This window comes from Diadema antillarum, unplaced genomic scaffold (assembly GCF_040938485.1).
Source record: "Diadema antillarum isolate AM-2024a unplaced genomic scaffold, OU_Dant_1.0 seq00000604_RagTag, whole genome shotgun sequence".
Lineage (NCBI taxonomy): Eukaryota > Metazoa > Echinodermata > Echinoidea > Diadematoida > Diadematidae > Diadema > Diadema antillarum.
This window is the reverse complement of record NW_027271532.1, coordinates 2,396,395-2,468,483: the sequence shown is the minus strand read 5'-3', so window position 1 is coordinate 2,468,483 and position 72,089 is coordinate 2,396,395. Positions and strand designations below refer to the sequence as shown.

The 72,089-nt window shown below is 38.9% G+C and overlaps 2 protein-coding genes across 2 annotated transcripts; one reads left to right on the top strand and one right to left on the bottom strand.

Moving 5' to 3' along the window:
- The first annotated feature begins 11,548 nt into the window (after window positions 1–11,548).
- LOC139735904 (succinate dehydrogenase [ubiquinone] iron-sulfur subunit, mitochondrial-like) lies at window positions 11,549–22,869 on the top strand. Its single transcript, XM_071646660.1, has 9 exons — window positions 11,549–11,668; window positions 14,115–14,195; window positions 15,070–15,128; window positions 16,309–16,452; window positions 17,135–17,213; window positions 17,469–17,585; window positions 18,621–18,722; window positions 19,477–19,599; window positions 20,481–22,869. Exons 1-9 carry the CDS (start codon window positions 11,603–11,605, stop codon window positions 20,568–20,570), a joined length of 861 nt encoding a protein of 286 aa, XP_071502761.1. The 5' UTR covers window positions 11,549–11,602; the 3' UTR covers window positions 20,571–22,869.
- A 6,035-nt stretch (window positions 22,870–28,904) lies between these two features.
- LOC139735861 (ubiquitin carboxyl-terminal hydrolase 48-like) lies at window positions 28,905–64,359 on the bottom strand. The gene is made up of 26 exons (XM_071646607.1): window positions 64,158–64,359; window positions 57,699–57,819; window positions 56,827–56,886; window positions 55,996–56,083; window positions 55,402–55,501; window positions 55,016–55,073; window positions 53,931–54,055; window positions 52,464–52,572; window positions 51,706–51,839; window positions 51,126–51,208; window positions 50,448–50,630; window positions 49,099–49,203; window positions 46,845–47,039; window positions 46,186–46,355; window positions 44,308–44,468; window positions 43,033–43,223; window positions 40,366–40,461; window positions 39,498–39,622; window positions 38,621–38,737; window positions 38,054–38,229; window positions 36,754–36,869; window positions 34,980–35,176; window positions 33,278–33,412; window positions 32,460–32,637; window positions 31,941–31,970; window positions 28,905–30,954 (listed from the first exon to the last, which is right to left on the bottom strand). Exons 1-26 carry the CDS (start codon window positions 64,286–64,288, stop codon window positions 30,932–30,934), a joined length of 3,207 nt encoding a protein of 1,068 aa, XP_071502708.1. The 5' UTR covers window positions 64,289–64,359; the 3' UTR covers window positions 28,905–30,931.
- Between the last annotated feature and the right edge of the window lie 7,730 nt (window positions 64,360–72,089).

The window sequence follows — 72,089 nt, the reverse complement described above, 5'->3', positions numbered from 1 at the left end:
GAAATCTCTCAGCTGCACTGTAATATTTCCCCCCTCTCTTTGTCAGTCAAGCCACCATACCTGCCTGTAGTTATCTGTCGCTCTGCAATTCTTTTTTTCTCTATTTCAAGCTGAGAATCCTTAATTGTAAATCACGCCAAGATCAAACACAGCACAGAATTCATTCACTTCTATTGTAGCACGAATTTATTTCAAATCATAATGTTCCCATATCAGTGACATCTGGAGGTTGAGTATCGAGATCTCGAGTTCAAGATTTATGTGTTGTGCGTTGTGTCAGTCCAAGTGGGCTTTATTTTCCTCTGTCTTGTAGTCCATGGGCCAAGACCCGAAAAATGGGTTGTTGGTACCATCTGAGGTGGCACAACCTTTTTGGTGTCAGTTTGTTTGTCGGGCATAGATATGCTTATCAAGCTATGATAGCATTTCCAAATGAGTAGCTTAGTCATAATAAATGAATTTGTAACCAATTTGGTCTCGTATTTATATCCTTATACTTCTGAATCGAAACTAAACCGCTATACAAAGAGCACTGCCTTCTGTATGTTCACAGGTGTTCTGTTGTAAACGCGGTGCGCTTAGTCTTTATTCAAGGCAGCGAAGGGAATATCCAAAGGGTTATGATGTCCACAGCTGCTGTCACGCGGTGCGCTTAGTTCTTTATCTAGACCAATGTACCGTTATCATATCTAAAGTTCCTCATAAAAGGGATTATCTATACTGTTTTTATACTACCCTATCAACAAATATATCAGTTTTAAACAAAAATCAATCTGTTCATTTACAATATCATTCATTATAATGTATCGTAGTGTACCGGTACATTGTTTTTGCATTATCTTATATTGTTGGAGGGAAATAAAGCGACATTGGCGTGGTATCAGCGTTTTCACCGTAGCGTTTTCACCGGAAAATGATAAATGATTGAAAAAAATACGGTAAAATTCACTAGGAATTGCTTTTGTTGTTGTTGTTTTTAGATAAAAGGATATACACTGTATCATACGCTTTGGATATTCCCTTCGCCGTCTAGAATAAAGACTAAGCACTGTGGACATCATAACCTTTGGATATTCCATTCGCTGCCTTAAATAAAGACTAAGCGCACCGCGTTTACAACAGAACACCTGTGAACATACCATAGAGCTGCATTTTACAGCTCTATGGAACATACAGAAGACAGTGCTCTTCTTTGTATGGCGGTTAGTTTCGATTCAGAAGTATAGGGATATAACAACGAGACCAAATTGGTTAAAAATTCATTTACTATGACTAAGCTACTCATTTGGAAATGCTATCATAGCTTGATAAGCATATCTATGCCCGACAAACAAAATGACACCAAAAAGGTTTTGCCACCTCAGATGGTACCAATATCTGCCCTGGCCCATGGACTATTGGGTTTGCCAGAAAGCACTGGCTTGAATGTCTTGCAAATCTAGTGTCTTTTATCTGTGCAGACTGGTGAAAAGACGACTCCACAGTGAGATGTGTTTGCCCCCCATATTTCTGACTTTAATTCCTCGCAGGAATCTTCCAAAACTCCAGCAAGAAGCTTTTCTTTCTCTGCTTGAAGAGCGGGCTATTATAAGAGAAGGGAATTGAAAGAAAAGAGAGGGGAAATTGAGCATTGATACAGAGGCGGTTGACTTTGTTTCAAGTGCCTGGCATGCTCAATAACAGCACGAGATGATATCAGATAGATTACATCCAGTTGATATTATTTTGTTTCGTTCGGGCAAGTCAGCTTTGAAGGCAATCTTTTATCAAAACAACTGTCTATAAGAGGAGATGGAAACGAATATTTTGTTTTGCATTTCATCAGGAACAGCTGACACTTCATTCCTCATCATACACGTTAGAGACCTTTATCTTATGGATACCCGATCAATGAAATTGATCAACAAGAACCTGGAAAACTTAAGAACGGATTGCAAAATCATTAAGACATGCAGAGAGATGAAAGTACCCCCTGGCCTGCCATCAAGGTAAAATAAGCTATACCTGAAGTCTTAGAAGCTTTCCTCATGACCCACTGATCATCAGAGTCGGCATGATTGCTCGCTGATGTAGTAGGTATATTCTTATCATTGACTGGGTGTTGATTTGTCAGGGATTTATGACATTGTGACTCTGAAATTTGGGCGAGGTGGAGCTGGATGGCCTGCCTTATTGCATCGCCGTCCGGCGATTTTGGCTTGAGGTGCAATCTCTGACCTCTTCTCTCCATCCAACGAAGACGCCGCAGTCTCTGAGTCGACAAGTCGGCCTGATCCTCCTCGTCCTCCGCGCACCAAGTGCCAAGTTACATGCGCGCTGGATTCTTGTCTTGTCTTGAGTGACATTGTGACTCTGTGTTAGCCACTACACTTCGCCTGTAAATTCATGTTTCATGCACCCGTAAAATGTCTGTGTGTCTTTGTCTTTGTATGTTTGTTTAATTTTTTTTTACTGTATAATAACACGTTTACACGTGAATTTGCAATTTGCAATACCTTTCAAATGCCATTTTGCCTAAAATGTACATTGTCTGCATGGCTTCTTTTTGATCTTGCCTATCATTTACTCTCAGTACTGATTATGATATAGCAATGTTCTGATACCAAATAATATTGCTCTTGTTAAGATCTCCAATAAGCGTTTGTTTTGATATTCTTTACAGTCACATCAATGTTTTCAATTTTTGCCTCCTCCCTAAGATTCATACCTTACTTTTGAAAACACTTTTAATATTTGTTTTTCATATTCTTTCGATCATGCATAGGCTGCATCTATTGCGATGAACTTTGGAAAACAGCCATCATTTTTTCTATACATCAAAATGTACATGCAATATTAAGAACGTGCTTATCAAGCGAGACGGTTTATAGATTAGAAAGAACCATGTGATAAATGATTTTTCCCCGAATGCATAATAGCTCCATTTATTCTTTTGTAATGTTTTAAACAATCTGGGAACACTGTCATGTTGCGACACGGATTGTCGCCCCTACACGGATTGTCGCCTCCTGCTCGGGGCGACAATCCGTGACGGGCGTTGGCGGCACGGATTATCGCCCCCGTCACGGATTGTCGCCTGGCGACAATCCGTGACGAGGGCTGGCGGCACGGATTGTCGCCCGCCCTCGAAGCACATTTTGCTGGGCAATATCGTCCTGGACATAATCATTGAAATACTAACACGTCATGGCTACATCCATGCAAACATGCCATGTAAAAAGTCATGGTGAGGTTACAAGGAAGTGTGTATGTGCGCGTGCACATGATAATTTAGTGTCCGCTTGTGTGTGTGTGTGTGTGTGTGTGTGTGATGGAAGAATGTGTTTGTTATGTCAGTTTTTTGCGTATGTGTTTATTAGCTGCGCGTGGGGAAGGATACCTAGTAAGCTGTTGCTGGCATAAACGTTGATATTGATTTTATCAGCAGCTTTGAATTTGATGAGTTTGTTTGGCAGATTTGTATATGAATTCGGAGTGGAGCTTGCGTGCGGGCGGAAGCTGCTTTTCTGCATACGGTCCATTATGTCTTATTTATCAACATTGGGAAATCGTTTCATCAGGAAGGAATGTGGTATCGGTTCGGGTGTGCGTCGGTATGTGGGAAGGGGGTTACATTTCGTTATTGCAAAAGTTTGTTATTCTGAAGGCTCATTCGTCCGAAGGCTCATTCGTCCGAAGGCTCATTATTCCGAAGGTTCGTTATTCCAATCAGAATTTCATTTTTGGATCAACGAACCTCTAGGTATAGGGTATTGTGTGTTTCGGATAAATGAAGCCTCGGAAAAAAACAAAACTTCGGAATAACGAACCTTCGTGTGTGTGTGTGTGTGTGTGTGTGTGTGTGTGTGTGTGTGTGTATGTATTTGGGTTGGTGAATGTGGGTGTGGGATGATTTAGGTTTTGTTTAATCAGGGGTTGGTGGGTTGGGGATTGGATTTGAAGAAGGATAGTTATAAATGGTATAACAGATGTTGGTAGGATTTAATATTTAGGATAGATGTAGGCCCTAGATTTGTTTCGGTTGGGGAGGGGAGGGGGTGGTCGGGTTTTTTTATGACTGATTTCATTCTAGATTTGTGTAATGTATTTGTGTTTTTTTATGTATATGCCCTTGTAAGTAAGAAGGTGTTACATGATCCAAACCAATGTATTCAAGGAATAGGTTTGGTAGGGCCCTACATGTCAAAATTTTCTCGTGAAGAAATTGTTAGTAGGGTTGGTCTATATGTGGTATCTATGTTGAAGTGAGATTTTGTGGTATAAATTGACAAATGGATTTGTTTGTGTTTCGAATTGCCATTTGTAACTTTTTTTTCATGTTACACCCAGAATGGGTCGATTTATGAATGATTTGAATGAAATCAATAAATATCAAGGAAAAAAATTGTTGAGTTGGTTTATTTGCATTATGAGGATTTGTTTGAGTGTTTGTTGGTGTTTGTTTGTATTACGTATGTATTAGCGGTGTGCAATGGCAGTTCGTTTGTGCTAAAATCAACCAACGATTGACAAATATTTTACGGCGTGTGGAAATTATTCGCTCCTGCATAAAGCATGCCAAACCTATTCTGGGACAAAGAATAGTGGTATGGACGTTCTTGTTTATAAGACTGATGGAAGAAAATGACTGCAGTGAAAAATGAACAAAGACAAATAACATTTGGGGAGGGTACCTCCCTCGTATGTATTTTCTCTCGGTCTCTCTCTCGCCTAGCCCGCCTCACCGCTGATATTGGTTGACACACCCATACTATTTTTAGATCAACGCTGGTGTGAATTTTTCAAACACGTGCTCATACACTCTGAAGGCGTTTGTATTGCCATAGTAGCGCCACTTATTCCACATACACACGTAAGCATACAGGCACACGTATACACGCAGACAAACTTAAACAAACCACTACCACTATACAACCACCACACATGCACATTTTCTACATATTGTATTATTATACTCCAAACACACACACAACAAATCATACACATCACATATCATGCAGCTCACAATACACACACACACACACACACACACACACACACACACATCATACGCATAACTTACCAGTCATACCCATCCCACCAAAGCTTAACACCGGAGGAACCACCCCGAGCCCGGGCGACAATCCGTGACGGGGCGACAATCCGTGTCGCAACAAATTTTTTGCCAACACGGATTGTCGCCTTCGAGGTCAAAAAGTGGGAACTGCACAAGCGTCACGGATTGTCGCCAGGCGACAATCCGTGACGGGGGCGACAATCCGTGCCGCCAGCGCCCGTCACGGATTGTCGCCCCGAGCAGGAGGCGACAATCCGTGTAGGGGCGACAATCCGTGTCGCAACACTGTCATCTACTTCTTCCACCAATGCCTTCGATTATATCTTTTTGAATTCCTTGTGTGTTGGTTTTTTATATACTTTTTCTCCATGAAAGACTCCGTCCTTCATTTATTTTTTTCTGTTCTACGCTCGATTCCAACGGCTAGATTACAAGCTTTTCTATGATTTCTAAAATGTGGGAGTAAAAACAAAGTGCAATTATTGTGAAAGTCACCAACGCTGTTTTTTTATGACATGTGTGGCTGTTTGTATTCCTTTGGAAGATTGTTAGTAAGTTTTACAATGCTTCAAAAAATGATAAGCGCCGGCTTTCTCTTAGCTCTATTCTGATATTAAATGATTTGCTTGTCTACTGAAATCTCTCATCTGCACGGTAATATCCCCCCCCCCTCTCTCTCTCTTTGTCAGTCAAGCCACCATACCTGCCTGTAGTTATCTGTCGCTCTGCAATTTTTTTCTCTATTGCAAGCAGAGAATCCTTAATTGTAAATCAGGCCAAGATCAAACACAGCTCAGAATTCATTCACTTCTATTGCGAATTTATTTCAAATCATAATGTTCCCATATCAGTGACATCTGGAGGTTGAGTATCGAGATCTCGAGTTCAAGATTTATGTGTTGTGCGTTGTGTCAGTCCAAGTGGGCTTTATTTTCCTCTGTCTTGGGTTTGCCAGAAAGCACTGGCTTGAATGTCTTGCAAATCTAGTGTCTTTTATCTGTGCAGACTGCTGAAAAGACGACTCCACAGTGAGATGTGTTTGCCCCCCATATTTCTGACTTTAATTCCTCGCAGGAACCTTCCAAAACTCCAGCAAGAAGCTTTTCTTTCTCTGCTTGAAGAGCGGGCTATTATAAGAGAAGGGAATAGAAAGAAAAGAGAGGGGAAATTGAGCATTGATACAGAGGCGGTTGACTTTTGTTTCAAGTGCCTGGCATGCTCAATAACAGCAAGAGATGATATCAGATAGATCACATCCAGTTGATATTATTTTGTTTCGTTCGGGCAAGTCAGCTTTGAGGGCAATCTTTTATCAAAACAACTGTCTATAAGAGGAGATGGAAACGAATATTTTGTTTTGCATTTCATCAGGAACAGCTGACACTTCTTTCCTCATCATACACGTTAGAGACCTTTATCTTATGGATACCCGATCAATGAAATTGATCAACAAGAACCTGGAAAACTTAAGAACGGATTGCAAAATCATTAAGACATGCAGAGAGATGAAAGTACCCCCCTGGCCTGCCATCAAGGTAAAATAAGCTATACCTGAAGTCTTAGAAGCTTTCCTCATGACCCACTGATCATCAGAGTCGGCATGATTGCTCGCTGATGTAGTAGGTATATTCTTATCATTGACTGGGTGTTGATTTGTCAGGGATTTATGACATTGTGACTCTGAAATTTGGGCGAGGTGGAGCTGGATGGCCTGCCTTATTGCATCGCCGTCCGGCGATTTTGGCTTGAGGTGCAATCTCTGACCTCTTCTTTCCATCCAACGAAGACGCCGCAGTCTCTGAGTCGACAAGTCGGCCTGATCCTCCTCGTCATATTGAGGAACAGTTACTTTGTCACCCATTGCGGTGAAGGCCTGAATGGCTTGGGCGATTTCGGCTTGGTGGTCGGAGACCGGCCCGAGGGCAAGCCGTTCGTGTCGTAATGCCATCCTTTTAGCTCGGCGATCTCTTTGGGCTGACATCATGCAAGTGTTATCTGACTATACAGTTCAGAATCACTCGATGGAAGCACAAATTGCAAGGTTTCAAGATAATCTGCACTATGAAAGAACCAAGAGGAGCAGGAGAGTACCCAAAGTGTGTACTTTCAAGCACGCTAGATCATCAGTGAATGATGTTTGTTGTGCACTGTGTGCCAGGGAGATGGTATCCAGACAACGCGCCAGCCAATCAAAACAGCACATTCATGCGCACCTGCTTGCTGGGTCACATGCGCAGGCGCAAAGCATTATTTCGTCATCAGCGCTATTTGTAGGTGCGCGCACCAAGTGCCAAGTTACATGCGCGCTGGATTCTTGTCTGTAAAGAAGGCCCACTACTGTGTTAGCCACTACACTTCGCCTGTAAATTCATGTTTCATGCACCCGTCAAATGTCTGTGTGTCTTTGTCTTTGTATGTTTGTTTATTTTTTTTTTACTGTATAATAATCACGTTTACACTTGAATTTGCAATTTGCAATACCTTTCAAATGCCATTTTGCCTAAAATGTACATTGTCTGCATGGCTTCTTTTTGATCTTGCCTATCATTTACTCTCAGTACTGATTATGATATAGCAATGTTCTGATACCAAATAATATTGCTCTTGTTAAGATCTCCAATAAGCGTTTGTTTTGATATTCTTTACAGTCACATCAAAGTTTTCAATTTTTGCCTCCTCCCTAAGATTCATACCTTACTTTTGAAAACACTTTTAATATTTGTTTTTCATATTCTTTCGATCATGCATATAGGCTGCATCTATTGCGATGAACTTTAGAAAACAGCCATCACTTTTTCTATACATCAAATGTACATGCAATATTGTGAGTGCTTATCCAGCGAGACGGTTTATAGATTAGAAAAAACCATGTGATAAATGATTTTTCCCCGAATGGATAATAGCTCCATTTATTCTTTTGTAATGTTTTAAACAATCTGGGAACACTGTCATCTACTTCTTCCACCAATGCCTTCGATTATATTTTTTTTGAATTCCTTGTGTGTTGGTTTTTTATATACTTTTTCTCCGTGAAAGACTCCGTCCTTCATTTATTTTTTTCTGTTCTACGCTCGATTCCAACGACTAGATCACAAGCTTTTCTATGATTTCTAAAATATGGGAGTAAAAACAAAGTGCAATTATTGTGAAAGTCACCAGCGCTGGTTTTTTTTTTTAATGACATGTGTGGCTGTTTATATTCCTTTGGAAGATTGTTAGTAAGTTTTACAATGCATAAAAAAATGATAAGCGCCGGCTTTCTCTTCGCTCTATTCTGATATTAAATGATTTGCTTATCTACTGAAATCTCTCAGCTGCACTGTAATATTTCCCCCCTCTCTTTGTCAGTCAAGCCACCATACCTGCCTGTAGTTATCTGTCGCTCTGCAATTTTTTTTCTCTATTTCAAGCAGAGAATCCTTAATTGTAAATCACGCCAAGATCAAACACAGCACAGAATTCATTCACTTCTATTGTAGCACGAATTTATTTCAAATCATAATGTTCCCATATCAGTGACATCTGGAGGTTGAGTATCGAGATCTCGAGTTCAAGATTTATGTGTTGTGCGTTGTGTCAGTCCAAGTGGGCTTTATTTTCCTCTGTCTTGGGTTTGCCAGAAAGCACTGGCTTGAATGTCTTGCAAATCTAGTGTCTTTTATCTGTGCAGACTGCTGAAAAGACGACTCCACAGTGAGATGTGTTTGCCCCCCATATTTCTGACTTTAATTCCTCGCAGGAATCTTCCAAAACTCCAGCAAGAAGCTTTTCTTTCTCTGCTTGAAGAGCGGGCTATTATAAGAGAAGGGAATAGAAAGAAAAGAGAGGGGAAATTGAGCATTGATACAGAGGCGGTTGACTTTTGTTTCAAGTGTCTGGCATGCTCAATAGCAGCAAGAGATGATATCAGATATTTATAGTGAACCGGTGTTAGTAAATCCTATATCGTTCGATTCAAGCTATTCGCGCGCCCTCGAAAACGAGCCCCGAATACTAGTACCCGAATAGTAGGCCTATGCTTCTATGTGAACGCAGCTATTAAGGCTCCATTTATTCTTTTGCAATGTTTTAAACAATCTACATCTACTTATTCCACCAGTGCCTTCGATATCTTTTAGAAATCCTTGTGCGTTGGTTTTTTATATACTTTTCTCCTTGAAAGACTCCTCCTTTATTTTTTTTTCTGTTTTTAATACTTAACGCTCGATTCCAAGAGATTACAAGCTTTTAATTCTATAATTTGCAAAATGTGGGAGAAAAAAACAAAACGCAATTATTGTGAAAGTCACCAGCGCCATTTTTTCATGATATGTTTGACTGTTTATAATCCTTTGGAAGATGGTTAGTAATTTCACAATGATTCAAAATGATAAACGCCTTTTTCTCAGATCTATTCTGATATTAAATGATTTGCTTCTCCATTTCAATCTCTCAGCTACATTGTAATATTTCCTCTCTCTCTCTTTGTCAGTCAAGCCGCCATACTTGCCTATGTTATCTATCGCACTGCATTTTTTTAATATTTCGAGCAGAGTATCCCTAATTGTAAAATCACGCCAAATTCAAACATAAAACAGAATTCATTCACTTCTATTGTAGAACGAATTTATTTCAAATCACAATGTTCCTATATCAGTGACATACGGTCTGGAGGTTGAGTATCGGGATCTCGAGTTCAAGATTTATGTGTTGTGCGTTGTGTCAGTCCAAGTGGACTTTATATTTTCCTAGGTCTTGGCTTTACCAGAAGGCAATGGCTTGAATGTCTTGCAAATCTAGTGTCTTTTATCTGTGCAGACTGCTGAAAAGACGACTCCACAGTGAGATGTGTTTGCCCCCCCCCCATATTTCTGACTTTAAAGGACAAGTTCACCTTCATAAACATAAGGATTGAGAAAATGCAACAATATTAGTAAAACACATCAGTGAAAGTTTGAGGAAAATTGGACAATCGATGCAAAAGTTATGAATTTTTTAAATTTTTGTGTTGGAACCGCTGGATGAGGAGACTACTACAGCTTGTGAGTCATACGCGTACAACAGTATAAAGAAAATATAAAAGAAAATTCAACATATTTTCACTTTTTTCGCATAATAAAAGAGCAATTGACTTGCCTCTTTCTAAAGGCAGGGGGAATAATATTACCCATAACATTTATCGGTAACGAGTCAGGGGAATGTGTATTTTTTTCAAAAGATGGAATTTTGTGAAATTCTCTTTATATTTTCCTTATATTGTTGTACGCATGTGACATCTAAGTTATTCATACATTGCAGTAGTCTTCTCATCCAGCGGGTACTGCAAAAAAAAACTTCAAAAATTCTTAACTTTTGAACGGATTGTCTGATTTTCCTCAAACTTTCAATGATGTGTTCTACTAATATTGCTACACTCTCTCAATCCTTATGTTTATGAAGGTGAACTTGTCCTTCAATTCCTCGCAGGAATCTTCCAAAACTCCAGCAAGAAGCTTTTCTTTCTCTGCTTGAAGAGCGGACTATTATAAGAGAAGGGAATAGAAAGAAAAGAGAGGAGAAATTGAGCATTGATACAAAGGCGGTTGACTCTTGTTTCAAGTGCCTGGCATGCTCAATAACACTGCAAGAGATGATATCAGATTGATCAATATTAATTATCCAGTTTGCATTATTTTGTTTCGTTCGGGCAAGTCAGCTTTTTGAAGGCATTCTTTTATCAAAACCACTGGCTAAGAATATTTTGTTTTGCATTTGATCAGGAACGGCTGACACTCTTCCCTCATTATACACGTTAGAGACCTTTACCTTATCGAGACCCGATCACTGAAATTGATCAACGAAATCTGGAAAACTTACAAACGGATTCGAAAATCATGAAGACATGCAGAGAGATCGATGAAAGTATACCGCATGGCCTGTAAAGTATAAAAATAAGCCATACCTGACGTCTTAAGTTTTCCTCATGACCCACTGATCATCAGAGTCGGCATGATTGGTCGCTGATGTAGCAGGTACTGAAGATGTTCTTATCATTGACTGGGTGTTGATTTGTCAGGCCCATCGCAGTGTTTGATTCATTATTTTTCCACTTTTTGTATCGTATTAGTTCTATGTGTTTTTATCCGTGCACGAACATGTTGAACAACAGCCATTGGCTGAATCTTTGTTACATAAATGAAATGCAAGGTCGGATTTGGATGGCTAATTGGTGGTTCACTTGAACTCAGCTTTTCACAGCTTCTCCCAAAATCACAATCACAATCACAATCAGAACAAAGTTGAAGAGATTACATAACTTCGATTCAGTAATAGATGTGACAACAGCTTCGGCGAAGTGCCAGCATAGACTCTTCCTCAGTCCCTCACATCAGATAGTAACATAAATGAGCTGAAAATATCATGAGAACTCCTGGTTATTACGCCTAACAGACTGTTACGTATCCTGAAATTAGCCGACAGAATGCTAGCTACGCATACGTCCACGCACGCATAACGCACAGACTAAAAGCTCGATCTCAGTGTTCCGGTAAGGTGCTAATTGTGTAACTTTGTGACGAAGAAATCGAAATGGCGACAGCGTTGAGGAGTTCGCTTGCCCTTCTTCAAAGGCAAAATTTAGCGACATCTTGTCAAGTAAGTACTGTATTCGTGGAACTGTATCATAACCTGTGTTTGAGCTGATGCGATTGGTTTCAGCTTCGTGGTAAATTTTCACTTAGACTGTGTCATGTCTGTAACAGTTACTAGTTATATAAGTGCGACCAGCTACAGCCAGCCAGCCCCAGCACGAAGCTCCCACAAGAAGGAGCGCCCGGGGTTACAACTAATTAATGGTGCCTACCTGGCCTTTTGGCCAGCATCACTGCACTGTGTGTCTGTAAAGAAGGACTGATCATCGATCAGTGCCTTCTTACCATGATAAAATTTATCTACAATAGCGTCTAGAAGCTAACGTTAGAGGTAATTAAGTGGATATCAGTTCGGGAAACCCACTCACAAGGGGGGTCCCTCCTTATAAGTAACCCGTCCCCCTTATAAGTAACCCCGTCCCCCTTATAAGTAACCCCCGGGGCACCCCTTATAAGGAGTCTCCACGCTTTTTTGCAATGCAACGCGAAAATGAAAGGACTGCGGCAATTCGCTTGATTATGTCCATAAAGCTTCACAAGTTTCCTAGTTACTCACGAAATTTGAGCAAAATCGGTTTGAGGCATCATATCTAAAATCATGGATTTAAATGCGATGTCAAACGACCCATGCGAATGCTGAAATGCGAGCGATTACTGGCGTGAGTGTCGCCAGGCGCGGCGGCGCGGCAATGCTTGAGTGCAGACGTGGCGACTGAGTGGCAGACTCAGTCGCCACGTCTGCACTCAAGCATTGCCGCGCCGCCGCGCCTGGCGACACTCACGCCAGTAATCGCTCGCATTTCAGCATTCGCATGGGTCGTTTGACATCGCATTTAAATCCATGATTTTAGATATGATGCCTCAAACCGATTTTGCTCAAATTTCGTGAGTAACTAGGAAACTTGTGAAGCTTTATGGACATAATCAAGCGAATTGCCGCAGTCCTTTCATTTTCGCGTTGCATTGCAAAAAAGCGTGGAGACTCCTTATAAGGGGTGCCCCGGGGGTTACTTATAAGGGGGACGGGGTTACTTATAAGGGGGATGGGTTACTTATAAGGAGGGGCCCCCCTTGTGAGTGGGTTTCCCGAACTGATATCTGCTGATTAATGGCACATGCACTGGAAAAAAAAAATTCTTGTCAACATTCAGTATCAGATCGGTCAAGCTGTTTCTCAAAAGTCTTCATCGTCTTCTTGAAATCTGCTTCCATTTTACTCCTCGAGTCATACCCTTGGCTATTCCTGGCTTAAACAGAAAGAACTGTGTGTCCAGTGACATCCAGAGGAGTCTTATTTTTTTGATGTTATGACTCTGCTCTGCTCTGGAGGGGATCTACCTGGGTCTGTGAAGCCATCAGACGCAGTCTCCGCAGAACATGATACATCCCCGGTGACGACCAGATAAATTTACAGACTGATCTTTCGTTCAAGTCCTGGCTAGTCTTGCAGATGAAAGTGGGCATGTGATGTGTGTAGCAGAGGAAGTGAGGTGCTGAGTTGACCGAAAGATTGGTCTGTATTTGGTCGTCGGGGATGTATGTTCCGCAGAGACTGCATTTGGCTTCACGGATGGTTTGGCGTATAATTGTCAACTAGGTAAAAATGTCAGAGGTAAAAATGTCAGAAATAAAAATTTTATTGTTAGGTAAAATTGTTAGAAGTGAAAATGTCGGAGGTAAGGCAAGGGTACTAAAAATGTCAGAGGTACAAATGTCAGACTACAGAGATGAAAATGTCAGAGATTAAAATGTCAGAAGTAGAAATGTCAGAGGTGAAAATGTCAGAAGCAATTTTGTACCTCTGACATTTTTACCTCCGATATTTTTGCCTCCAACATTTTTACTTCTGACATTTTTACCACTGACATTTTTACCTCTGTCATTTTTACCTGGTACCTCACACGGATCCCCTCCTATGATCCTATACACACACAGACCGGAGGTTATCCTACTGGCTCTGTAGTGATGCTCTGCCAGTGGTCACGCACAGACCAAATGTTACAATAAACCCAATTTCATAGAGCATTTGTACATTCAAACAAGTTTGACATGACATGACACATTATGCAGCAATATTTGGGGTAACTTTCTCACATTGTGCAATCGAATTAGCTACAGGTTAGATCGCCGAAATTTACATCCATATCACAACATTGCTGTTCGCTAGCAGTAAGTCCCCATTTTGAATCCATTAGCCAATCACATGCGAGGTACTTGTTTTAATAAGACTCGTAGAAATCTACCTCGCATGTGATTGGATAACGGATTCATAGGTTGAAGAGCTGTTACGTATATTGGATATTGCTGTAATGAAAGTAATCTCAAAGGCCACAAGTTTAATAAAAGTGTGGAGCTTTTCTCCAAATGAGGGAAGTAGACCAATAGCAGTCCAGTGGCATTGCCTGATTCAATGTGAAATGATGTGTCCCTACACTCTTCTTTCATTTCAGGTAGTGCGACTTGCACAGACTGCAGCCGCCCCTCAAGATCAACAGGCTCAAAAGCTAAAGAAATTCTCTATCTACAGATGGGTGAGTGATTTTTGTACATAACAAGCAGTCATACTATGTGTATAATAGAAGAAGGCTTGAACTTCATCCTTAGCAAAATTATGTGGTAGGGGATGTGTGCATACTCACATTTGCAGAGCATTGTTGTAATCAGTGATTCAGAAAGGTTGTGCTTCTAACAACCATATCCATCTACCTACATGTGTATAGTTTACCTGATAAGAAGAGTTTGAATAGTTTTATTCAAAGAAAAAAAAATGAAAATGAAAACTGTTTGGGCAGCATGCTTACATGCCCACCATGACCACAACATTAGTCTTTGTAGTGCAAAATGCACAGTGATCAGGTATTTTGGTACCCTTCAACTGGCAGGTCAAGTTTTGTAACATACACTTTGTACATCTTGTGTATAATCAGAAAGAGATCAATATGCAGCTTATAATCCTTCTAGAGTATGCCATTAATATTCATATAAATCCCTTTATGAACACAAGTCTCCATTTCTCCGAAATTTTGTAAATCTCCTACGAAATAAAAACTTAGAACACAGATGTTTGTAGAATTCTTTATCATATATACAGTGCACTCCCATTATAGCAAACATGGTTATAACGAAATTCTGGTTACAACGGAGTAGAAATTCAGACAGCAACATTATCCACTTCCCTTTTTTTTTCTTTTTGTTTATTTGTTTTTTGGTTTATTGTTTATTGGTTCGGTTATGACAAAATTTTGATAAAACGAAAGAAAACTGCCTGTCCTGAGGACTTCGTTATAACGGGAGTCCACTGTAGACAAATTAGATTTATATCACTAGTGTACACACATGCACAAATAATCTGTCAGAGATTTTATCATGCTGAAAGTTCTGTGCTTTATGTTTCTGTCTGTGCAGGACCCAGATAAGGATGGAGACAAGCCACACATGCAAACATATGAGGTTGACCTCAACACGTAAGTACTGTACATGTTATTATCTGTACCTGTATCTCTATATTTATGAAGAATGAAGCATGCATTGTACAAGTATTTTCTGATTCCCAGATATGAAAAATCAGGAAGAAAATACAATCACGTCAGTCAAGAGTTGCAGATGAAAAAAAAAGAAAAGAAGGGAAGCTAACAACTGTCTCTGTAGGCAATTGCAGTGGAAATTTCTTTTAGAAGATAGGAAAGATGTTTAGATCTGTGTATGTGAATATCATTAGCCATGATATTTAGTGTGCAGAAGACTATGTGATAAGAGATCTTTTTAAGTTAGTGGAATTTGGAGTGCCATAACAAACGTCTTACTTCTTGTCTGCATATATGGCCTTGTGTACCTGTTGGGTGAACCTTGAACATTGTTTTGCATTTAAAGAAGCATTTATGCAGCAACTGTGATTTATGTTTAACTTGACAAGATGTGAGGACTTCTCCTGAGGAGCGGTTTTATGTAGAGCCATAAATTAGAGTAAATCCTCTAATCTTGTTGAATATCTTTGTAAATTTTCATATTGTATTGCTTTGTTTGTATAAATTTCATTTATGTCAACAGTGCAACACTGCGCTCATTTATCATAAAGAGGGGACTTGTTTTATAACCTGGCAGAGTCGACGTTAAAAGCTGCCCACGTTTGTGGGCACAAATTTTTCCTTATCTCCTAGTTGTAATTTTAACAGGTCAAAGTGCAACTTCATCTAATTGCTGACGTGATGTTATAAAATACTTCTTAAAAATCAAATTATAAACTTAAGGCTATGAGTGGGTCTTTGAAAATATAGCTTTCAAAACTTTGTACAACGAGACCAAAAAGACATGTGAAATTCTTACAATTCTGGGCAGACAGGACGAGACCTTCATGTTATCTACCTTATACAGTATGTACATTGTATTTAAATGCATCTGCAGTGCTAGTCAAATATCAAGTAAGACTGCAACCAAGCCCAGAATTTATGAGGAGCCAAACTCCACATGTCTTCATTGATGCATCTACAGCAGAATGAAATATATATGGTGCTGTGTCCCCTATGTATTATGTGCACATTTCTTGTATGGGATTTGGGAAGGGGCTTAATTAGTGTACCCCGGTATACATATAGATTAAAGAGTTATTTGTTCTGTTACATTTTCTTTCCTCGATTCATGCTTTAGTTGCGGGCCCATGGTCCTTGATGCTCTCATCAAGATCAAGAATGAGATTGACCCCACCCTGACCTTTAGAAGGTCATGTCGCGAGGGCATCTGTGGTTCCTGTGCAATGAACATCAACGGCACCAACACCCTTGCATGTATCAGGTGTGTAGCTTGCTCATTACAATTGTTGTAGACAGGACAGTGACAGATGGGATTATTTTAATTATTCTTTTCATATTCTACTGTGTATATCTCACAGGACAGGAGCTCTATTACAAATATGTAACTACTGCCACACAGACACCAAAGTGGCACCAAAATTAAATAATTGTCTTTCTTGTGTGTTTGCATTAAGTATTTTACTAATTGATAATCAAGATAAGTGCTCTTTCTAGCTGCTAGTTCAATGATTCCATATCAGTAATTGATTCATGATTGAGTCAGTGTTAGGTAGAGTTATAGAAGACACGGAAGGTATTAGTTTTGAATAGAGACAGAAGGTATATAAATGTCAGCAGAATTCTCAGTTGAATGGAAAATTGAAAGTCCATGGTTGCATGTTGCAACTGCATGCATCGACATGTTGTTGATCCTGCATATTTTCCTTCTTAATTTCCCCAAATTTTCCTTTCTTTGATGAAAATTGCCAGAGAATCAATTCTTTTTCCTTTGTGGGCATCAATGCTATGATATGTCCAAAAGAAATAAAATTGTTCCTGAAAAATTATCCAAGAATTCTGGAAATTCTTTAAGTTTCAGACAGGTCACAGAAATTTACAAAGCACTGTTTTTTTGCAAAATATGCCTCTCTATTCCTTTACCTCTGCGTGTTTCCTGTTCACAGCCGAATTGACCGTGGTTCCAGTAAGGCCAGCAAAATCTACCCACTTCCACACATGTATGTCATCAAGGATCTTGTACCGGTGAGTAAGAATCAAGCAACCCAACTTTAATGACTAGATGCTTTCTGATCTATAGTGCCTTGTCATCACTGTCATGCTTTCCATCAACTTAGTTTAATACACTGTTATGAATTTGCTACCAGAGCCATAGGGACACCACTATGCCATCCTAGTTTCAAGTAAACCACAGATTTAATCTAATACTGATATTATATATTATATATTATATTCGGCTGTTAACGTTCAATTCTGTGTCCATTTGCCTCCATCCCCCAGGACATGAACAATTTCTATGCCCAATATAAGTCCATTGAGCCCTACCTGCAGAGGAAGGAGGACATTAAGTATGGTGAGCAGCAGTTCCTGCAGTCTGTGGAGGACAGAGCAAAGCTGGTAAGTCATCATCTTGCTTTCTTTCTCATCTTCCCTCTTTTACCAAGTCACCTTTTGGTATTTTGTATCCCCTGTGCTGCTATACATCTCACAATGAATCATCGCCCTACATTATTCCTTTGTGGTACGAAAAAAAGAAGAAGAGTAGAGTGTATGTTACATTATAAAAGGAGTTTAAACTTCCATGAATTTAATAATTTTTTGGTGATGAAGCAGGCTCTGTCTGTCCAACCTAACCTCATTCTCTCTACAAGGACCTCACAGGGATGTCCTCTTGAAACCAGTGGGTATCATAATCTTCATGTGAATGTGCAAAATCAGTTACTCTCATTTTGTAATTGGTATTTGTGGTGTTCTTACACCTTCCCTGTACACATCAAGTTCACGTTGAAAATATTCCTTAACTTGCAGTTACTTTTTCTACGCAATCTCACATTCAAAAAGAAAGGTTCAATGATTTTGTTTTGATCACAAGCTGACTGAGCTTGCCCTGCATTTCTTCAATACTATTCTGAATAGAAAGGGTGCTAAAGAGGAAAAGACAAGATTTCATCCAATAAAGCTCTGCTAGATATTGTGTGCTGCATTGTGTGTCGAAGGTGATAGGTTGTTTGTTATTGTAAAACATGATATATTCGCGGCATGAAATTTTCGCGAATTGGAGCCCACGGCCTCTTTTTGTGGCATGAAATTTTCGCAGATTGCCTCTGGCATTCAATGCATATAGTGTAGACAAGAACTTTCGCATGCATTTTAATTTCGCGAATATTGGTGCTCGCGAAATTCGCGAAATTAAAATGCACGAGAACATTCCTTTTTTTACAGTACCATGTACCATATTGGGGAAATTTTCGTCAAGAGTAATGTGCTCGTACACATTGAAATTCACAGCTGGTTTTATAAAGAGATGCTACGATTTGATATGGTGTGTGTCATCTTAGACTGTTGAATGTGCCTTGTGGTCACTTGAATGTGAAAATTCAGTTGAAGTAAAAAGTGATGTAATTTGATTTTGTATTGAATCTGTCTATGCAGGATGGTCTATATGAGTGCATTCTGTGTGCCTGCTGTAGTACCTCATGTCCCAGCTACTGGTGGAACGGAGACAAGTACCTTGGGCCAGCAGTTCTCATGCAGGTAGGGAGCCAGTCTGTGAATGATTGAGATGGCCAGGGGCATGCATCCTTGACCTTTGACCCCTGACCCTGAAATTGTGATTCAATTACCTGTTGTTTGTTACCTTTTAGTGTTAATGAGATAGACCTGTGATTGAATTGATATATTGGATGCGACTAGTTTGTCATTTTGTGTCTATTCCTGTGCGTAGGTAGTTTGTATTTCTAAGAGAAAGATATATATGATTGAAGAGGTTTACTGAAAAAGGACATGACTAATCAGAGCCATGTATGGTAAAACAGTCATGAGTCAAAGATACTCTTAAAATGTGCTTTAAGATCTCTGCAATCTGATTGGTCAATTATCGTTCATAGATTTTTACTGATCAACACTGAGCTATTCGTCTGGTAAAATCCAAATGCATGGCCATGCGTCCGTTAAAATCCAAACGCATGGCTCAAGCCACCTATAGTAATGTAGCTGTACCGGACACATAATGGGGAAAAAGGTTGAATTTCATGAATTTACGGGCTTATTTTATAAAACGAATGATGCACAGGCGTATTTCATGGATCAGTGAGAAATGGATGCTCTTGTTTTACTTTGGAAACGGTCTAAAACCCACTTTTCTGCACTCCTGGGTTTAAAAACTTAAAAAGTTACACTCACGCATCCAGTTCTCACTGATCCACTCTGTCCTGTGCATCATTTGTATAATATCTCCTAGAACTAGCCTTTCCTCCTGACCGATGCAAACCTGATATCATGTCTCCAGGCTTACCGATGGATGATTGACAGTAGAGATGAACTACAGGTGGAGAGGTTGGCCAAGCTTCAGGATAAGTTCTCTGTCTACCGCTGCCACACCATTATGAACTGTACCAAGACATGTCCTAAGGTAAGTGTGGAAAGTGGAGAAATCTACTCCATTTGATTTTCATGTGAGAAGTACACTGTCCCTCAACCGAGTTATGTTCAGGGTGATACTCTTACCTCTGCCTTGTGAATGATGTAAGTCTAGTGCTTTCATGATGCTAGAATAAACTAGTTTTTGTGGAATTTGCCTTGTATTTTTGTATCATATGTCCACTTTAGTAATGTTACAAATTGTTGTAACCTTCATATCCAGTAATGGTGGCACATGTGTTTGATCACAATTTTACAAATTCATAGTTTATGAATGGACTGTCTGACTTTCCTCAGACTTCACTCATGTGTTCTGCTAATATTTATTAATTCATGAACTCCAAATATATGTCTTTGTTCAACTTCTCTATAAAGTGGTCAGTGTGATTTTGTAAATATGCATTTTACAAGTACAGTGGATTCCCGTTACAACGAAGTGCTTGGAACCGGCAATTTTCTTTCGTTGCATTGAAATATTATTATAACTGAACAAATAAACAATAAAGAACGTGGAGCTGATAACGTTGAAGCCTAAATTTTTACTTCGCTGTAATCGGAATTTTGTTAGAACGGTGTTCGCTATAACGGGGGTGCATTGTAAAAGTCTGTGGGGCCCATATTTGATTTATAAAAAACGAGAAGCATACTAATGGAATCACAGTGAAATCCTTATAACAACTTGCTAACTGTAAGTGAGATGAACAATATTGGCCTAGTATCATTACTTTGAAAGGTGTAGTGAGTGTGGATTTGTTTTGCTTTCCAGGTTATAGTCACAAGTTTGTTGTGTTGTTGTTTACCTTTGGCGATATGTTTTATCTCTTTGACTTAATAATGTCACTCACCGGTACTTTGAATTCTTGTTGCTTCCAGGGCCTCAATCCCGGACGAGCCATTGGTGAAATTAAAAAGCTTCTATCTGGCTTCAGCTCGGCAGACCTCAAGGCGGCAGCAGCATCATAAAATGCGACAACAAAAACTTGTCCTGCAGGATTCTGTATGGCTGGGACTGAGTCGTAGGTGGAATATTTTTCTTGTATAGACTCCATGACTATCTATGCCAGACAGGCATTGGATGTCTCTAACAACCCCTATACCATGTTTGGGCCAAAACCAAACAGATTAATTGTCCACATCATTGTGTACATTGTGTGAAATGTATTTAACCCAGGATTTCACTGTAAAAGTGTTATGATTGTGGCTGTCTTGCTAGGAAGGCCAATAATGCAAATCCTGAAATCTGGTGAAGTTTTAACCATTGCCCTATGTTTTTTATTACTTTATTTTTAATTGTCTTGGAAAGATATGTTTGTAAATATTTGTTTATGAAGGATGTGTTGAGGATTCATCTGATGTAGCATTCTACAGTACATACCGATTGTAAAGGTCACCTAGCCGTATGCTTCAAAAGACGTAGCATCAGATAAATCAGACAATATCTGTAGAAAGACCAAGGAGTTAGTGTTACCATCTTTATCAGCTCCTGTTTTGATCATCTTTGAATTATACTCTGTGAGCCAAGCCAAAATTGACAGATGAGAATGTAACTCAAGAAGAGCTCTACTGATTTCAAAAAAAAAAACATTGACTGTCATATTTGTAACTTGGAGTGATGTATTTAGTGAGATGTCTCTGCTATAGGGAAATAGACTATTATTGTAGATTTCCAGACCTTTACGAAATAGACTTGGAAGATTTGACTGGGAATTCACTGAATTAAATACTATGTATTTTCATTTGAGATGCACACTAAAGATGCAGTGCTGAAGTGTTAGATGTTGCTATGGGGTAGTGACAGTGATGGTTACAGATATGCGCAGTATGTGAGAATGAGATGATTCTGGGAAGAGTCTGTATGGGTGCTTTCGTGTGGCACGGTTCTTCTAGCCCCTCTGCCAGAACAGTTCCCTTGCTGTGAAATCATCCTTAGTGTGGGTCAGAACTAATGGTCTTTTGATAGCTTTGTGTTACAGATCAGGTAGAGATTGAAGAGTATACTGCTGTCTTTTAGCGAGGAGTCGGATTCAAGCCTGGTCATCACAGCTTTTACACCGAGGAAAAAGCTACCAAAATTAAACCACTGTTTGTTTGACGAGAGACCCAACAGTTGTACGTAGCTTCAGATATTTGTGATCGCAATATGTGTGAGATGATAACCCTTTTCTCTAGAATACTTATGGCACATTATTTGCATGTCTTTATGTATTAGAGGTAAATAATTGGACATTTCACCCACATTGATTTTTTTAACACAAAAAGTGCAGTGTGTGTGCTTTTGGCATCGTATGATTTGACAAAAGAGAATGCATAGAGAACAACTTACTGAAGATGATGTAAACAAGAGAACTGTTGGAAGACAGACACATATATTTTAAAGAAATAAAATATTTTAGCAAATTTTATCATTATCTTTGACAAGTTTTACTTTATTTTCACACATTTACTGTGAAAGTTAATGGACTTTCTAAACTGAACGTTATGTTTCCGTGTAAACTCTGCCTGAATATGGCAGGTTGTGTCCAATAGCAAGCATCAAATTTAAGCCTTATCTGCCTGTAGATGTGGCAGATAGAAGGGAAAACGTACCTCAAAATTCATCTTTGTTTTGTCTGATCCTCTGGCATCTTTTGTCAAAGACAAACACCATTTTAGTATGGTTCGTTTATGTAGTTTTTCATTACATACCAAGTTGAATTTGTGTAAACATTTTTGAGCATCGTGTACACAGTTTGGTTAAGCTTGCCTTCAAGCATCCATCAAGAGATGAATGGATGATATGCATTTTAGAGATACTGCTGTGAAAGTATGGTATTTTGCCTTCCCGTGTAATGCTTGTATCCTATGTGTTATAATTTCCTCCTGAGATTTGTAAAACTGAGGTGAGATTTTTTTTCTCTACTGCATTATCAATTATTCTCTGTGCATTATAAGGTAATCAATGTGCATGGCCAGCTCGTTGTGTGTTTGAGTAACTGCACAGTACGTATTCATACAATTTGATAGAATTAAGAAATTATACTACTGGTAGTGGACTATTAATTCAGACCTACCTCAAAGTTTATATTTAAAGACTAAAGGAGGTCAGTAGCTTATCAGGAAACTTGTATAAAAAATTGGTTCTTCTGTCATATCATTGTGTATGTTTTCGCTTCTTTTTTTTTTAAATCACCAACCTCTTTTATCTTAGAGTCAATTGCACAAACTGATTGTCGTGCTAGACCAAGTAACATGTGAGAGATGGAGTGATAATAGACCTATGAAATAAATATTACTCTTTAAAAACAATCAACAAGCAGTTGTGTATTATCTTTAGGATAGATAAAAGAAGACAAGGTGGCTGAGAATTCAATGAGCACCCAATGCAAAGTCTGTGATGATGTTGAAGTGTTTGTGGTGATTGTGCTTGTAACTACTGTTCACAGGACAATTTATTCTTAATTATACAGTCGACCTTACATAAGTCAAATAATTGCCTAATTCAAAGGTCTTTTCATGCCTCTTTTCTTTATTTTCTATTGATTTAAATCCCTCATAAGTAGAATTTTCTCTAAGTCTAAGCTATTCCTTCAGTCCAAATTCGACTATAAAGGCAAGGTTGACTGTACGTGTGGATTGAGTGAATGCAGCAATATCAGTAGAACACACCAGTGAAAGTTTGAGGAAAATGGGATGATCCATTCAAAAGTAATGAATTTGTATGTAAAGTTTCTGTGCAGTAACTGCTGGATGAGAAGATTAATGCAGGTTTTGATATCACAAATGTGAAACGAAATGAGGAAAATGTTGAATGAATCCCGCAAAATTTCATTTTTAAACAACAAGAAAAAAGGCACACATTCCTCAACTGTTAAGGGGTATTACACTTTCCCCCACCTTGTGAAAGTCAAGTGCTCATTTACTATGCAAGACAGTGAACATATGTTGAATTCTCTTAAAGGGATAGTACAGTATTGGTGGAGATGAGAATTGGGCGTCTAACTTTTTGCAAGATACCAAGAAAACACTTATGATATAGTACAGAGCATACCATTTTAAGAGGAATTCAAAGTTTATTTGATGAAAATCGGGTTTGGAATGAATGAAACATCCAAAAACAAAGTAAACAAAGCGAGCGTAATAAAGTGTGGGTCCCACACTTTATTAGAATCGCTCTTTTTTGGATATCTCAGCCATTTCAAAACCAATTTTCATCAAATAAAAGTTGAATTCCTCATAGAATTACATGCCCTTTCATATTTCATAAGAGGTGATATTTTCTTTATATCATTCTACAAGTTACATTACAACCTGCAGTAGTCTTCTCATCCAGCATTTGCGGCACAGAAACTTCTAATATTCATAACTTTTGAACAGATTCTCAGATTTTCTTGAAACTCTCAATGTGTTCTACTGATATTGCAGCATTCTCTCAATTACTAGTATTACATTTATTATGGTGATCTTGTCTTTCAAAGTAGAAAAAGGTGAGTAATGCTGTTGGATGGATGGCAAGCCACAAGCAAGCACTACAAGCATTATCTTTGCACTAAATCCCCTGCACTCTGCCAACAGTGCAATGATAATAAACCATATTCATAAAAGCACATATTACCCCCCCCCCCCCCCCAAAAAAAAAAATTTTCTCAGTCTGCATATTCAAGGAAGAAAATATAGGAATACATTACAGGAAAAAAGACATGACAGAAGGGGAAACAAGGCAAGATGAAAAGTGACCCCAAAAAAAAAAAAAAAAAATGACAGCATAGAAATGGTTGAAAGATGACAGCATTTACAAGGATTGAAATATGCAAGGATTACCGGGTACTGTAAAGTTTTAAATGACTTTTTTGAAAAGTCTGTGTGATGGTGTAGAGTAGGCAAGTCCAACAATGTCCTTGCCATATAATATCATTGATCCAACAAGAGCAGCCTATGCATAATATCAATGTATACATCCTTGATATATATATTGCTTTACATGTCATTGACATAAACATTTTGATGGTCAAGTGTGTGACACTTCATAAAGAAGCATGCACACAAAGTTTAAAGTTGTTGCCAAGTTGTTGCTAGGAAGTTATATATTAAAGGGATGGCATATATAGTATTAGCTGAGATGGGGGCTTCAGGTTTCCAACTTTTTTTGTAAGATAATGAGACCTCTCATGATATATGAAAGAGCATTCAATTCTAAGAGGAATTCAAGGTTTATTCAATGAAAAATGTTTAAACGGCCAATACATCCAAAAAGGTCAGATCCACCTTTTATTAGCACCACTTCGTTTTACATTGTTTTTAGATATCTCAGCAATTTCAAAAATGATTTTCATTACATAAACTTTAAATTCCTCTTATGCTCTGTAATACATGTACACCCAGAGTTCATGAGTGGTTTCTATTATCTCACACAAAAAAAAGAGAGACAAAAAGTTAAAATCTGAATCCCCCATCTCAACCAAACCTATAAAATTCCTTTTAACAAATATCAATATATCACAGTATCTGGGGGCTCCTGGCCCATGAAGGACCATGCTCCCATCGCTTTTCCAAACCAGAAGCATCGTCTCCATTAACTAAATGTGATAGGATTCACTGCTGATTACATTATATCACCACATCAACTGCTGATCAATACAGTTGTAGCCATATTTTTACCACACAAACTCTCACAGGAAATGAAAGAATACAGAACGCCATGATTTCTTACAAAGAGCTTTGATAAACTTTTATTTTCACTCACCTTGCAACAAGAAACAAGCTCTCTACATGACACAAGAGCCATTTTTGTCTTTTATTCTCTTCAGTAACATTACTAGCATCACATGCTGTACAGAAAGATCTGATTTCATACCTATGCTTACACACATATCTCACGATGGTGCTTTTTCAAGCCATGAACACACAGCCTACGAAAAGGAAGAAGCAACAACAATCTTTGAAGTCACTATGGTGTCAACATTCTATACCTTGAGCACACAATATGAGCTGCAGTCACACTGGCAAAACTTCCTGAAGTTCGACTTTGAGAATTCTTCATGAAGTAAACCATTCACACCAGCAGCCAGACTTCTCAAAGTTTCAGTTCTCGATTAGTTCTCAAAGTTTGGGTCACTGGTGTGCGCGTGTAACATAAGACAGTGCATGCTATCTGACAGCTAATGATTATTCCATAAACTATGCAAGCATGTACATCCCAATGAACTGATGCTTCAGGGAAGGACTGCAGGACTAGTCATGTGACAAACTTTGATAAGTTTGAGTTGGGAGCATTCAGACTGCACAAATTTTGAGAAGATTTGCAGGGTTCGCAAAATTTCCCTAGTTTGAGTGGGAAGTTTATTGAGAAGTTTTGCAAGAAGTTTTCTGGAAGTCTGCAGTCATGCTGGCAAAACTTTGAGAACTTAAAACTTTGAGAAGTTTTGCCAGCATGACAGTGGCTACATATGGTTGAATTAAAAGGTTAGGATATCAACAATGCAGAAACAAAACCCGATAAGTTCTTCATATCTACTTCACTAACAATACCAAGATTCAAGAAAGACACATGTTACTACTTTGTGTAAAGAAGCATGTTTCAGTAGCTGCCGAGAAAAACATGAAAAGGTGTTAATAAGACCACAGGCTCCACAGATGCCTTTCTCACAGAGAAAGATACAGGTTGCTGGTCTTCAAATTCTAAATGTTCCTTTGTAGAAACAAAACACAAACAAATAATACACCACAACACATATATCCAGCACAACCACATAACACAACCACTGTTCAATATTTTCTTTTTTTTTCCATAAAATCACCCTGTGCATGATTTGAATCAATTCCTGACATAGCATTCTGCATCATGATCCCTTTCTTCTACCCCTCCCCAAAGCAAAAACAAAACAAAAGAAAAGAAAACAAATCAATCATCAAATATCATTAAACTGGAATGCTCCTAGCCCACTAGAATAAACAAAAGAAATTCATGGAAATCGGAATACTCCATTCGAGAAAGGGAGTGATCAAGGTAGTGGGTCTATTAACAGTCACTGAGTCACCCTGTGTGTTGGGAGTGTATGTGTGTGTGTGTGTGTGTGGGGGGGGGGGGGGGACAATCAATGAAACTTCAAATTCCATAGTAATTACTTTGAAGGGATTATCATATCAGCAACTCCACTTGCACTTCAAAATATGTTAATGCTTTCACGTATAATTCCTTGTTTGTTTCATGTACCTGTATATCTCTATATGCTGCAGGTAATTTTAAGTTATCACTGATTTTGTCATATTATTGTTAAATTGTTGTTGATCCATTACATTGCTGACCAACAGAATACAGTGCTTCTGACTGTCCTAATACTAAAATGTCAATCAAGTATTGAATGAACTAAAGGCTTACAATGTGCATGCAGCTTGTCGTTCTGGCTGTGTGCAAGGCATTTCATAATTTGGCACCATTTAGACTTTTTAGTTCAGTTCTGCATTTTACACTATTCTAAACATGGCATATTCCTCTTGCAGAATGCAATTGTACAAAGGAGACATCTTGTTTAGAGGATAGAGAGGGGAATTGATCTACAGTCTAGCTTGGTTTCTGTGATGTGACACAACCAATAGTAAACATGTCAATGTTTGACAAAGAGGGAGCACACTGGGGTGCTTTGGCATTGATACCTTGACCCAAGGTCATCACCAGTGTCCAGTTCTGGGCTTCATCCCACCTTTTGACAAGCATTCCAGCCACTTGACTTATCACCCTGCCATCCATAAATGGCGAAGTCTAGACCTCTGCCATGCTCTGACTGCCCACCATCCCCCATCCCCAGCTTGGGTCAGGTTGAATAATGGTGACACTGACATTAACACCATCTTACACAAACCCAAATGTCAACACAATGCATGCTGTGATTTCTCGGTCTACGTCTTACTTGATAACCACGACTACACACTGAATCAATCTGGACTTCACACTACTGAAGGAGAATAAAACTTGCTGGCAGTGCGGAGAACTATTACATTTGCAAGGCTTCCCATTGCAACTTTACTTCAGACATAGTGACTGGAGTTCAAACAGAATCAAAGTCAGGAAAGATAGCAAGTAGGTTCTAGTGTGTTTCAAGATGAGTTGTGTGTGCAGTAATAAATTATATATCATGAATCACACATTATATGTCTTCAAACACAAATTGTGCGTGCTGCAAAAATGAAAGACACAGTACAGCTTCACAATGCAGACAATTTACAATTAAATCCTGAAGTCTTAAAATGTTCCACTCACATCAATCATTTCTTCTCATTGTTTCCTCTGATGTAGTGATTAAACTTGGCTCTTCATTTACTTTTCTTCACATTAAAAGTAACTGAGCAGACAGGATTTTGAAAAGGAGATACAATGAGCAAAAACTTTAATGAAACTTCAAAGGTTTACTGCCATTAAGGCCATAACTTTTAATACATGATGGATATATTTCAGCATTGAGGTTTGGACGGTGGAATGTTTTTTTAAGCATGAAGTGAGTTAGGAAACACCAGAGTGATGGGTACTCAAATAAACTTTAAACCCTTTGCATAATTACATTATGATTAACTTCACTGCATAAGACTGACAGAATCACCATGCTTCTTTAACTTCTTTATAGTATGCAGTGTCTCTCTATTCTAAATACAATTATTTACTCGTTTTGAACAACTGGATTTTCACGGACCAATAACCATGAAATCATAGGTAGTTTAATAGGTGACATACAAATTGGCTGATCAAAATATTCAGGGATGATACTAGCACAGAGAGAAAGAAAGAAAGGAAAGAAAGAAAGAAAGAAAGAAAGAAAGAAAGAAAGAAAGAAAGAAAGAAAGAAAGAAAGAAAGAAAGAAAGAAAGAAAGAAAGAAAGAAAGAAGAAAGACAGACAGACAGACAGACAGACAGACAGAAAGAAAGAAAGAAAGAAAGAAAGAAAGAAATGGGGAAAACACCTCTTTATAGTGACATGACTTTGAAAGAAATATGGCACACACACAGATGACCTCACTGAAAAATAGGAGGAACTTTTTTTATAAGTAGGCAGACAAAGCAGTCAGAGTATTCTAGCATGGAAAGACAGCATATACTGTCGAGTGTGGTCCAAGACCTGCATGATGACATCAAATGGAGTCTTAACCCTTAGTGAACTTTGAGTGACGATTGGCACAATAAACCCAAATAGCATTGTACACACTGTCTAAAGTCCCTGACACAGGGCGGGTTTAATCCCTTCCCTACCAAGGTTCTGAAATCTCCATAGACCTTGCATAGCACCAAAGAGGTTCTCTTTGACAATGAATTAAGATAATTTATCCAGTGACTGCACGGGCAGCATGCCCACACACAATCTTAATTATTTTTACATTACAATCTATCTAACACCTTAGAATTATGGAGTGTTCTGTTAGGAACATATAATAGGAGTGATTTCAACAATGATATGAATATATTCTGGACCATCAACAGAAGAAGGTGGAGCTGAGATAAAGTATCGACGTTGCTGAGATAAAGTATCAACGTTTCCGAAGTAATTCAAACTCGAATTAGGTCATGGCTTCATGTAAATGTCAAACAAAAATTTCCCAACCAAGCAAATTCTTCATTACTTCTGGTCACAGGTTAGCATATAATACTTTCTTTTCGTGTAGTTTGGCATTTTTGTGCTATGCTTGAATGCATAAGTATTACAATTTATATAAATGACAAAAATACACTGGGAAAACTGACAAATGATCAAAAAATTCCTTGTAACTGGTCAGCTACAAAATCAGGAAAGGCAAGAAATTGTATGAGAAAACAAGGTTGAGCAACATGAATCAAACACAATTGGGGAAAAGAAATACACACACCAGGAAACAAAATTACAGGCAAAAGTAAAGCATGTAGGAGAGTTTAGGCAGTTTGGTGCATACATTTTTTGGCATACTCTGTTAAATATTGTGGAATGACAAAAATGTCAGTCGAATGGCAAACTCATGTAGGATAATTTGTTCACTTGCCTAGTCATGACCAGCAGTCATTTTGACACCAGTTCATTGAAATAAAGACATTTCTAGAAATTCACAGTGCTACTTCTGGAGAGTCTGAATATCATCGACAGGCAACTCTTGTCTATGTTCAGCAAAGTGGGGATAGACATGGCCTTGTGCTGAAACCTTGGCTTCAATTATGAAGTCCTTCCATTGAGATGTACTGTCATAGCAGTTGGCATGGTAGAAGCAAGATATGTTTGCTGTAATGGTAAGCATTTTAGTTGTTGCTATGGTGACCACGACCACTGTGACATGAAATGACTACAAATCAGTCCATACAACTGCTTTAAATATGCATCTCTTGTTTTATAGTTTCTGCTTCACACAGGCAAGCAAGCACTCTATATCAGAAACTTTCAGCTCTGTTCAAGAAAACAATTACTGTTAAGATGATAGCACTGATAGATGGGAAAATTTGCAACAAGAATATGCTTGTACATATACCAACTTGCTTGCAGAGTTCACAAGTCATCATTCAGTATATTGAAACCATTTGTGATTTGTAAAACATGTTATGATGACTGACAGACTTTGTCACTTGTAGCTGCTACAATGTCGAATAATAACTACATCACAGTTACCCACTATTAAGATGACGAGATGAAATCATGCAAACTTTGCTCAGCATTTTATTCTTATTATTTTTTTCACAATATCATGATGACCTGATTATCTGGATCAAGTTTTGAATCCAGTCTCGTTAAATGTGCTTCCCATGTTGCTACCCTAATATGGCTGAAACATGCAGACAATAAAATATTACTTCTTTACTGTTTGGCATTTCTCCCCACTCTCTGCATGATTAGGTAATTTCACAATTGCTGCTGCGACTAGTAGTTTTGCTCTGGCTGCTGATGTTACAAGTTTGTGTCTATGTAGTGTTTCATTTTGGTAGGTTGGATTGAGTTGCTTTGCTATGGACCCGACTTCCAGGACGTGATGGAGTGGGAAGAGCTATCGGGTTTTGATGCCCTTCAACACCATCTGGAATCTGACAGGGATGGGTCTCACAGCTCATCCTCCTGTCAGGGGGAATGCTAGCGACATGACATAGGTTTTAATCTCTTCTCAGCAGGGGCGTGGCAAGAATAACAAACAAAACAGTCTTCCACAGCGACATACAATGGAATAATATATCCTCAGCTGATACATAAAATGCAAACTCTTTGCATGCTTAGATGTATGAACATAGAGTCCAAAATAGATCAATCTCTCTCTATCTCTCTTTCAATATGTTCAAATCACTGTATCCTGGTTTCATGTACATCCCTGATCACCTGTTCGCCAACTCTGGTATAGCCTTGTGGGTCAAAGGTCAGCTGCTCAGAAGACCAGTGCCTGTTAATGATCAATAAAAAGCAATCAAATTAGATGGATCACCTCAATGGCAGAAGATATACAAAGATAAACAATTATATCAACATTTGTACACAATGAGAGTATATAACCTGGGTAGCTCAGAGATATACAAGCAATGAGAGCTATCCTTTAAACACAATGAAAGTTTACACCCTGTTTAAAGAGATTATCCTGAACAGCATAAAATCAATTGAAGAGAACAGAACTTTCATTTTACTTAATACATACAAACACGAGGAAGTAGAGACATTTTGCATAATACCGGCAAAATAGAAATATCTGTTACGGTCACATATGCAAAGTGGTCATTAGGTTATGGCCTCACAAGATTCACAATACCGGATCAAATCAAGTTAAAAGAAATGTTATTCCTTTCCATAAATTTTTCTGGATTTCCAACATTCCAGCCATGACAACGTTGTAAACTTAAGTCAGCATGTAAATCTCATACTGCAAGATGGATGTCTGGTTGCTGCATAATGATCTAGACAAACTACATACTGTAAAAGTGGAAATTTTCATGTGTGCTGACATTTTTCGGGCATTTCGCGCAACAAGAAACCAGAGTGAAAATAAAAATACGCGAATACTTTTGCTTACTGTGTGTTCCAGTAGTTCATGTCTTGATTCCGCGGAATTAGAAACACACAAAATTCATCTTACCTGACTGAGCGCAACAAATTACTCACAAGACAATATCCACTTTTAGAGTAGTTGTTCCTGAAACAAACCCCTGCGCCCACCTCATTACAAACAAACAAACACACAAACAAACAACAAAACATGGTAGAGCCATACAACTATACTCATCCCCCTGATTTGCCGTGCATTCCACATGCTCATAAATCTCAGTAACATTAATATCCTATTCTACACAATATACTTTCATAACCTGTATTACAGACTTACGTTATGAACACTCACAAGAAAAAAACAAACAAACAAATGCATAAAAGTGCACTGACCTTTGAACCCTGCCTCTGGAACTGATGATGCTGTAATCAAAAGGGAATACACTGCGTTAGCACTAATGTGTAATATTACATGATACTTTCAGTGTGTAGCATATACACTCGCATATCTGATTTCTATTGTTAAATCTTGCCAAATTTTCACCATGCTATCTCAACAGACATAGCTTCACCCCACTCACTAATTCAGATTCATTTCATGTCATTCTTATCATTTTTTTTTTTTTTTTTTTTGGGGGGGGAGTATTTCTAATAATGGACCTCACTTAATCTCTTGACTTTGGGAAAAAGATTAAAAAAAACAACAACATACAAATACTTACACATATATGAACTGAACCTGGAAGGGTAGGTGAAGAAGAAATACACATTAAAAACAAATGTATCTATCATTATTGTGTTTGCTTCCAAAGTGGGATAATAATGCCACATGTAGCTAAACTTTGAACTTCGATGCATATTGAGAATGTGATATGTTGCCATTGACAACAGGCCAATAATCATTAGTCTCACCTCGGACGATTTCATCCATGGCAAGGGGGTCCTCACAGATGGGACTGTCCACGACGAGGGTGATGAGAGACTCAGGGGTGATGCCAAGGTGGCCCAAGGTGGCCTCATTTTCTAGCAGGGCCTTCCCCCGGTACAGTAGGGTCTGGTCAAAGGGTGCTACGCTGAAGGCATGCATCACCTTGGTGGAAAAATACACAGGTAGCATCTATTGAGGGTGTCGGCACAGACAGCTTGAGGAAGTGTAGGGAAACCTTCTTATAAACAAGGTCCCCAGGATCGGCAACTTTACATGTACCTCAGTATGACCGCTACCTCATTGCAAATGTCCTAAAATAAAGAGACCAACTAAATACAGTAATGTATAAGTAGAAATTTTCATGCATTTTACATGACACAAAACAAGTGCGAAAATGAAAGCCAGGATGAATTACCGGTCATATGGTCCATTGTTTGATGTTACATGATTATCTCTTCACCAATGATACTATAATGGTATTGTTATTCATACGATAACACATTCTTGTTTCATCTCTTATCACTGGAAATTGACATATTCAATCAAAATTAATTCACCTTCTCAATATAGGTTCTAACTTTTACCCTATTTCAAATCATCCCTAATTGTAAGATGAACATGTATTCATTATGCCTACAGCGATCCAGTGGGGTTAAGGTACAGGCATCATAATGAAACTAAGATGAAAATTAATGACCATGCTATTAGGCTTACCCCTGCTTGCCTATGTCTGGTGGTTTGTGGCCGACAAGATAGGGGTATGTTTGATAAGAGACCCATGGTTGAGGGAATCCCTTCTCACCTTAATCTTGAGTTCCTTGAGGGTGTTAGTGGAGGAGACGATGATCTCCTTCTCGCCCCTCACCCTCCGGTGTCGGGTACTCCTCCTGGATGAGGCTGAACCATCCAGCTCCATCTTCTGTCTCTTGGCAGACACCTGCTCAAGAAGATCACAGGGTGGTGAAGACAAGATTCATGAATACCAGTCAGTGCCTCGATTTGTACACCTGACTCAGTCGATGGCTTGCCAACTTCTTATGACCATATTTTTCTCTTACATAAAACCACGTAAAAACCAATTGATAAATAGCAATATGCCATATTACACTGAAAGCGTCATATGCAATTCCATTCCTCAATATATTTACATCACAGCAAAGCTTGTAATTTTTTCCACAACTTTGCTGTACTGCATTTCTAGCGTAAACGCTTCAATAAAGGGATACATGGCTTTGAAAAACAGAGTGTTTTCTAAAAGCACTCATGCATTGTGGTCTCACTGGGGATTTATATCCTGGTGCACAAAAGAGTTCACTGGTGATTTTCTTCATGATGAGGAATAACAAGGCAAGTGCCATAATGTGTCTCGCCCATTCGCGTACAAGAAATTGTACGCAAATGGGATATAACAGATAAAAAGGAGATATAACAGATAAAAAGAGATATAAAAGGGTAAAAATTTCTAGCAAAATAGAAATGTGCCATAAAAACTGAACATTGGGCCCTTAAAGTTTGTTGACCCCTGCCTGTGACATTTGACCTTGTGGTGACCATCCACTCCCCAAGGGAAATCTTCCATCCAAGTTTGGTCACAAACAGACCTACAGGTATGGATCAAAAGTTATGACACATAATAGAAACGCGCCATAAAAACTTAACATTGGGCTCTAAAAGTTCGTTGACTCATGCTTGTGACCATTGACCTTTTGGTGACCATCCACTCCCCAAAGGACATCTACCATCCAAGTTTAGTCACAAATAGAGTTATGGATCAAAAGTTATGACCCATAATAGAAATGCGCCATAAAAACTTATCATTGGGCTCTAAAAGTTCGTTGACCCCTGCTTGTGACCTTTGACCTTGTGGTGATCATCCACTCCCCAAGGGACATCTACCATCCAAGTTTAGTCACACACGGAACTATGGATCAAAAGTTATGACCCATAATAGAAACGTGCCATAAAAACTAAAGTTCATTGACCCCTGCCTGTGAGCTTTGATCTTGAGGGGACCTTCATATATGGTAAAATGTGAAACTTTGTATGACCCCTCTTCCCTCGAAGTTTGATTGCAATTGAAGCCCAGAGTAAAGAGTTATTGAAGTTTTTGTAGCGTTACGGACAGACGACGGACGGACGGACGTACGGACGGACAGACGGACGACGGACGGACAGACGCTGCAGGCGATCCCTTAGTCTTCCCTCATCTCCGGTGGGCTTGACAAAAACTGAAGAATGTTACAGGCTCATGTCTCACTTTAGTCACTTGATCTTTGACCAACCCTGAAAGCTTTCCTACATCTTATCACCTAAATCCTTTTGTCATATTTAGCTCTCTTACCAAATTTGCTGTAAGTACCAGCCACAACTTTAAGATTTTGTGATGACAAAAATGTATACATAAAGACACACGAGAACAAGACAAAGACAAACAGGCAACCTCCAAATTGTAATGCCCACAGCACTTGAGTGTAGAGCTGTAGAGACTGAAACTGAAAACTCGCCTCATTGAAATCTGGATCTTTGTTCTCCTGGTCACTGGTGGCACCGATGGCTGCCTCCGTTAACAGATTGAGCGTGGCCTTGGGGCTGTCCCCAAAGTCTGGGGCCAGTTTGCGGATGTAGACCTTGACTCCGGAGTACAGGAACCGCGCCTCGTGCTCTGCCTCTTGCCTCTCTCTGGAGCACGTTGGGCAGATCTCTGTGACAAACACATCGAGACACCAAGCATTAACATCTGTGGTTACTAAGCCCCTTCTTGCTACAATAACAAACACAATAAGGTCCATGTACTGCATAGATGAAACTAGTGAGATGAACAGAGTGACCTTTGCTATACAGTCAAACCTGCCTTAAGCGGCCACCTGTCTAATGCAGCCACCTGTCTAATGCGGCCACATGTCTATAGTGGCCACTGAAAAATCCCCCGAGAGAAGAGCCCTGTTAAAGACCCTGTGTATGGCGGCCACAAATTTTGTTTCCCGCTGTAGATTTTAACCTGTCTATAGCGGCCACAGAGCCGATAATTCAGCGTGTTTTTCTGCTTTGTAGCCTTGTCAGTCATTCATGGGCAACATTCAGTGATTGCTATCGCTGCATTCATCACTCATTCAGTCATAATAATGAACTAGTGTTAAGCTTTCTTCACGACTGTACACATGCTACTGTGCAACAATTTCATAAACACTGGCACTGTTCAACACATGAAACACACCTATATGCGTACACACATGCATGTACATGTAAGGACTTATAGATGTATACAACGATGATACATGTATATGTAGGCAATAACCACAAAGTTGGATAACCTGTCTATTGCGGCCACCTGTCTACATAACGGCCACCTTTTTGTCTCCCTTGGGTGGCCGCTATAGACAGGTTTGACTATAGACATACACAAACAGAATCAACCCAACGGAAATTTTCCAACTTGCTACACACCAGATTACAAGAGGACATCAACTAAAAATTCAGAAGCAACATATGACTCAACGTCAGGAAGAACTCGTTCAGCAAAAGGGTCATCCAAGATTGGAATAATCTCCCTCCTTCAGCAGTATATTATGCAACATCACTCAACAATTTAACAAACAGAGCTACAGTTATTTCTGGGTTTATAAGGGCGAATAGCCCCCTTACCCTTGCTGCATTACATTTTACCTGTTACACTACCAAGATGGATGTGCAGCTTTTCAGTAAGTTCAGTATATACGTTATGTGAACCATACTTTCCACTGCATCTCTACCAGTCTTCCAGCAAAACTTTGCGGGGCACTGTAATGTAACTTGAACACTCCTTGATGAAGAATGATGTCTATCAAGTCTCAATAAAAACCATTAATCAATTATGCAAACTCTGCTGAAAACTGAAAGGGGCAGAGTTATTTTTTATGTATGTGTGAGGTTGCGATCAGTTGATGCTCTACATGTGACTATTGGGAAAAATTTAAAGATCAAAACCAAGATACACCAGATTAGTTTATTTATTGGAGTCACATGTCCGACAGTTAAATGACATATGTCAAAATAGCTTCAATTTGTATGAGAAATTTCCTGCTGAACATGCTTCCACTCATCTATCCTACACCTGACTTCAGAAGCCATTGCAAGCTTGGGAAAACAAGGCCTGATTATACTTCCATTCATGAAGTAATTGCTTATGAACAGGCAGTCAATGCAATCAATTATTTCACGGAAATGCTTCTGACTTCATCCCTAAAAGCAATGAAAGCAAAGTAATAGTGACCGAACAGAAATATGATTTACAATGAATACCTGGTTCTGAGATAAAGCATGGTCCGTCGGCAACTACTTTCCATATCCTGATTGGCTGGTCAACGACGAAGGTTGTACTAAGGACCGCCCACTCTACAGGCCATACCAAGGCAACACTAGTATGTGTAGAGACAAAAAGCACCTGTTGGTCTATGCACTCCATTATGTCGTACATTCATTTCTCCCAGGAACTCAATAATTGGTACATATACCTGGTATCAAATCTCACATACAAAATGCTAAGATCAAAGTATGTACATTTATGATCAAAATCTCTTCAACTAAATGGTCATAAAGAACTTCTCATGACAACAGCAAACATGTCACATCACCAAAGCCTATTGTGCTTGAATGAGATTTTCATCTGACTATAAGCATGTAAGTGAAAAGGGGGAAGTGATTTGAAACTCATTATTACAGTTAACATTTTTAATAGGTCATGTGCACACAATCTCACATAAGAACAACAGAGTGAATAAGCCTATTTAGTTTTGCATGTTTCATATCATTAAGTTCTGGTGAAAATTATTGCCAACTGGTTTTGCACGCAGTGTTTGGGGACAATGTACACTCAACAAATGCTCAGCTTTTGCAATCATAAAGAGCAGTAATTTCCTTTCCACCATGTGAGTAATGGGAAGGGATGGGTATTATTGAAATGATATTGGCTGCTTTTGAAGAGGAACATTGGAATATATTGCTCTAGCTAGGACCGCACTGTACAAATCAAAGATGAGTGCCATATGGTTCTAATGAGGGCAAAATAATTCTGGCCGGTGTATCAACTAATAATGCCAGCCAATATCATCATCCTTTTACACATTATTTATCCCTAAGATGATTTTCCATTAGTATAAATCTTTGTTGTTGAAGGCAAAACTTTTAGCTGTTGGTGATTACAACATATTGACCGTGCTGTACAAACACAGTAAGTTCATTCAGATAAAGCAGTGAGTCTGCACATTTAACACAGGATTATATGGGACTTCTTGTGTATGTAATCGCAAATGATAATTTACTATAAAAAAAAAAAGAAAAAAGCTTGCATTCCTGACAAGTTGATTTCATGTGCACCAGGTTCTGTTAAGGATGGGATGTATAGAGTATTAGGGCCCTCTGTTCTTGTAAAGTTTGATACCAGAAAAACAACAAATTTTCACAGAAGAAAGGCATTCTCAGTATGGCCTGTGTGTAATCTATCCAATTCTAGAAATAACAAAAATGGTTGGTGAACAAAGTATGCATTAGCATTTCACTGCTAAGATGATTCATATGAAAAATGATACTACATGTCTCTTACCCTGACGTTTCGTCCACTGGTGTGATCATGCTGGGGTCAAATGTCAGACCGCCATGTGAACAGAGGAAAGCGCTATTGTTGATGCTAGTGAGTATTTCAGATTTGACCGGATGACGGAGGAAGCTCCTCCAGGCTTCTACGAAAGCGTGTGGTACAACGTACGCCTCGGTTGATTCCTGTATCAAACACATTCAGAGAGTAGCTTTACAGTATGGATGATGCGCATGGGTAACCCCCACACATTTTAGCAGCGCTGTGAAGAAAGTGAAGTACACTTGAATCACTCCATGCAGTGAGATCATTGACTAATTCTTGGGTGTTCTCTTATTGTTAAACATTCATAGGGGCAATGACGAGTACTTTTTAGTCATTCATTTAAATGCTGAGTGACAAAGATCAGGAAATGCTCGTGAAAGCAAGTTTGGTATTCTCACACAATTGCTATTGTATTTTGTCCTCATGCCCTGTTGATATCACCTTTTTGCCCTATACCCTCCCCCCACCAAAAAAAACCCAAGACAACAACAGCTGCTCAGTGGAAGACAGAAGCAAAGATGTCAGACTTACTCCTTTCTTCCATGTGGGACGAGCTCGGCCATGAAAGAGTTGTGGGAGGGACCTTTTCTGCTCCGTAGCCAACTCGCACTTCCTCCGTGCCTGCTCAGCATCCTCTGCATCTGCCATCTGATGATGATGATGATGATGATTATGGTGATGATGATGATGATGATGACGACAATGACAATGACGATGACGATTATAACGATGACAAAACAAATGATAATGTTGGCATGGACAATTATTGAAGATAAAATACATGATAACAGCAAGCATTATGATAAGGGAGATGAAGACGAGAGATGACGTCAGGGATGTTGATCATAAAACAATGAAAATGACCAAAATTTCACAATTTAGTTCATTTTGCATTCATATAATCAGCTGCATGCCACCCAACCTTGAGTATCAAAGCAACATAACCATGTGAAAAACAAAAAATTAGGAAAAGTCTTCATAAGCAACGAGTTAGTCCTTATTAAGTTATAAGATAATGATCACTAAACATGACATACTTTAAGGTTGTAAAATTACAATAACAGTATGAAATGACAGTAAGGCGAGCACATCTTGCACTAGTTTCACATTTCTGTCCATATACTGCTCACCAGAAATGATACATAATCAGACATTTTCACCTGACATAAAATACACCAACAATCAAAAATTTGATATAGTCAAGTCTGGACAAAGAAGTGACACAAAAGTAGACTGTACAATGACGGGCTAAGATGATGTCTATAATAAATAAATCACTGTTCCACATGAACCAGGAAAGACAGCAGGAAAAAGCAAACCAAAGACTGACACACATAACATAAATAGGAAATAATCCTATTAGAAAATGACACACAATTTGCAAAGGAAGACTAGAGAACATCTTCACCTGACACTGCATGCATGGCTGAACATCAGCCTGGAACTCGGCGCAGTCAGGAAAGTACTTGTGAAGGACAGTCCAGACAGCCTTTGGGACCAGCCGTCTAAAAGTCACATCAGTACTCAGGTTTCCTAAAGTGTGATGAACAAAGGATTTAATTTTTTTTAATTGCTTCATTACTTATCTGTCAGCATACACAAAACCAGTTCATTGCAAGACCAGGGCATTTGACTTCCACTGATATGTGGTGGTTTGTGGCGAGGTCCTAATCCCTCAGATGCACTCGTTTGTTTGCATATATCATATTTCTTTATTTCTTATTTCTCCAGGAGCAAAGTTCTGTAAACTGTTACATAAAATGAATCATTCACTTTGAAACACAATCAAATAATTGCACAGTAAGTCTCCATTGAAGATAAGAGGTTTGTATGTTTTCTGTCTAGCTGTCATGTTGTGATTGACATACCATGACTACTGTACTGCACAGTAAGTCTCCATTGAAGATGAGAGGTTTGCATGTTTTTTATATAGCAATCAAGTTGTGACTGACATACCATGACTGCACAGTAAGATGTCATTAAAGATAAGGGGTTTGCATGTTTTCTATGTCACAATCATGATGTGATTGACATACCATGACTGCACAGTAAGATGTCATTGAAGATAAGGGGTTTGCATGTTTTCTATGTCACAATCATGATGTGATTGACATACCATGACTGCACAGTAAGATGTCATTGAAGATAAGGGGTTTGCATGTTTTCTATGTCACAATCATGTTGTGATTGACATACCATGACTGCACAGTAAGATGTCATCGAAGATAAGGGGTTTGCATGTTTTCTATGTCACAATCATGTTGTGACTGACATACCATGACTGCACAGTAAGTCTCCGTTAAAGATGAGAGGTTTGCCATCTTCTTCTTCATCTCTTTCTCCATGGTTTGACTCATTCAGGTTTACACCATCTAATTGGACACAGAGTGAATTTGTGAGGGAAACAAGAGTGTAATGGGATTTAAAAGCTTTAAAAGGATAGGAATGGTTGCATTATAACTCTAATGGAACAAACACAAGCTTAACTCACTGAAGACCAGTTTTGGGTATACTATGCCAGGCGTCTATGGGAAATGTGTCTTATATTAAAATCAGCTGATCCTTAATGGTTTCAAAAAGAATGTACATGGCGGAGGGTTGATATGTCACTTTGGGATGAAATGTGATAGTCAGCTTTTATGATATAATGAAACAACCAGGTTTCAGTGTTACATTAAAATCTACAAATATATTATGATACATTACACATCTCCTGCAATGGAGAGGACAACACAAGGATGTTTTGATAATCTTTGCAGAAATATTTAGTGACAGTTACAACATCCCAAGTGGAAAACTTAATTTCATCAAAAGGATTACTTGCTTCATTATTTTCACTCACTAAATGAGAGAAGGTTGTTCCTTTAGTCTTTAATGCCCTGCCTTCTGTTTCTGTACATCATTTTCTTTTCAATCCTAGCCCTCTCAGTTAATGAATTATCATCAATCAACACTGGTTTTTAAAATTTTTCCTTTACTGTATTTTTTTAAAGGAGGGGTTTGTTGCTGTCTGATAAGACCTTGTATCTCAAATTTTGGTGAAAAATCACTTTTTTTTAATCAAATTGTCAGATAATCAGTTATGTCTTGTCCACATCTTTGCCATCTTACCCCCAAAATAAAGTCACCACTGCTTGCCAAAGGAAAAGTGATCCCTTTTGTTATAGCGCTTTGGCTGCCATGTTTTATGGCTCTCCTTAAAGACCTAATAAAATCGTTTAGACATTTTTTTCTCAATGATGTAATAATATTAAATGTTAAATTCTAAGTAATTCTATGGTTGTGTGGGGTTTTTTACTGTTCTGAATTTTGTTCTATATTTGTTAACATAATGGATGCAATTTCCTCGGTTTGGGAAAACTTGCTATACTTTCACCGCATGCGGCGCACTATCACTTCTAAATTGTGATGACGTCTAAGAACGGAGTCGTCGATTGTCCGACCAGTCTAGCCATAGCCAGCGAGCTGGCAAGGCTATGCGCATGCTAGCGCAGCGCAGCGACAGCCGGCCGGCGGCTGGCTAGCGCTCGCTGCGCACGGGGGTATCGTTTTTCTTAGAAAATGGCGCATCTAAATTACTGATAACAAATATTGCAGAAACTGACCATGGGAAACTGGTTAGGCCTTTTTTTTTTTTTTTTTTTTTTGAGCCACGACCCACCCTGTAACAACATATCCCCCTAACCGTTATTAGAGTGTAGCCTCTGTACTACTACCAAAGATTCTGCTATTACTACTTACTAGTCTACTAGACCTAGTGGTAATAGTACTACTACTAGCAGTAGTAGTACTAAAGAGACTACTACTACTAGTAGACTACTATAACTACTAGTAGACTGCTACTACTAGATCTACTACTAGACTACTAGTAGCAGTTTAACTTGTTAGCGCCGGCCGACGGGTAGCCACGGCCGGGACGCTCCCGCTTGCTTGCTGCGGCCGGAGTAGCCGCTCACTTTGTGAGCGAGCTGGGTCTGTTCTTCTACTACTTACTAGACAAACAGTTACAACTTACAATGCCAATCATGTAGAATACAGTATATTCTTTCTAACATTAAACTATATGGGGGCATACCAGACATACCACTCTGTATTTCCCAGGCGATCGTTTCCGTGAGGTCTATTCTCGGACTTGGTGCCATGTTCATAGTCATACGCTCTTGCACTGGCAGCAGGTGAGATGCAGCTGGTTCATATCGGTAAGGTGCAGCCCCACGATATAACGTTCTGGTTCATCGGCTGCCTCTCCCTCCCCATCTTCCCCTTCAACTTCATGTGCCTCCTCTTCTTCTCCGCTATCGTCAGAGCTGCAGTCTTCTTCATCATCATCATCATCATCATCATCAATGTCGAAGTTTACCCATATAGGGGAAGACATTATGCTCGAGGTACCAGGTATTTGTGCAAGCTAACTTAGTGATAATGTACGTGGTACTAATGCGTACATGTCGACAGTCAGTGGGTCGACCGGGAGCGCACATCCCGCGGGACCCGGGCCTGGCCGGGCTAGCTAACGTGTACGCGCGTGTACCAAGCTAGTAATCTGAGTGCTTGTGCTGAGCGGCGTCTGCTAACTGAGCACAACTCCGTGCTTATACGTCATCAATCGGTTCAGGGGTGTTGGTCACGTGACTATCTTTTTCTCAAAAGCTGCAACGGGGTCCTCCAAAAATGTGATATTTGGGGGAGTGTCTAGAAGCGATAAAAACCGGAACGACACTGACAACATATTTACATTGATAATCATGACATATATTTTACATTTCTTTTGCATATTAAAACATTTTGCAAGCATTTTATTAGGTCTTTAAAGTCTGACATTTTTGAGATACAAGGTTTGTCGTCCAAACGGTAATTTACAGATTTTTGACTTGGATCAGTACTACAGCATGATGAAGAAATCAACACAGCAAGAGACAATAAACCAGCACATTAATTAGTACCTTTTGTGTCTGTCTCCCCATTCTGTATGGCACAGTGATGATTGCCAGTGTCCGTCTCATCCTTTCCTTCGTTCTTTCTCTCCTCTCCACCACCTCCTCCTCCTCCTCCATCAAACTGAGACTCTTCCCTCTCTAGAACCATCCTCTTCCACTGCCTCAGGGAGTCCTTGCCGACCCAGAAACCATCCTCACTGTGATGTGGTACAAGATCCAGGAAAGAAAGGAATGCAGGGTCAGAAAACTGACAGAAAGCTTTGGAGAAGACCAGGGCCCCATTACAGAAAAGATGTTAGGATAACAACTCTTGCTGGAATGGCAACTTCCAATAGCAATAGCCAATCAGGAAGCTGGATTCTTGTCATTACTATGACAATTGCCATTCCAGCAAGAGTTGCTATCATATCAACTTTTTATGAAATGGGGCCCTGATCATTGATCCTGATTTTATCTTATAAAGTTGCAAAAATCAGAGAACATTACAAAGACTTATTGACTGAATCTATTTGGTTTTCAAAAAAAAAAGAAGAAAAATTCTTCTTACTCGTAGGAAAAGGAGACTAGGGGGGTGTTTCATAAAGCTGTTCGTAAAGTTACGAACGACTTACGAGTGACTGGTAATCAGTTCTTGTGCTGAATAATGGAAATTCTGATAAGTATAGCACATCAGGGGCCCCGTCGCATAAAACTTACCATTGAATTTCAATGGTAACTACCGTCAAAATTAGGCGTCACAGCCAATGATCAGCATCAAAGGATTGTAAAATTTACCGTTAATTTGAAGACTTACCGCTAGAAAGGAGCGGTAAGTCCAGCGCTAAGGGTTTTATGGAACAGGGCCCAGAACTGATCACCAGTCGCTCGTAAGTTGTTCGTAACTTTACGAACAGCTTTATGAAACACCCCCCTGAGGTGTTCAAATGGAGAAGCTGTTCTACTGCTCATATGAGAAAAAGAAAAAAAGAAGAAATCAAATCAATGAATTTATTTGATATTCTGGCATGCACACAACTATGGAGAGAGTCAGGAAGATTGTTTCATGGTGCAATATCTCTGAAAAAATTGGGACGTTCCCTAAACAAAAATCACAGAGGAAGTTTATCTACATAAATTACCTACTCTTCATGAATTGCAGACTAACAGATGAAACAATACATTAAGGCAACCAGCTTTTGACACTTGATGACTCATGACAGGATGAATGCAGGCAACTAAAATCTGACTTTTGACCACATTGACTGATGAAACTGGTAAAAGGATGCAAACCCGGCAGCTAACCTTTGACATTTGACCTTGGTGACATCAGTGACAAACTTGTGGTCGGTGGCAAGCTGGGCCTGGATGCGCATGACACGACACCGCTGCTTGATACAGGTCAGACACAAGCTGGTCTGGGTTAGCCTCGGTCCCCCACCATACTTCATGAAGAGAAGGTTTGCCTGAAATATGTAGTCAATTAGGAAACAGGTCTATTTGAATTCATAATCACATTGCTTACATAGAACCATGGTATAGATTACCACAGTGATGATGTCACAGTCTTTTTGTTACAGCTTGGGTTGGAGCCATGTGTGCGCATAATCACTCAGGCCAGATGAGGTTGTTTAGAATAAGTTTCCATGGCGATGACTGGCTATGACTTCACAGTTTAGTATTCTATAAGATCATGATATCATGGTTGAGAGAAGTTTGAATGCTGACTTGCTATTAAGACTTTCATGAAATTAAGAAATTAAGTCAGACTTCATTGAACTAGAGATAGATTATCATGGACATACAAAGATTGCATGGGAATAGTAACAATGCTCTTTGCACCTAAATTAAAATATTCTGCAAGCACAAATGAAAATGAAAAGCGCAGGAAGACTTTGAAAATAATCCCCGAAAACTACACACTTTTGAGAATGATTTGAGACCTTTTGCCAGTGCTGAATAATTATTGTTGTATTTTCACTAGCCGTAGCGATGGTATGTTTTCACTGGGGATAAAGTGCTTCCCAATGGATGGTCTCCTTTTCTTTCTTCATTCCAACATCATATTATGAAGAGAAATAATAAAAAATTCCACTCAAAACACATCATATATCACTGCATTAGGGTTTTGACACCACTATGACACACACTTGGACCACGTCATGGTAAAATCATTTGTGCATTATAGGACCTCTTTCATTTGCTAGCTGGTAGTTAGAATGTATCTTGACAGTTTATTGTCGCTGGGATGACAAGACCTTGTATCTCAAATTTTGGTGAAAATTACTTTTTCAGATTAATGTTCAGACAATCAGTTAGGTGATGTCCTGTCCAAATGCTGGCTGTCTTATCCCAAAATGTAACCACCACAGCATGTCAAAGGCTCTCCCATCTAATATAGTGCTTTGGCTGCCATAATTTTTTTGCTCTTGAGTCTCCTGAACATTTGAAATTTTGTAGATACAAGGTCTTGTTGCCCCAGCGATGTTATGTCATCCCCACTTCATGCAGAGAAGAAGAGAGATAACCTGATATACAGTCACACCTGCCTTAGCGGCCACCTGTATATAGCGGCCACCTGTCTATGGTGGCCACTGAAAAATCCCCCCCCCCCCCCCCCCCGAGAGAAAAGCCCTCTTAAAGACCCTGTGTGTAGCGGCCACAAATTTTGTTTCCCCGCGGTAGATTTTAACCCGTCTACAGCAGCCACAGAGCTGATAATTCAGTGCATTTTCTGCTTTTAGTAGCCATGCCAGTCATTCATGGGCAACGTTCAGTGATTGTCACCGCTGCATTCATCGCTCATTCAGTATCAAGCTTTCTTCACGACTGTACACATGCTACTGTGCAATAATAATTATTTCAAGAACACCGGCATTGTTCAATGCATGAAACACACGTGTGCAAACGTACACACATACATGTACATGTAAGTACCCGGTACAACGATGATACATGTACATGTAGCCGTAGGCAATGCACACAAAGTTGGATAACCTGTCTATAGCGGCCACCTGTCTATAATGGCCACTTTTTTCGTCTCCCTTGGGTGGCCGCTATAGACAGGTTTGACTGTATAAAAGAGGACTATTAACATGTGGCCATCCTTATGCAGTCCACTGACAGTCACTGCATGAATTTATAGAGAGTCCCTCACAGTGTCCAGACCACTATGAGACTCACGGCCTGAGTACTGATCCTCTTCAGGTGCTTGACCTGGTCAGGGTCCAGCCGGCCGTGCCTGCAGCAGAACCTGGTGTTGTCGATGGGGTGCTGCTTGGCTGTGGAGGAATGACTCTCCTCACTCAGCCATTTCTTCAGCCACTCTGTTGCTATCCACTCAAAGCCATCCCCTGACCACAGACAAGGCAAAGAAGGGGAAGGAAAATATTGACTATAATGTAAACAAATATTCTCTGCTGAGGAAAAGCCGTCAAAGGGTGTTTTATCATAACTGCAGGATAGAACAGTAAATGTAATTTCAACATACTGGCAAAGAGTAGATATTCATGCCATTTATTTATTTCTTTTTTTCATGCAACTGTCAGTTTTAGTGAAATCCAACCATATATAACTGGATGAATCATTTTTTTATTTATTTATTTTTTTTTTGTGGGTGGGCACTGCTTTCAACATCTCATATAAAATATTTGAGGTCTTTTTCCCCCTCTAGTTCAGCAAAGTGCAAACTTGGTGAAACTTCCTCATCAGGAAATATTTCTCATATCTTGGAAATCTGCTATAATATGAAATTACTTCTGAAGAACAAGAGAATAAGATGTCAGTTTTGATATATTGCAACCAGAGAAGCTGCCACCACTGTGAGGGAGTCCTAGGTTCACCGTCTGTAGGAGGCATCTGCTGGTAAATGTTCCTGATCTCCTGCTGTGTGGATCTCCCACACTTCACACTCTCAGTCCGCATGGCTGTCATCTCCTCCAGCCAGCCCTCGAAGCGGACGTTGTCGCGGTTGATGAGCTCCCGCAGGTACCTCGGCAGGCTCCCCAGATCCAACTTGGGCTGGTCCACACCATTCTCTACGTGGGAGAGATCAATGCCATGAGAAAGATGCGACAAGCAATATGAATTTTGTCTGTTCTCTCTATACTTCCCAACCTACTCTGAATATACGCCGAATATTTCGCAAGGTTTTTATTTTTGCGAATTTTGCAAGTCGGGTGCTATTCGCGAAATTAAAGACACACCAAAATATTGACTTTGATCCTGATGTGAATGTGATGTACGCATGTACACTTCTCCGTTCAGTACAGGACTCCACGATCGCGAACTTAACCACTCGCGTAATCGTTGGGAATTCCCGATTCGCGAAAATTTAGACTCGTGAAATATATGGCGTATACAGTATTACATGATTCAAAGTGACTTCAAGCTCTCCTGAGGTCTAAAAACCATGCAAGTGATTATGTCAGACCCTATCAGATCACCGTGTTTCAGAAGCAAAGATTGCATGAGTATTCCATCACCTATAGCACACCTCCCAACCTTTCTGACTGAAAAAATAAGGATGCTTTGGGTCAAAAGTAGGAAAGAAAGAGCAGTTCCCATAGAAGTGAAATATTATAGTAAAATTTGTAGTAAAATTATCAAGAAAAATAGGAAACTCCCACTGAAACAAGAGCTGGCAACGGTCAACATTCAGATTCTTTCCTCCAAATTCAGAATGGTTGGGAGGTCTGCCTTTAGGACTCATCATGCTGAATGAATATACAGTGTCCCCTTCAAAAGAAAAGAAATAACATAAATAACTAGAAATGTCGCTATGGCGACTGGTATGCCTCCGCCATAATGCATGAATCTCCTAATTGGTCTATAGTACATGCGGACAATGTGTGATTACATTATCACAAAATTGGCAAAATATCAAAATGACATGTTTGTCACAAATGTGTTGAATGTTCACCTTCCTTGACCTAGGTTTAATTGGATGAATGGGAGAGCATGTATTTGGGGAATTTTAGGACTTTTACTTGACTCTGACCCTTTCATAAGTTTATGCATTGAGTAATTTTCAAGGTACGAAGGAAAAGTGCAATTTCTGTATTGAATAGTAAATTGTTACCATTTTCATCTGGCCTTTGACCCTTGACCTAAAATTCATAAGAGAATCACTGTCAGGCAGAACATGCATAAATATGTAATAAGTTTCAAGATAACTTTAGCCACTTCCAAGATATGGAGGAAGAAGTAAAGTTCAGCACTTTCACTTGATTTTTGACCTTTGACCTTTTTGGCAAAAAAAAAAAAAAAACTCCCAAGGGAATCTCTATTGGGTTATACATGCATACACACACACACACACACACAAAAAAAAATAATAATCCTGCAGGCATTACATTAATATGAGGGAAATAGTGAAATTTTGAAGTGTTGCCCTTGACCTTTGACCCCACATTTCCCTAGATAATCACTGCCAGTCAGTACATGCATATATATACTATGTTCCATGAAGATACCTTGAACCATTTCCAAAATATGGAGAAAAAAGTGAAAATTTAACATTTTTCTTGACCTTTTGACCTTTGACCTCATGACCCACATTTTCACCAGAGAATCTTAATTGGGTAATACATGTATACACTTACGCTTCAAAATAATATCTGTAGGCATTGCATAGACATGGGGGAAATAGTGAAATTTTGAGCATTTGACCTTGACCTTTTGACCTTTGACCTTGAGCATGTGCGCCCAAAAGTTGATAGACACAACTTCATCCCCTAATACACATACATGCCAAGTTCCATTAGGTTACCTCAAAAGGTTTTTTAGTTACGCTGTCCACAAAATTCATTACAGACGGACAGAAGGATGGACAACCCAAAAACATAATGCCTCCGGCACCACTTCGTGGCGGAGGCATAAAAATGGATCCATGAGGCACCATCTGAATAACATATCATCATGGATAATTGCGAGGCCATCTTTTAAAACACCATCTGCAACATTTAGTGATGTTGAGACAAGTATAAGTCAATAGTCATGGGATGGACAATGTGTGGCCTTTTGTGATGTGTCTTTGGCTTTGAATAGGGAAAGATGAAAAAAGGCAATATCATGGAGCTAGCTATATTTCCTTACCTTGCTGTGGTCCTGGTCTGAGTGTGTAGACCAGCATATAAGCATTCTTTGACGCATGGCTTCCTTTGGGTACCTTGGGACGTCTCCCCTCCTTCTGACCTGCAGCTGTCAAACAGATCATGTATCATTAGGAAGATGTGAATCAGTGGTCACTAGCTGACAGGGTGAGATCATTGGTAATACAGGAGTTTACTGCGTCTGTTGTCTAGATACTTGCACCCCTACTGCTGGATTTTTTTCAGGTTGTTAAGAACCAGAAGTGCTTAAGAAAATAGTGTCCTGGTATGAACAATAAACAATATCAAATATGACATGTCAGATATTAAATGCTTTATGCACTTTCTGTAGAACAGGACAGACTGAAGACAAGTAACTTTATGGAGTCCCCAGGTAAGTTGGTGAGATTTGGTAACTCCATCCATGATTACAACATTATCTCAGATACCATTTGTACAACATCTATAAAGTTTGGTCAAAGTGTGTACTCGTACGAATTTGTTAAAGTTTTGTAACTTATTCTGTTTATTGACTGCTTGTGTGTTTGTTCCTTGCTTGATGTGTTCGTTTGTCTTAAAGGTAGGGAATCCCATTTGCACGCCTTAAATGAAGAGTTGTATAAATACAGTGGTATGTTGAAGAGAATATCATTTTAGAAACTCCCATAAAGTATTGAAAGTGGAAGGTAACATTTAGAACATTTTTTTGACGGTTAGATTTTGAATTGAATTGTTTTCGGGGCTCACCGTAAATTCCAGTACATTACTAGGCTACCTTTGCAGACCCATGTACTACATGTGTGTCCATCATGTATATTTTGTGAAGAAAGTTCATCAACACTTACAAACATTTCTATATACATTCTTACCACACACTCTATATGTTATTACATCAGCTCTTGTACTTTTAGATTTGTGTTTATAGATCACAAATACAGAAGAATGCAACAAAAAGGCTTAAGTGTGGCTGACACACAGAACTACTGAGTAGTTGAGTTTTGTGCATTATTCAAATTTTAGATAACTGTTGACTTCCAAATTTCTAAGCAGTGGCCTAAACAAGTCCCCTGAGGTTCATATTTAATGTTTTGCTGCATTTTGGGAGGTCTGTAAAAGGCATCCCCTACCTTTAACATTTCCACAATATGCAGTGATATATTTGAAGTTACATTTCCTGGAGCTCTGGGCGGTGAATGCCAACTTTCAGAGATTCTTGAAAATTGTTTTGTCTCTTTGTAGTGAGTTTTTAAAATCATAGACTACTCCATACTGACTACTCCAAAGCAATACACCAAATCCTGCCTGGTAAGCATGGAAATACAAGAACTACTTCTTTCATTCCTGACAACTCACCAAGCTCATCCTCTGAGCCAAGCTTCAGATTCTTTCCCTCCATCTTCTGGATCTCCTCATCATTAAACTTGAACCACGCCCCACTGTCGCCATGGCTACGGATGTGGGCGATGTAGTGTCCAGAGTACGCAGTGGGGCCTCGGTGTATTAACACGGCCTGCAGGTCATAGACTGTCTGCTTCTCTGAGAATGTTAAGCAATGTGTAGGTGGCTTTATATTTGGTTTTCTGCTAAAGGATACATCCATCAGAGACTTAACTTTTCATCAAATACTAGCCTGACTTTAAATCTTCACTTTAAAAAGAGGCAAAATAAAAATGTTGTTCAAGAGAAGGAGTGCTATATTGGCAAGACATATGATAATCAAACACATAGAAATGCCAGCTCCTAAACAAGGCAAATATGAAAAATGTATTTCTCTGACGAAAGACACACTGATCAGTTACAGAGGAAAATGAAGTAGATGCAATATGATGTTGCAGGATGTATGAATTTAAAAGTTGAAATATTAGGGAACATGGCATGGATTTCAATGAGTACTCTGTACCCTACTTCGGCCACTGTAAAATTGTCCATAAAAATTCTCATAACCTAGTCCAATTCTCTTGTCACATAACTCTCATGGGAGATAAGTTTAATGATATAGATCTCCAGAAAGAAAGTGGTCTTGACTGATACCTCTTCTGGGCAGATGTTTGGACATGTCCAGCTCCTCAGGGAATTGGAGGAAGTTGTTGAGTTTCTTCTTGGTCCCACTGTGCCTGCCATGACCAATCAAAGAACATGCAATACCAAGGATCACATCAGAAAACAGGAATAGTATCGCTACAATCATTCTTCACCTTGAATTTTGGGTGTTTCCTCTCAAGACCTTGCATGTAATACAGCTACAAATGTTGCCATTTTTGTCATTTAATACTTTATTCTGTTTAGGTGCCTTATTACTGAAGAGTACATTCAGCAATGTGACATCACTAGGTGTACCTTTTTCAAACCTGTACAATAAGTTTCATGGAACAGGTTTAGGATCATATCGTCACATCAATTGCAACACTTTATTATGGTATGTACCGGTATATGAGGCATGTTATACATACAATGAGGCAAGATACATCAAAAAATTCCTGAGCTGTGTCTCTTACTAAGTTGACTGAGTTAACTCTGATAAGCCTTCTTTTATAATAAGCATGACCTTCACGATTTTGTCACATGAAACATTGGATGAGAATATATGAAAACACGTTTCACAGACGCTAACCTGTCAAACACAAATCTAAGGAGTTGGATATTCAGCACAGGTGGTAGCGTCTTTAGCTTGATACAGCGTGTGGCGTTTTGTTTGCAGTTACACCTCTCGCACAAGTACTGATTAGCGCCCTCAAGTTTTTCTTCCTGCAAAGGATATGTTTTGAAGAGAGAAAAAACAAACAAACAAAAATTGTGACATTACTTGATGCCTAGAGAAACAGCACATTAATAAAGAATGACTGTCTCTTGTTCCAATATTGCTTTCTCCTGTGACTTTGCAGTGTCATTGCATACACAGTGCATACACAGTGCATACCGTGAGGGTGATAAATTCCTTGTGATACAAAGCGTGACATAATCTCCATTACATGAAAAAATAAAAATCTACTGATTACTTGAGAATAAACTACCTGCCACTACATTTTCAACAATGCAAAGAGTACTGAATTTAAGTCATCATATTGATAGCAGACTTCTGAGTCAAGCTAATCCACACACCAAGTCATATCATTGCTAACAGTAGTTGGACAAGTTCACATGCTATATTTAATTCTCAGGCATTCAGTGCTGAGGTCACAATACTCTTCATCCATTTCATACCGTCATGAAATGATAGATCGCCTATCTCTTTAAAAAAACAGGATAGGACTCTTGAATACTAAAGGTCCTAAAACCTGTATTGCTACAATCAATTTCCAGTGACGAAAGACCTTTAAACAGAGGCAGATATAGTCTTGTAATCAGTGTTTTGTTTATTTGATTTCTTACCTTCAGAAACTCTGTTAGACTGTCTTCTAAATGCTTATGACCTTTGATGTTGAGGTCAAGTTCATAGAACTGTGACGGTCTCTCGGAGCTGTTGCCGCAGCTGTTACACCTGGGAGTTCAAAACACACAAATGGTACAAATGCCCTGTGATTTCATAATGTAAGAATGACCTTCCTTGTTGACAGTGATAACTTTGTGTCCAGCTGAAATGCTCTAAAATATGAGCCAACGGCTGCCATGCAGTTGATCCCAGAGTTATATGAAACAGACAGTGTCTGGCAGCAGACTAACACATTTACAAAACCAGGATAGGAACAAACAGGAAAAGAAATCATGTGAGAGTATTCTTGGTCATAGATGAAAAACAGGGATTTCACACTCATATAGTGGGCCATCAACATCAGCAGTACTTTCAGCAAACATGGACAGAACACACACAAATGGCTTCACATCTTCTCAAATCATGCCTAATCACACTAATGAGTATAAAACAGTGGATTATCTTCAGCCCTGTGTCTTCACATAATTTTTGCATTGAGGAAATTGATTACCAGACTTGTTCATACTGTCCTATGGGACAGTTGTGAAATCTCACAGTTTAATTCAAAATTTCTCTGAATGTTAACAAAGGTGACAAATATCTGCCCTGTCATTCTCCCATGCTCCAATAGTCTGGATATTTTGTACCACAGATTTACAAATTCCATTCATGCTCAAGACAACTTCAGTAAACAGTCTAAAGTGATCTAAACAAAAGCAGAGCAGTGAGAGTTTTAGGCAAATCGAAGAAAAACTGTGATGGAATTTCACACTTTCACACATTTTCCCTGACCAGTGATACCTGCGAGAGTCATACATAAAAATACGATACTGTGATGATGTCGTGACCATACAAAATCCAATTTGCTTGCACGAAAGACATTTCACTACATTATCTTTTGCACCATGATGTCACACAAAGAAAGTGTATCCCTCATATCAAATCATTCTACAAAGGTAGCAAATTAATCACTTTGCACAGGGGAGAGTTGCTTGGGTGTTGGTGCTAAGTAACTGACAAAATGAATGATGTAATGATACTACTTAAACGGGAGAGTTAGTGTATAGGCAAATTTAAGTAACTGGGTCAAATTTTTCACAAATCGGAACTTCCTCACTCCTGGAAGACAGTAAAGGAAGGAGAAATGTTCATGTGTGCATCACTATAATGTCAGCATCAGAATTAATATTTTTGAGTGTGGTTATATTCGCAAATAGCACCAGACTCAAAATTTACAAAAATTAAATCCTGTGAAATATATGGCATATACAGTATGTGGGACATGACATCACTGCCTACTCTTGATATACATGACAACACGTTATACAATCCGTGATTAGGAATTTGGTAAAATTCTTACGGCTCTGTTTGCATGGCTATACTGTTTTCTATCAAGTCCAAGCCAAGTACAGAGTGGAGGATCCTACCTTGTCACGTATGAGTACTGCCCACTGAACTGCTGCTCAATGACATTGCCAACGAGTGGGTTGGGCTGCTCCCGTAGTGTGCTCTCCAGCAGGGAAATGAAGAGTTTGCTAAATTCTTGGGCATCCTGAGAGTCGGGGTCAAAGGGCACAAAAGGCATGGATCATTACAGCATGCCAAATCTCAATCAGATGAAATATCTTTCCAAAAAAAATATATATATATAACTCATATAAAAAAACATATCTTACATAGCTTTTGAATTAAGGATTTTTGTAGTCCTCTCCTCTCCATCTCAAATGATTACAAGAAAAAGTCATTTCTTCTAAAAAAGATTTTTCACCAAGTTCTTGCCATAGTAAAATGGCACCATAACTATTATCTCTGCATTTGCCACATGCTGAGCTCAGACAGTTAAATGCCAAGGAAACGTGACTACTTTAGCTCCGGTTTTAGTTGTGGGAGATGAGTTTCTCAAACTCGACAAATGTAAAAATGAGCCCCAGTATAATGTAATCTCTTAGAAACTGATAGGAAATCAAAACTACTTAAGTTAAACTGTTCTTCTTCTTTCTTCCTTGCAGGATTACATCAGTAGGTCCATGTACCATAAATCAGTAGAAATGCAATTACAACCACATGTTCTCTTTTCATTTTCATCACCAGGACTCTAGCTATGTGTTTCATCATACATATATAAATGGTCAATTCAGGATCACTACCATCATAAAATTAGATCTGAAAATTTAGCATCTATCCACATGCGATGACTTTCTGAGAGTCAAAATATGACTCCTATCATGGCACTGTGACTGGTACTGTGTAAGCTGTTATATTCGCAAGGGTTTAATTTTTGTGAATCACTGCTGGACTGTGAATTAAACGACACACAAAAATGTCACCATGCACTAGGCGGATAGTACAATTGCGAAAGCCCCAGTGTCAATTCGCAAAAACATTTTGTGAAAATGTCTGTGACCTCATCGTTTGCGAAAATATCTGTATGCAAAAATAACAGCTTATACAGTATTTTGTCTATCCCATACAATATTTTGTTGCATTTTTTTCAACTGCTGCCAAAACTTGCCTGTTGCAGAGCTGCATCCAGTCCCAAGCAGTTGATGAAATTTGCTGGATCTATGTACCTAATATAAATCAATCAAGACACAAATTATATGCATTTTCAAAATAGAGTAATGTTTAAATAGTAGTGAATAGCATGAAAGAATTCACACCAAACATTCAATTATTGATTTTACAATGAAAAATTATCAAGCTGTGAATTTACAGAGAAAAAAAAAATTATAATCTTGTTGACCTTCGTGGCACTAGGAGCTGGAGAAAATTGACACATGAACACATCTGCGCAAGGTGTCGGCACATTTTCAAAAGGGATTGTAGATATATTTTGTACAATGAAAGGGACATCCCCTGATGACGAATGCATCACTCGCTTTCTGATGCGCATCTTACCTTCTCCTACTGAACTGGAGGAGGGCAAAGAGCAGCTGAAGGTGACCACAGATTGTGGACGGCTGGAGCTCAGCCTCTGGCAGGGCAGCTACCGTCCTCTCTGGACATGCACAAAACGGTCAAACACATAGACAATACAGCGGTCATCAGCTCCTTCACTCACCCTCTACTGAGAATGCTTACCACTACATGCTGTAGGAAGACAAATAGCACATACTGCTACAAAACATCAGAAAAATAGATTTTCATTTTTCAATCATCTCAAGATTTTTGAAGTTTACACTATCAATTCTAGGTTTGATTTTAATGTGCTCTGCGAATAATTTACATGAGTCTCCCATCAGGCAGACAGTCAGACTTTAGCCTTACACTAACTGTACATCAAGATAATAATCAGACTCTTCACTGTTTACACACAGTGCATATCAGCACTATTCTCCTGTGTTTGTAACTTTTTGTTCTCCTTCTCCCGATGAGGCCAGACAAAATGACCAGAATGATTTTGTACACTAGCTGTGGAATGTTTTGATGAAATATTTCCCAAGCAGGCAAGAAGACTCTAGACTGGTACTAGTATCTATCAAAGTATCTCACCATCAGCTGACTCATCCCTGGCCCATTCTCTATCAAGGGGTCTCCACTGGTACAGCGCTTCCCTGAATCTCTGATTGTGAAACCAAACCTGTAGGAAAGCAGCAACACATTACACAGACACTCCTTGACTGAACATGACATTTGAATCATAACATTTAATCAGCACATCATATGGACCACACTGATTCCAAAATGTGTACCCAACTGCTCTCAGTTTGCAACACAAATATAAATGCTCCATTTTCTACCATGTAATGCCCATCCACCAATGCCTTTTGCCTCAACTCTAGTTGCCAAATTAAGGATTACATTATTCATTTCTAAAAATATTGTAGCAGAGGCAAAAAAAGCAATGCACAAAATCATCACAATGAAGTGAAAGACTGATCCATTTTCTCATTTTCTCAATCGACAAATAATTAATTTACAGCACTTAAAGGGTCATGTGAATGGTTCAATTATCATAAAAGAAAAAGAGACCTCATGTGATTTTTGTTTTCCTTCTCAAAAGAGAATGACTTCACTGCACTGACATAAAGCAAAAAGCCTGTGAAAATTTTATCAAAACTTGCACAAATGAGACAACTTGCTCTTTTTTTGCATGCATATTGATTTCGCTAGAGCCAAGATTCGGGAAATTAAAATGCAAGCAAAAGTTCTTGCTTATATACTATATGCACTGACTGCCATTAGCAATTTGAGAAAATTTAATTACATTCAGAAGGCAGTCAGCTCCAATTTGCGAAAATTTCCTCTTGCAAATTATTTGGTTAAGATGGTTTTACAGTAAATGGTGACACATTGATTTAATATTCAACATTAAAGACTTACCTGAAGGAAAGTGTTGACATAGCATGTCGCACCAAGGTTTTTCAGGCCAACCAACTCATCCTGTATGCCATTCAAAAATACACACAGACAAAAAGGAGTAATTGTATGGATCATCTCACACCACCATGAATATGTTCATCATATCAAACAGGATGAGAGAAAATGTCAAGAATTGACAGAAAACAGAGTGAATCAAATATCACATTGGATTCATTGTAATTTTCAGATTTGTGTATCTAAAACAAATATATGAAATGACTATTGCCCTGCATTATCCCTTGGCACCTTGTATAAAGTATTGAGGTCACTGAATTTTGCACTCAACATACACTTTTACAGTGATGTCACTAGAATAAGCAAGCAACAGAAACGGTACTCTTGGCTAACTTAATGGTACACATTCTGAATCAGTGAATCAGTAACTAACATCACGATCATCATATCACAAGGTGCTCATCTATTAGGAGAGAAAAGATGAAAAATGACTACTAGAGCATAACATTTCTCAATGATTCAGCGTCCAGAAATTGGCCATAATGGTTGTACATGTGCTAATAGTAGGTTTCTCATACACCCTTTATGATACAGCTGAGAAGCATTCATATTCAGCACCATAAACACATAATATTATGCAGAAACCTTGACGTTGCACTGGAATACTGGGTATTACCACCTTGATAAGACCTCTGACCGACTTCTGACCTACATGTGTTGCAGCACATCAATTATAAGTGCCGAAATTATAAAATACAAAATTGTAATTTGTATTCTAATTTTCACAAAGCAATAGGAGCTTTTGCATATAATTATATGTAAAAATCAAGGTAATAATTCTGATGTCTTTGTTTATGGGAGGTAGAATCAGTGCTTACCTCCTTTCTCTTCTCCTCTTCGGGGTCATCGATTTGATGCCAGTGGTCATCACTGATCTCCTTCAGCCAATCTTTCTCTCCGAGGTTCACGAGGCAGTTTGGGTTGCCTCGACAGTTTCGCCTGGTAAATCAGTAAGAGAGAGAAAAGTTCAGTTTGAGTAGATGTCTACCAGAACAAACTGACAGTGACATCCTTATGGAACATCCCTTTTAAGTATATAGTTGGACCTACTATTCATCATCTACTTCTTGATTAAATACCTTGTATCTAGAAAATATCCCTCAGTTTCACCTTAATTTCATTTCACTTGAGAAGACAAACACAATTCACATTTTTTACTGTACACCGACGCAAGCTCACCATTTTAATCAACGGCCCGTTTTCCCATTGAAAAGTATGTAAATCCAATGAATGGGCAAATATGTGTTAACAATAATTGTTAATTACCCAAGAGGATTTTCTTTAATTCTTCTTCCTCCTGTTTCCTCAGGTTATTTACCTGCATCTCCCTAATTTCTCTTGATTTGTATTGATGTTTGAATGTTCCAGCGTAATGCACCCCGTCCCACATCTGCTTTGATTTTATGTGCAAGAAATCCATTGCGCGAGGGTGGTCGATCTAGAAATAGGTAGGACCTACTGTAGTAGTCGATGAGAGTAGACTTACTAATACTATACTGGTACTCCTGTTATAGTGTTATAGTGTTTTTCTTTCGCTATAACAGTAGAGTACACACAGATACAAAGATGATCATTTGGGGACCTGGGGTGGTATTCTGAAAATCTTCCTAAGTTTCTTCCTAAGTTTCTTCCTAAGTCAGAAACTTAGGAAGTGCCTAGGAAAGACAAAATTGGTATTCTGAAATTTCTTCCTAGGCACTTCTTAATGCAAATTAGGCCATCCTTATTCCCGCCCACGTCCTTTCCTAAGCCAATACGAAATGCCGTATCATTAAAGGAACTAACCGATGTCTGCCAATGACAATCGCATATTACTATGACGTAGGGTCAAATACACGAGGGCGCGGCATGTCCCCTTTCTCACGCTCATTTCGCGCATCAAAGTACATGTGCGCGCAATGACTGACAAGCGCGCCTATCACGATGCTTGCAGTTTGCTATTCTTAACAACGTACTTAGGACAGGGGTGGAGCTTTCCTAAATATTTTCCTAAAATTCTTTCCTAAGTGCATTCTAGAATACCAACTTCTTCCTAAGTCAGAAATTTGCATATCTCATCCTCATTTGCATAATCTCCGCCCCTTTCCTAAATTTCTTCCTAAGTTGACTTAGGAAGAAACTTAGGAAGATTTTCAGAATACCACTTAGGAAAAAATCCTGACTTAGGAAGAAATTTCTTCCTAGGAAGGATTTCAGAATACCACCCCCGAATTCTAATTTCGTTGTCACAAGAATTTCACTATAAGTATAACCAAGTTAACCGTTAGTGATAATGGGAGTGCACTGTTGGTAGCTAAGTCCAAGTTCGGGCCCTTTTCATAAAACTTGTCATCAGTGACAACTGCCACATTTCTATGACAAATTAGCTCTCAGCCAATCAGATGCAAGGATTTCAGTAGCTTGTCACCTCTATGACAACTTGTCATTCGGGCTGGATCCTTGCTTCCTTGGTCATTTGGATCTGGATCACCACCAAAATCACTTTTTTCTGCTCATCAATAATTTTACAAATAAACTAGATCTAACTGTTGTGTTACTGTTAGGTGTACGGAGTTTCAATTTGTCTCCCTCTACAACAGTTAGGCCTAACTGTTAGGTAGGCCTACTAATAAAATTTGTTATTAAATGTTAAGATCGCAACTGCTGATCTGTAAATTAACAAACATGTCGGGAAAAAAGGAACCAGAGGGACTATTTCTAGTAACAGTATTGGCGAATCTGTCATCTATAAACCAAGTTAAAAACTTTAAGTTTACATCTCATTATTAGTCATTTGTAATTGTAGTCTGAGAGAGAGAAAAATTGAGAAACTCGCACCTTCCACTCTGAATATCTCGCTTTCAAACCGTGCAAACTAAATCGGTTATCTTAACAACAAGCGAAAATAGTCCAAGAGTATTAGCTTTAACCTGGACATTTTTGGTAACAAGCTGATTTTTTCAGGATAAGTCCAGAAAAATGTCTAGAATAACATACTAAAAGTCCTCATAAATCCTCCTTGAGCATTTTCCGCAATCCAAGATGGCGTCCAAAATGGCCGCCATTTCCAGAAATTCTTGTAACTTTTCAACCAGAGAACCCAAATACAAAATTTGAATGTCTAAATATATGTTTTAAAGCATGAAGAACTCAATGAAATACATATCAAAAGATGTTGATGCATGCAAGTACCGAAATCCAAGATGGCGTCCAAAATGGCCGCCATTTTCTGAAATTCTTATAACTTTTCAGCCAGGTAGCCTAAATACAAAATTTAAATGTCTACATGATATCTTTTGAAGGATGAAGAACTCAATAAAGTACATATTAAGAGTTGTTGAAGCTCACAAGTACCGTAATCCAAGATGGCGGCCATTTTTGGCGTCCAAAATGGCCGCCATTTCCTGATTTTTTTTTCATAATTTTGCAAGTAGATTTCAACTGTACACACTTGGAATGTCGAAATATACGTTTTGAGTCTCAAGGAACCAAATATAATACTTATTCAGAGATTTTGAAACACAAATAAAGCACTTGAGCACTATCAGAAATCCAAAATGGTGTCCAAAATGGCTGCCATTTCCTGTTTTTCTCATAACCCTGCACCTATGTAATCGCGATACGCACTTAAATGTATACATATATATTTTAAGACATTAAGGAACCCAACGAAATACTTATTTACAGATCATGAGGCACATAACTACAAATAAAACCACGTGAGTTCTTCCCGAAAACAAAATGTTGCCCAAAATGGCTGCCGTTTGTTTATCAAAAATTGCTGTTTTTAGCCTGTTTCAAGAGACAAAGAAATTCAACATAATGTTCGAGATTCAACAACTCAAAAGGTCCAGAGGAATCTTTCCCTTAAATGTGCACAAAACAGGTATAGGTTGGGTTGGATGCACCCCCCCCCCCTCCTCCTTGGGGAAGGTGGTGGCCTGTACAATCATTATTTTCCAAGTATTCAACCTGAAGTAGTTGCACTTTGTCATTCAGCACATTGTCATTCAGTTGCAATCATAAAGATGCTAAACGTCCCTCGCTCGGCCCCTTTCCATAGACTTTGTACACTTTTGAGATTAACAAATTTCCGAATCTGTCATCACAAAGTGTGCACTAGATCTTTCACTTACAAAATGCAAAAGTTAGTTCCCTCATATTGAAGGGTAATTTGCCCTAACTCTTCAACCGCTCACTTCCCCCAATATATATTGGGGGAAGTGCACACAATGTGCACAAAACAGGTATAGGTTGGGTTGGATGCACCCCCCCCCCCCCCTCCTCCTTGGGGAAGGTGGTGGCCTGTACATCATTATTTTCCAAGTAGTCAACCTGAAGTATTTGCACTTTGTCATTCAGCACTTTGTCATTCAGTTGCAATCATAAAGATACTAAACGTCCCTCGCTCGGCCCCTTTCCATAGACTTTGTACACTTTTGAGATTAACAAATTTCCGAATCTGTCATCAAAAAGTGTGCACTAGATCTTTCACTTACAAAATGCAAAAGTTAGTTCCCTCATATTGAAGGGTAATTTGCCCTAACTCTTCACCCGCTCACTTCCCCCAATATATATTAAATTCCCCTTTTGATTAACAATTCCCAAATATTCCATCAAAATTAATGTGTGTAAATGATATAATTATTTCATTTCTATTCAAGTGTAAAAGCTCCCTCGTTTCGGTGGAGGATGGGGATATTGAGACTATTATTATCTACTCTTCGAGGATGGATAATTTTCTCTATATAACGCCAAAGGTGCATTAGGCCGTTTTAACGACGATCATCGAAATGCAAAACTCCCTCCAGTCGAAAGTGACCCCCCCATCATCTACTAGCTCATTGCCTTGAATATTCTAGTCTTTATTCTACTTACACTTTTTAATAGAAACAAAAATCTAGTATTTCACCAACAGAGCGCACCATGAAACTTGTAATCTAAAAAAAAAAAAATCTCCATTTTGTGGAAAGGTGCATCACCTCATACACCTCCCCCGCATATTTCCATAAGTATATATGAAGAGTTTGTTTGCAAAAACCGATAAGTCCATTTTTGAAGATTTTGAGGTACGGTCTCTGTAATGAAGTACAAAATAATACCTTTTAAATGATATATTGGTGACTACATAAAGGTACATTTTTTAAGTTATGGTAAAAAGAAGCAAAAATTTTCTCATTATTCTCTTTATTTTTCTTGACCTTTAATCGCAAATATCTCCATTTGGAAAATATATAGACTTATCGGTTTTTGCGAACAAGCTCTTCATATTTTCTTACTTTTAGGACAAAAACAAATCTCAGATATTTCACCAAAGAGTGCGCTAAATCTCTGAATTTCAAATTGGAAAATCCAAAAATTTCCGAGGTATGGGAAGGAGTATTCTCCTCTCACACTTCTCCCTCCCCGACACTTTCCTGAATATATATTTTTCCTAACGTTTTCAAGTAGAAAAAAAATATCGGGTATTTCACCAAATGGATGCAACAGCTCTGTGAATTTCTAGTCCGAAAATACGAAATTTTCCCTCGTGTGGGAGCAGGCAACCCTATAACCGCGCACTTCTATGATTGTATATCTTTTTGTTCCTTTTTTGATGGAAACGAAAATTTAATATTTCACCAATAGGGTGCATCAGATCAAGGAGCTCGTAGCTCCTTGATCAGATGTCTGAATATCAGGTCTGAAAATGCAAAATCTCCTTCATGTTGGGGGGGGGGGAGGGGGAGGGGACTCCCCCCCCCCCCCCTTCCACACCCTTCCATAATCATATTGCCCATTTCCCTGAATACTACTTTATATCCAATTTCCTACTCTTTGATGGAAATAATTCAATATCTTACCAAACGTTTGCACTATGTATTTCACTTTCGAGTAAAAACAAGAAAGAAAAAAGGTCCCTCGTGTGGTAGAGGAGTATCCATCCTCCATGTACCAGTAACTTTGCTTTTCAAAGAATTGTTTTTACTTCTCAAGTGATAGCTGACAGTTTCAAGTGGAACTCACCTCATGGTAGACATCAAATGCATTGGTAGTAAAAAGGGGCTAGCGCTAAATTTTCATCTCATGTGCTTAAGGTGACGAAAATAGACCATGTGGTAAACAGATATTGCCTTCTAGTAGGCTTTCTGTTTAGCAACAAATCTGTTGGTGAAATATTTCTCTCGTAACAAGGACACACTCCTTGAGGTTAACATGCAAATGCTTTTATTCGTATACTTTACACATAAGGACTATATTTTAAATAAAAAGTTTCTTATAAAATATATTGACATTTATTTACATAATTGTGAGATAAAATTGTGACATTTTGCACCCCATTTTCCATATTAGGAAGAGCTTGAGAGTTAAAATCAGTACATGCGTGCGTCTAAATCTCTTAATATGTATTTTATTGAGTTATTCATGTTTCGAAACTTGTAAAGACACTTAAATTGTGTATTGGGTTCTCTAGTTGAAAGGTTATAAGAATTTCAGGAAATGGTGGCCATTTTGGTTGCCATATTGGATTACGGTACTTGTGTGCGTCAACATCTCTTAATATGTATTTTATTGAGTTCTTCATCCTTCAAAACATATCTAGACACTTAGATTTTGTATTTAGATTACCTGGCTGAAAAGCTATAACAATTTCAGAAAACGGCGGCCATTTTGGACGCCATCTTGGATTTCGGTACTTGCGTGCATCAAAATCTCTTGATATGTGTTTCATTGAGTTCTTCATGCTTCAAAACATATAGTTAGACATTTAAATTTCGTATTGGGTTACCTGACTGAAAAGCTATAAGAATTTCAGAAAATGACGGCCATTTTGGACGCCATCTTGGATTTCGGTACTTGCGTGCATCAACATCTCTTGATATGTGTTTTATCGAGTTCTTCATGCTTCAAAACATATATTTAGACATTTAAATTTTGTATTTGGGTTCTCTGGTTGAAAAGTTATAAGAACTTTTGGAAATGGCGGCCATTTTGGACGCCATCTTGGATTGCAGAAAACGCTCAAAGAGGATTCATGAGGACTTTTAGTATGTTATTCTAGACATTTTTCTGGACCTATCCTGAAAAAATCAGCTTGTTACCAAAAATGTCCAGGTTTAGGCCTTTTTTGACCTAATGCTCTTGGACTAAAAAACAAATGTAGAAAACGTAATCTCCTTGGCGGAGGTATATGGTGATACAGCCTTTGTAAATTAAATTTAAAGGGCATGGCAAGTGCAGTTGGTTATGTTGTGCAAGCTTCAACTCGATTTATTTCGACCATAATGTCGATGACTGTCATGACTGCAACTGTTTACCTGCATGACGAGGAACATGAAGGAAGATTAATACGATAAACCGTCTTGACGTGTCCATCATTTACATCCTCAGGAGCCGTCGTCTCCGTCCATCTCCAAATTTCTTTATCAAGAGTTGGCTTGCTGGGCATTTCTGAGATGGTGTTAACAGTATTCCAGCGAACAAAAATGTCCCGGTATTCACAGATGGACCACCACTCAACTCTTGTGTCGTGTACTTGTGTGCATTCGCAAGCGAAGTCGCATTCGCAAGTGCAGCAGCAGTGGTGCAGTTGCGTTGTGTGTGTACACTGCAGGTACTGTTCTGCACTCTGCAGTACCCCAGTACGTAGTGTACAATCGTCCATCCATAACCATAGCCCACTTGCATTGCATTGGTTCTTCGCGCGAGAAATTTCGATGGATAAGATGAGCAGAGGAATGGTTCATGGGGAACGTTGAGGGCCGTACACCAGTAACAATCCGGAATCAGACTGTCTTCAAGTTCAATAAAATCAGATAGGACGCACAATCAGACGCACTCGACAGGTTGCTTCACCCACTTTTTTTTTCCCGGGATGTTGGAACAATAATGAATAAAACAGTCCTACTAATTGACGCAAACTATGAATGCAAACTAATGCAAACTGATGCAAACTAATGCAAACTGATGCAAACTAATGCAAACTGATGCAAACTGATGCAAACTGACGCAAATTAATGCAACCTCAATGCAAACTTAATGCTAACTACTAATTAATGCAAACTAACGCAAATTACTAATTAATGCAAACTACTAGTAATACAAACCGCTAGCGGTGAAAATTAGGGTGAATTACAGCACCTGGACCTGGCTCTTCCCAGGCCGCTCTAGCCCAAAACAGATATCGATGAAGTAAATCCATCCTATCGAAGAATGACTAACGTCACCTTTACTTCACTGAGTATATCAAACATCTCACCTCAACAGTCAACAATAACTCGAAAAAAAAAATCATCAAATGTATATTTTTGGACCAAACAGATGTCGTTTAGATTTTAGTTTGCTTTCAAAATTCAGATAATGTAGAACAGAATGAAGCGCAGAAATACGGACTGTAATGGATCATTGATGGCCAAACTACTAATTAATGCAAACTCAACGCAAACTCCAAGCAGGAAGGTCTCACCCATAGATCTCCCTGCTCCAAGACACAACGCTATCCTAGGGTCTATCCTATGTGAATACCAAGTAATATCGATTACAAATATCGGAAAATGACACCCCGAAATACTAATTAATGCAAACTGCAAGACACAGCGCTATCCTATGAGAAAATCGTATAAATCGATTCTAAATTTCGGAAAATGACACCCAGAAAAATGCCACCCCGAAATACTAGCGTAATTAATGCAAACTCAAAGACCCAACGTTATCCTATGTGAAACTGACCTAAATCTATTACAAATATCGGAAAATGACACCCCGAAATCTTAATTAGTGCAAAGTCAAAGGCACAACGTTACCCTATAAAAACAACCTAATTCGATTACAAATATCAGACAATAACACCCCAAAATATAATAAAACAAATGTAGATTATTGACAACCTAGGTCTCATGGAGAGTTGGAACAATCAAAGCTAATCAAGCATCAAAATTAATCTCACTCTAGCAGAAGCAAAAGTTTAGTTAGCGGCAGATTAAATTACATTTATAAGGAAGAGTGGCGCATAGATGTAGAAGAAATTTTAATCTCCAGTGTTTGCACTATCGAATTTTCAAGCAGGAGCTTCATTTTAAGAAATACCTCAAGCACTTGAATGTTTCGCAACTAAAATTTTCATGCATATTCCGTATTCCGTTGTGCTAATCACAAATCCCAACTGTTTTTGGAAGATATAATGAATTCACTTCACTTCACTTCAATTCATTTTAATCGTTCAATAATAATAAAAAAATACAGGAAATTCAGTGCGGGATTTTAACATAGTAAATACGAAGCATAACAAATATTACATATATGTATAATATGTATGTGTGTCTATCTATCTATCTATCTATATATATATATATATATATATAGAGAGAGAGAGAGAGAGGGAGAGAGAACACGAAATAGTACAAATAATAAATAACTGAAGATGCATGCAAAGTCAAACTGAAAAGAACAATCATATAAAAACGTGGCATAAAAAGCGACTCAATTGGCATGATGTTAAAAACTCAAGAAACATTCCCTGTTGCTACGTTCCCAGTCTCACCCCCCCCCCCATGTCAGCCCGCGATAAACTGAAACAACTCAAACCAACTCGCCTTAAAATACAACACAACAAGCAAATTAACACATACGAAAACAGTATCAGTGATTATATCATCATCTACATTTCTGTTTACCTGCCACTAGTGTATTGCACATAATCACTTTACAACTGAAATATACAAGATAACAAATATATTGTAATTATACGTCAATTTGCCCGAAAAAAAATTATAAAGGGAGGATTAACGGTAGAGAAAAGAAAGAAAAATAAGAATGGAAAAGAAAGCGGAAGTATAACAGCTACTCATAAATAACATAATCTATATCAAACATCATCAGCCTACATCATAAATCCAAAAACTGTATGTAAAATCCCAAGATGGTGATCCCAGGTGATGATGATAATGACCCGTCTGTGGCAATGACTGTAAAAATTACAATGATTATGATGGTGAAGCTGATAATGAAGGTGGCGATAATGTTGTCGTTGAGAAGATAATGATGGTGATTAAAAACAAGCAAACATGGGATCTTCAGTGCAGTTTCACTGTTTTACAATACCGCCCCAACCTGACATTCCAAACCATGAATCACCGCAAATTTGACCCCTATCTATCACAATTCGTCCATTTGAAAGCCCATAAGACTCCACCAAAAGACCCGCTCATCACAGAAAAAAATTCCGACACACTCCTGCTGACCCCCAATCTCCCTCAAATTACTCAATGACAGTAGTATTCTGCGTGAAAACAGTGGAAACAGTTAAACACAAAATTATCAGATAACGGACGGGCAGGCCTCTGGTAGCCCATTAAAGGGGGCAACCTCACGGGCGGCCTCGGGTAGTTCAGCTACTAATGAGTTAACGGGTACTATTGAAAAGTCTAATAATAATTAATTAATAATTAGACAAATTTGTATAGCGCAGCTACTATTTAAATATACTCTACTGCGCTGTGATGTAACAGAGCTCCTGTCACTGATTAGACACACGAAAATTAATAACAAATTAACCAAAGGCTTCTGAAAAAAGATAAGTCTTCAATAAAGATTTGAAGACAACAAGATGATGCCTTCCTCAGTTTCTCAGGTAATTTATTCCAAAGTTTTGGAGCAGCACAGCTGAAGGCACAGTCCCCTAAAGTTACTTTCGTTTTTAAGTGAGATTGCTTTAGAAGCAACTTATCCTGTGTACTTCGTAAATTATGAGAATATGAGTGTGATTTCATTGATATCAATTCTGATAGATAACCAGGTGCTTGACCATACAATACTTTATAAACGAGTATCAAAATTTTAAATACAATTCTCTGTCTTACTGGCAACCAATGTAACTTCTTCAAAACAGGTGTAATATGTGAAAATTTTGACGATCTGAACACAAGTCTCGCACATGCATTCTGTACACGCTGAAGCTTGGTTATCTGTGAATCTGGTAAACCAAACAATAGCCCATTACAATAATCAAGCCTATTGCTAATGAATACGTGAACAAAAGTTTCAGCGTCTTCCTGGCTCAAATATCTACGAATGTGACGCAAGTTATGCAACATATAAAAAGCAGACTTGCATGTGGTTGATATATGCTTCTCCATGTTTAAACGAGAATCAAGCCATACACCCAGGTTTTTCACAGAGCTCGATGGCTTAACTTCCAAATCTCCAACTGATATCTTACTAATATCCAGCTTTGCTACTTGTCTTGGTGTCCCCACAACAAGAAACTCAGTCTTTCCATCATTAAGCATTAACTTATGTTTGGACATCCAAGAACGGACATAACATGTACAGGATTCTAAGTTTGAAATACTATCAATGTGTTGTTCACTATCAGGACTGAAGGAAATATACAACTGTGTATCGTCAGCGTAACAATGACAAGAAATATTCGGGAAACAACATTGAATACCCTTGATCAGATTACTTGTATAAAGTGTAAAAAGAAGGGGCCCAAGGCGTGACCCCTGAGACACCCCGTATGGAACATCAAAATTCTTTGACAATACATCTTCTATCATAATCTTTTGCTGTCTGTTAAAAAGATAAGACTCAATCCATGCAAGGACAGACTCACTCATGCCAAAAGATGAATGTAATATTTTCACTAATATCCCATGATCGATAGTATCAAATGCAGCACTTAGATCGAGCAATACCAAAAATGATACCTTTTTATCATCCATTGCCAATAAAATATCATTCTTGATCTTAACTCTAATTGCAAATGGAATGAAAGAATTCAGATATTGGTTTGTCTTGCATTTTGCAGACTGCCGTTGTTTGCCAGATCTCAACCAACAGAAACATTGATGAAGGGGGTGGTGGGGGTCCCTCAAGATATTCACTACTTTCCTAAGAATTTTTGCTTTAATTTCTAGGAATCAAGTTCCTATAGAAATTACAGATTTTCTCCCATTACGATGACAATAAAAGTGGTGATGAATTTCATTACCTTTTCATTACACCCTCCTAGTGAACATCGAAAGAAATACTGAATGAGATATCACTTGAAATACCCAAAATGAAGGTGGATCAATTATTTATTGTGAAAAATTGTAAAAAAAAAAAATCTATTTAAACCAAGTTTTGTAGTTATAATGACACATGTTTAGATGACTAGAGTATTGTCCTTTCCTTAGTTACTGCATAAGCCTTTTCCAGGCCGTGACTTCTTTATCTGTAACGTGTCTTTTCACTCTCCCCTCTTTCTTTTCATTTCTCCTCCTCTCGCTCTCATCTCCATTTTCCTTCATTCTTTGTTCACTTATCATATGCATATATTTCCGTACGTCTTTGTCCCCCCCCCCCCCCGTTGTTTTTCTCAATTACGTTATTATGCGACTCGTATTTCTTTCATTCTAAATTTTGTACAGCTGTGCACATTCCATCAGTTTTGGGTCCTTCTCACTGTCCCCCTCCCTTATATTTCTCCCCCCCCCCCCGCCATATTTTCCTCTCTTTTTTTTGTTCCCTGTATCGTGTATCAATAGATCTGTATTTATTATATTTCTGTACAATTTTTTTGTTCTTTTCATCAATCGTATTTCACTCTCATTTACTTTATTATAGTTATTTTGTATATTTTCAAAGTTACTTGCAACTCTGTTTGCATTATTGAATTAATAACGTGAAATATGACTTGACATTGGACTCCGATACTCAGAACATGGGTCGTTGAGTGAAGTAAAATTTTAAGTTTCCACTAATCACAGCACTGCAAACACGTGAAAGGAAGGTGTCGTTCGATTAACAGGTTCTGAAATGCAAACTCTTGAGCGCAGTTGGTCGTAAAATATGTTTCCCACAAAATACTGACAATTACTGTACCGAAACAATCAAAATCACATTAGCTATATCAGTAGTTGCCTTTGTATGTTAGTACTTCCATCAATGTTTGTTCACAACAACAGGTAAAACTAAACAAATTTATATGCAACTTATTTGACACATCGACAGTTAGTAAGTCTATCATTGCTTTTTAAGAGACAATTTAGGAATAAAATATCACAACAATGTTATGTTTGAAATGTTAAATCCTTCTGTTCGATATCCGCTCCCCTCTTCATCCTCTTCTTTTCCTTCTAATCTCAACTTGTCTAATCTATTCCTTCTGTTTCTTATCCTTTCATCACATTTTCTGTTATCAAGCGGGGCTTAAGTTTCAGTTGTTATTGTTATTGGCTTTTTAAAAATACCATTGTGGTATCAATACTTTATTGTAGTTGTTATACACGTAATAGATATTCTTTTATTTCCATGTATAATGTAGTAGATATTGTGTTTCTTAATATTCTTGATTTCAGTCAATTAAAGCAATGATCCCAGGGGCATCGATCCGTTTTAATGATGCTGATGGGGAAGGGAAGTAGTACATTTTGTATTAGCATGTCTCGGGTGTCATAACTTGTGGGTATTGTTTAGGACAATAGCATATGGAATATGAATATGAAAGTGATAGTTAAGTTATGAAACATGAATATCCCCACCCCCTCGGTCTGTGTACTCTTGCTCTGCATCCCCACCCCCTGGGTCTGTGTACTCTTGCTCTGCATCCCCACCCCCTTGGTCTGTGTACTCTTGTTCTGCACCCCACCCCCTGGGTCTGTGTACTCTTGCTCTGCATCCCCACCCCCTTGGTCTGTGTACTCTTGCTCTGAACCCCCCACCCCCCTGGGTCTGTGTACTCTTGCTCTGCATCCCCACCCCCTGGGTCTGTGTACTCTTGCTCTGCATCCCCACCCCCTGGGTCTGTGTACTCTTGCTCTGCATCCCCACCCCTGGGTCTGTGTACTCTTGCTCTGCATCCCCACCCCCTGGGTCTGTGTACTCTTGTTCTGCACCCCCACCCCCTGGGTCTGTGTACTCTTGCTCTGCATCCCCACCCCCTTGGTCTGTGTACTCTTGCTCTGCATCCCCACCCCTGGGTCTGTGTACTCTTGCTCTGCATCCCCACCCCCTGGGTCTGTGTACTCTTGCTCTGCATCCCCACCCCCTGGGTCTGTGTACTCTTGTTCTGCACCCCCACCCCCTGGGTCTGTGTACTCTTGCTCTGCATCCCCACCCCCTGGGTCTGTGTACTCTTGCTCTGCATCCCACCCCCTGGGTCTGTGTACTCTTGTTCTGCACCCCCACCCCCTGGGTCTGTGTACTCTTGCTCTGCATCCCCACCCCTGGGTCTGTGTACTCTTGCTCTGCATCCCCACCCCTGGGTCTGTGTACTCTTGCTCTGCATCCCCACCCCCTGGGTCTGTGTACTCTTGCTCTGCATCCCCACCCCCTGGGTCTGTGTACTCTTGCTCTGCACCCCCACCCCCTGGTTCTGTGTACTCTTGCTCTGCATCCCCACCCCCGGGTCTGTGTACTCTTGCTCTCCATCCCCACCCCCTGGGTCTGTGTACTCTTGCTCTACATCCCCACCCCCTGGGTCTGTGTACTCTTGCTTGGTTGTCGTTCTGCGTGACATGAAAATCGGTTTAACTAGGACAATTTTGGCATATTCATTTAGGCGTTTACCATAGTATTACATGCTTTTCTATGGCCACCATCTTGAATTTCAAGATGGTGGCCTATGTAATGATCCACAATAGGAAACAGCTGTACTGGAAAGCTGGAAAGGACACCACAAGCATGTGCATTACTGAAAATTTGATGCTCCTAGAGTAATTGCAACTTGAGATATGGGTAAAAATGCTATGGCAGCCATTTTGAATTTCAAGATGGCAGCCTATAGATTGTAACAAAACAATCTACAATATCGGAGAATGATATATCAGAGTGTCTGACATAACAACCACGCATTTTGCACCAAATTTGAAGCTTCTACAATGCTCACTATATGAGATATGCTTCAAAATACTGTTTGCTATGATGGCCATTTTGAAATTCAAGATGACAGCTTACAAATTGTATGAAAACAATCCACAATATCAGAAAAAGATATATCAGAGTGTCTGACATCACAACCATGCATTTTGCACCAAAATTTGAAGCTTTTACAATGCTCACCTAATGAGATATGGATAAAAATACAGTTTTCTATGCCGGCCGTTTTGAAATTCAAAATGGCGGCTGAAGACGTGGTCAGAAAAATGGAAACAAAGTTTCTTTTGAATTCAGCACCTCAAAATTGACAAAGTTAGCCCCCCCCCCCAAAAAAAAAAAAAGAAATCAATTCTGTCACAAAAAAAAAACTCACGGGATTACAAAGTAGC

Coding starts and splice junctions, on each gene's coding strand:
- LOC139735904 (XM_071646660.1), top strand. CDS start 11,603: ATGGCGACAGCGTTGAGGAGTTCGCTTGCCCTTCTTCAAAGGCAAAAT. Junction 14,196..15,069: donor AATTCTCTATCTACAGATGG/GTGAGTGATTTT, acceptor CTGTCTGTGCAG/GACCCAGATAAGGATGGAGA. Junction 17,214..17,468: donor TCATCAAGGATCTTGTACCG/GTGAGTAAGAAT, acceptor TCCATCCCCCAG/GACATGAACAATTTCTATGC.
- LOC139735861 (XM_071646607.1), bottom strand. CDS start 64,288: ATGCCCAGCAAGCCAACTCTTGATAAAGAAATTTGGAGATGGACGGAG. Junction 56,084..56,826: donor ATGTCAACACTTTCCTTCAG/GTAAGTCTTTAA, acceptor GCTTTCCTACAG/GTTTGGTTTCACAATCAGAG. Junction 46,356..46,844: donor GCAGATGCCTCCTACAGACG/GTGAACCTAGGA, acceptor GTCTGTGGTCAG/GGGATGGCTTTGAGTGGATA.